We start from the raw sequence: 72,089 nt of genomic DNA, 5'->3' as shown, positions 1-72,089 counted from the left end.
TCACTGAGCGGGTTATTTAATTAGCCCGACCTGTTAAGAAACAGGTTCTTGACCTTACAATGCTACACCTCTTACCGTAGTCTCTTTACTTAACTTCGTTTAGGGACTCATGATTAGATCCTAAATCCATTCCTTTTCAAATAACATATTTCCCCATAAATGCCTAAAACTACCACCTAATCATTGACACAATAATTCAGGATGGAATAATGCTACCATGTGAGACACTCATTACATGTGCAACAGGAGGAAATGAAACAATAACTCACCTATGACCCAATTGATGGCAGTAGGTAGGAGCCAGTTGATTCTTTAGTAGTCAGGGATCAATGCCGTTGTGCCTTTTCAGTACTTAATTCGTACTCAATTTTATTATGTTTTTTGTCACAAAAATGTTTCTTCAAAAAATTAATAAAAGAATAGTAAAAACAGCAAAGTCAACCAAGAATAATAAAATCCATAAACTCAAGGGTATCGCCAGACGCTGATACCCAACAGTATCAAAAGTACCGCCAGACGCTGGTACTAGTACATATACTTCAAAAACCATATAATCAAAAATACTTCAAAAACCATATAATCGAAATACATGTGATAAAAAGAATTAATTCAAAAATAGTAAGAGAAAAAATAAAAAAATGAGTTAAAATCAGATGGTCTGAGAGCAAACAGCAAGAGCACCGTCCCAAGATAAGATACAAAACCTTACGGCGGACAGACGCGGGCGAAGATCCAAAAAGAGCAAGAACCCAGGGTCACATCTCCGAGCGCTTATATAGCCACACACGGCTTTGAAGACATACCGACGTCCGTTTCTCACGCCAAGGCAATTAATCATATCTTTAACTTATCTTGTTTTTCTCCAGATGGCCTTTGAAGTCCTTCCCTCAAGAGGATGCATGTTTGGTGATAGATCATATTAGTGTCAATTGCATCAGCACTTGCATCATTTTTTTACGTCACTGATGCCCGGTTTACCATATTAGGTCAGTACATCTACTCCATCTTTGTCAGCACGTGCGCTTACAAGTTCAAACTAAGTTCAAAATGGCCACCTGCTCATGACTTCAAACGAGCGCGCCTACAAGGTCATTCTTAGTTCAAAGCACACAGCTGTTCGTGAGTTCAAACGTTCACGATCAAAAGCATACAGGTTCACTAAAGTTCAAAACATCAAACAATTAATGATAAAAATCAGAAATAATATCAAATATTATTTAGCAGGTCCATTAATGATAAAAAACAGAAATTATATCAAATATTATTTAGCAGGTTTTGATTATAATATTTTCGAATTTCCAGTATATACAACAGCTGTGTCATTTGTATTGACTTTAACAGCAAATATCCTCTGAAGGGCAAATCTTTCGGGGAGTTTAATGCAGCCACGCTGGAGAGAGAACAAACTTTGGAGACAGAGCACGCTGTGTATCTCACAGTCATGTGGGAGCATCAGCGGGAGGCGTAAAGTTTTCTACGGAGGTAGTCTCAGCCTTTAGCCTGAAATACACTGTTAAGCCTAATGAGAGTGTGTACTATATTGATTTCACCTCATTGTATCCCTTCATAAACGCCACCTCAGAATACCCCCTGGGCCACACCGCCATCATTCTCAGGGATTTTGGAGATCCCACAAGGTATTTTGGCCTAATCTATGCTGTGGTCTTCCCTCCTAGGGGGTTGTACCTGCCAGTCCATCCTTACAAGAGACTGTATCATGTTCGCACTGTAATCTGTTGTGTTTGTAATTTTGTTTGTATTCGCTCCGCGTGCTTTTATTTTGTTACTCTCTCGTTTCCGTTTTCGTTGCACTACTACACTTCCTACCCACTACAGGCAAACACAGCTGGCACTCATCACCTAATCACTCCTCCGGTGGATATATTCCTCATGCCCTCAACCCCGCGTTGTGAGCCACTTTAAGTCTCACTTTTTTAGTTATAAATAGATCCGTTTTAGTTTACTCCTCGCGTGGTGTGAGTGTGAATTGCCACACCACGAACGCTTTCTGTTTCATTGCAACCTCGTCGAGCTTAACTCTGAGTGTGTTTTCTTTTCTCCCAGATTGTAGGCTTGTGATTTTTAATCTGCCTTTTCTTGTGTTCCAGATTTTCCCCTGTTCCCTGTGTGTTCTTCCCGGTCCGCGTTTTGGCTTCCAGCACCCTTAGTTTCTTCATTACTTATTATATATAAAATTGTTAACTAATCTTGATCCCGTGTCATCTGTCGACCAGTTCCAATTGCGCTTGGGTCCATCCTTTCTCAGAAGCATGTCAGAACCAACTGGCCACAGGCCGGACCCAGCATTGGTAGCTGGTCTACAGAAGGCAGTAGGCGTACAGGGTTCGAGTATAGGAACTCCTGAAAGAGCTGTGCAGAGTTGGAGCAATTGCAGAAAATGTCTTCCACCCTTCACCGTTTCCTCCACTGAGTCCTCCGCCAGGTGGTCGCGAACCTACCATCCCCACGCCAGAGCTTTATTCGGGTAAGACAGGTTTTTGCAAACATTTCTTCTTCCAGTGCTCTTTAATTTTTGACTCCCAGCCATCTCCTTTTAAGACCGACAGATCCCGGGTAGCCTATTGCATAAACCTCCTCCGTGACAAGGACAGTCAGAGGGTGGTCTCCTTATGGGAGTCAGACTCTCCCATATTAAATAATCTTTTTTCTGCTGAATTGAGAAGGGTTTTTGACGCTCCACTTAAGAGTGGACCCAAGGCTTCACAACAGCTCAAAATTCTTTCGCAGAACGCACCAGGTGAGTCAGTCTCTGAATATTCCAATAAGCAGCCTTCTATAATGGCTTGGCTGACAAAATACAGAACCAGCTCTCCACCAGGGATGAGCCTAGTTCTCTAGAGGACCTTATTATGTTGTCTATGAAAATAGACAACCGTATAAGAGAGCATGGCCGACGGAGACGACCCACATCTCACGCTGTCCTTCCAGCTCCGTCTTCTCCACCTGCAGTTCCTTCTGTCTCTGCTTCTCCAGGAGATCTCCCTGAACCCATGCAGGTGGGGAGGACAAGGCTGAGCCCCAAAGAGAGACAACTTCGTCTCTCGTGCGGTCTCTGTCTATATCAGGGGTGTGAAACTCATTTTTACCGAGGGCCACATCAGCGCAATGGCTGTGCTCAAGGGGCAAGATGTAACTTATAAATGTAACTAAATGTAATTGAATGTAATGTAAAACAAATGTAACTACTCTTTAATGTTAAATAACTAATTATTTATTATAACTTGTTCAAGTGACAATTACAGTTGCATAGAAAACATATGTTTGCTTCTGGCTCTCTAACATAAATCCTTTTAATTTTTGTCTGCTTATGAAAACCCACATAACTCCTTTAATAAAGGATCAAGTGAATAAAGAAAAAGGAACCTTAACCTGAGCTGCAAAGAACATGTATGACACATGTAGCATTTTACAAAAAAGACTGCACACAGCTTTGCATCCAACTGATGGTTTGAAGACAACAATTTGTCTGCATACACACACAAGACCAGCAAACATTAAATAATTACAACAGCAGCTACACATAAATAATATATAATCAACCGAATATACCAAAATAAAGGTTGACTCAGTTCACACAGTTCATTATATTCAAGTTTTCCGGTTTGTCTTTGATGAGGAGATGCTGCCTGTCCTTCAACACACCAAGTGGAGTCTCCCTTTACTACCGATTGATCATGTTCTGAAATGATAAACAGACAAAATGCAAGCACAATCATTAAATTGCACACAGTTTAACTGTTCTTCTTCTTGGTTGAATCACATTTTATTATATTTTAATTAGTTTTTTTTTTTTTTTTAAATGCTTGCCTGTGTGTTTTCTGACCAGATGCTTGACATCGTTTTCCCGTTGCCAGTGTGTCAATGTCTGGTTTTAGGTCCTGTGCTGAGGCAATGCGTAGAACAGCATGGCATGATCTGTGCTTGTTTTTGTTTAGATTCATTATGGATCATTCGCACAGACAGGTGCTCCCAACCCTGGACAGAACACTGTCAGCATGAAGTCGAAGCTGTGGCATCAAACCAGGGGGCAGCAGACGGTAAAAGTCCTGTATTGCAGCATCCTGGAACTTTGCGCTCAGGCCACTGTCACTTTGAAGGTCAAGTAGCTGGGGTGTTGGGGTGCAGTGCAGACATCGGTGATGAAAGGAGTGGCAAAGATGTCAAAGCCAGAATGTTGTGCTCTGAAGTCAGAGAAGCGCCTATCAAACTCAGTCTTTAACCAGCTCAGTTTGGTAGCCAACTGAGCACATGGCAAAGTCTTGGGAAATGAGGCTGACATGCTCTGACAAACAGGAAAGTGGACAAGATTGTCCTGTTTCACTTGCCACATCCATAAGTCCAATTTACGCTGGAAAGCCGTGATCGTGTCGGACATCTGCGTGATGAGTTGTTTGCGTCCCTGCAGCGTCTGATTCAGCTGGGTCACACAACACAGCAAAGTCACAAAGCCACTTTGGATATGATAGTTCAGACATAAGTTTTCCTTTACTCTGCATAAAAAGAGCAATGTCTTCCCTGAGCTCAAATAAATCGCTTGAGGACTTTGCTCCTACTCAGCCACCGCACTTCTGTATGGTACGGCACATCCCCGTGTTCCGAGCCCATCTCCAGCAAAAACTGCTGGAGCTGACTAAAAATGTTTCTGATGGAAAATTGTGAACTCTTTGTTTCATGAGAAGAGTTGAGCAACACATTGAGCATGTGTCATGGTTTTGATTTATATGAAGCTTCTGAGTTTTATAGACTTTATGTTCAGGTCATAGAACATTATGTTTGTCTTGTCCAAATTGAGTTTCTCATTTTATTGTAATAGTTTTTTCGTTCTTCTTGCAAAACAATAAAAAAAAAAAGATCATAAAAATGGTCTTGTACAATTAAGTGTATCGATTAATATATAATAGTAGCTCACAGAGGGAAAAAGGTTGGAGACCCCTGCTCTACACCCTGGCAGTATTGGAAAGATGCATACTATTTTTGTATATAAGCAATAAAGCTGATTTTCAAGCATACAGGCATTTGTTTTTCATCAGACATTAGAGTACAGTTTAACATGAAGTTAAAAAAAAAAACTTGCTCTTTAAAAACCAACAAAGAACAGTTGTATTGTTTGGAAGGACAGACACCTCTTTTTTTCTATGAGATGTTGATATTTTTTCCACAAAGTTGTACACCATGAGATCATTTTTATCCTGCCATCTTTATACTGTCCGAGTGATTGTTCAAAAGATTCCGCAGATGCATTGGTAGAGATAGTAGATGCAATGATGAGCGCAGACGTCAGACAGGATATGTTGCATCTGATCATTGTGATACTTGATCTCTTGAGAGTGTGTGTCCAGAAACCTTAGAATCGATTCGGGATAATGTGTGAAGTTTGAGTGAGGACTGAAAGAATCAAGGAAATTGGTCTTCCATCATTTTCCAGGGTTAAAGCTAACTGATGTTCACCCCACAGAACACATCACTGCGTAGCAGAAGCCAGTCCATGTCTCTTTTAATAATCGTCTACCAGCACCTGTCTTTTAGCATCAATCTCCAAAATGGAGTCGTAGCAAGCTTAGACAGTGAGAGTAACTGTGAGTTAAAGGTACTCTGATCTCATCTGGAGTCTTAGGGTCTCGTTTGAAACAGTGGACAAGGTCTTGCTGTCATCTGTTGGAGACATTTGAAAAACTAAAAGTGAATAACCTTGGGTAAATTCTTGTCTACTGATGCTTAATCTTCTAGATATCTCCCCGTGAACAGATATATGTCCACTGTTTTGCGCCACTTTCAGTAATTTAGCATTTAGTTCCAGCAGGACCCGCCTTCCCTGTCCACTGAAACGTCTTGTGAATGGTGGAGAGGTTCAGCCAATGAGAGCAGAGGACTTCAAGTGGCATCTCAGTGATTGGCTGACTTTGCTGGCAGTCTTGTGTACACGCGGAGTTGTGCGCGCAGAGCACACTGAAGCTGAGCACGAGAGTGTGATACTGAGCGAGCGGCAGTGATGTTAAGCAAGTCAGTTGCAGAGATCTAGCTCTTTAATTGTCCTGATGACAAATCCTAGAGCGCTCTGGGATGGAGTAGATTTTCACATTAACGCATGAACGCGGATAGAGTGCATGTTCAGCAGGGCTGCCGTGTGGCCAAGCCTCACAGCCGGGGAGAATTTTTTCACAGAGAGAGAAGCCCCTGTTATCTTGAGTCGGAAAGTCAAGTCGGCGGGTCCAATCAGACAGAAGGCGTCGCTGGCGCAAATGAGTTTGATTCTCAAATCCAGGGAATTCAGCAACAGTATCTCACAGAAAAATATGTCCCAGTGTAGCGGTCTGAAAAGTTTCACTTCTCTTGATTTGGCTGTAAACTGAGCCTTGCCTTTGAGCCCAACGTTCGGTTTGTTTGTAGCATTGACTGAATCCATATTACTGCTGAGAACTGCGATTTGAGCGTGTCTTCTGGAGAACTGAGCAATGTCTAAATCATGGCCTGGTATGGATGAGTTGTGCTGCATTGTGAAATTAACCCGGGACAATGTCACATTGATCAATAATGGTGTTGAGCAGGTAGATTAGTCAGACATCAATGTCAATGGCCAGTGTTTCGCTGCCAATGGTGGTTATCTTAAGACGAACATATAGCAAGGTGTCGTCCAGATCCAGATCTTCTTTCAGCTTCTCCCTTCAGGGGTCGCCACAGTGGATCATCTTCCTCCATCTCACCTTGTCCTCTGCTTCCTCTTCTTTTAAACCTACAAACTTCATTTTCTCCTTCCGTCCATAAAACTCCTCTTTGGCCTTCCTCTCCACCTTCTGCCTGGCAGTTCCAACCTCAACATCGTCCTACCAATGTACTGGCTATCTCTCCTCTGTCCATGTCCAAACCATCTCCATCTAGCCTCTCTGACTTTGTCTCCTAAAGACCCGACATGTGCTGTCCCTCTGATATACTGGTTCCTGATCCTATCGCTCCTGGTCACTCAACATCTTCATCTCTGCTACCCCCAGTTCTGTCTCCTTTCTTTTCCTGAGTGCCACTGTTTCCAAACCATACAACATTGCTGGCCTGACCACCGTTTTGTACACTTTCCCCATCCTTGCAGACAGCCTTTTGTCACACATCACACCTGACACTCCAATTATTCCATCCTGCCTGCACTCACTTCTTCACCTCTTTATCACACTCTCCATTGTCCTGGACAGTTGAGTAGTTAAACCCCCCCACCTTCTTTATCTCTGCATCTGTGAATGATAATTGTATGTATTTGTGTAAAATGTAACTCATAAGCTGTTTTCACTGTCTGCAGTCTTTTTAGCATGACATGAAAAGAGCTGGGCTGGAATGCTCTGCTCTTTGGAGGTCTTTCCATGCCTGAACCAGAGGAACCACATTTTCCATTATTCCACGCAGTCCTGACATAATTTATTCTCTTACTGTTAGCGATCTGAAGAAAGCATACAGCCTACCTATCCCTCCTTTTAGAGCCACTCTGATGCTGTGAGTGTCTGACATTATCTGTATCTGGTGCATGTGAGTAAGGCAAATCCCCCCCCACTCCCCCCCCGCATGCTTCTCAAACTCAGTTCCTTTTCCCCGTGAAGTTATACCAATCAATCACTGGAAGACACTGAAGACAACAGAAATGCAGAAATGGACATGAAGAATTATACATCATTCCTGGTGAAAACAGTAAAAAATGGATAAAGTCAATGTTGATATTAACAAGAATCTTTATTGACTTTCTGACAGGTCACATTGAGCACCTCATCTTGGTTTCAAGGTACAGCAGCTCCCAGCTCATGGAAACTGGTCACCATATGTCAGACATTAAACACACTGTAGCATATATAAATAAATATAAATAAGAAAACTGGAAGTATTGCTTGGTTGAGTGAAAATAAATACAATGAAAACAAAGCAAATGATGACTCCCTCTGGTCCAGACGAGCTTATTGAAGAATGTATTTGGGGTGTGAAATATAATAGAATTGTTAGCCAGGAGCTAGACAGGGACTTAGATAACAATCATGAAGATACAGTCCTGGGCGGGTTTTAGGCCATCACAAAGTACACACTCAGGCCAGAACAGGAAGAGAAATATTTGCTCACCAAACACAAAAAGACTCTGATCGGCAACTAGTCCTGGCAAACCATCGACCTTGCTGAACTGATCAACGACTCCTGACATCCACAGAGAGATAAGTGAATTCAAATCTTGGAGGAAGAGACTGTTAGCTTTTGGTGACAACAAAGCTGTGTGAGCTCAAGGATTTGGAGCTTCCATGATGGAGAACGGGTTACACCACAGCGTAAATGGCTGAACGGTGGATGCTGCGTCTGATGGACTGAGTTCATTGCATCCCGTCAGTGTTGTGGAGTGGACTGTGGGATGAGGTTCCTGCAGAGCCCATCCGCTGAGCATCCAGTGGGTCCTCTTCCCTGCTAACAGCAACATCACCAGAGTCCCCTACCCAGTCGACTCTGGTTAAGAGCTCCAAAGAGCAGAGCATTCCAGCCAAGCTTTTTTATCCAGCAACCGCCACATGGACAATGTGATCAAGCAAGGAAGGCCTGGACACTTCAAAAGAACTTTCAAGGATCAATACCACACCAGACAACCATCAACGACACGAGTGAGCCTAAATTGTGGGTACTTATTATATTGAAATATATGTTAATTTTGTTATGAAATAAAAAGTCGACTGCTCTAGTGGAACCCGCCACCACAAACAGTAGAAGTTTACTTGACGGCACGTGATCATAAGAATGTAGAAATCTATGTGTATGCGAGTTAAAGAAGAAATCAAAAAACGGTGACCAACATTGCTTGACCTGTGGGTCAGGGTTACACTAGTATGTGTTTTAAGAAGTTATCTATGTGAAGTCTCCATTAGAGTACACCACAAGTGTTTAGATGGGAAACAAGTACATATTTTGAATTCTGAAGTGCACAACGTGGATCATTGTGCAAGGGGGAGATGAAAAATTTTAGCTTCAGAACTAATGAAAAGCCATGAACAACCATCTAGGGAGATCTACTTGCAGAACATGATATGGCCGTCCAAGTAATCGACTGCAGCCTGAGTCAAAGTCAATATGAGCGTGTAACAGCTGAATCACAGCACCAAAGCCAACGAGAGAAAGATGAGGGATATAGATGAAAATCAGGGCAGTGAAATTGAAATATTTAAATCAAGATGAAATTATGAAAGATTTTATTATTACTAATGAGTGTTTGGTTTGGCTTCCACTAGTAGACGAGCTCGCGGCGAGACGAATGGGAGCATCGATCAAGACGTTCGGCAAGTCAATCAAGGGACTTCATGACAGCAATATATCAGTTAAGTACGATGCAAACATGCGTTTTGACTCACACGGAAAACAAAAATATGTGATAAGATATGCTGAGAGAAGTTTGATCAAGGGAAGAGTAGAAACAACGTCGGAGATAAGACTTATAACATATCAACCTTGTCAGGAAGATGAATACTGTCTGGAATCAGAACAATGAGCAAACGAGCCAGGTTTAGGTTCGGAAACTGTTTTAGAGAATAGACAACCATATTTGCTGATAGCTTGGATGTGTGGACAAAAACATCCGGCTCAGTATGAAGATGCCATTGACAGAAATAAAACAAAAGCACTCAAACTTGACAGTGATTTGAAAATATTGAATTGAAGGTAAAAATGGCAGTTCATATGAAGAGGACTCAGCCACTCAAATGATTTCCACATGTATTTGAAGCATTAGATGAAGTAAGAGTTTAGACTAGAACCAATAATCATATGGACACAAAAATTAACATAACATTTACTCTGACATGCAAAGTCTTAGGAAAGACTAGGCAAATGAGACACATATTTTCTAAGATAAGAATAATACCAACAATTGTATTAACTGTGATATCATATCAAACCACTGATGAGAAAACTGTCCCTGAGAATGGTTGGACTGAATGTCAATGCGCAATGATGACTGCTGAACCCACTGCCCGAACTACAGTATATGCCCCATTTGGTCATTCAAACTGAAAAGCATATCTTAGCGGCAGTCTTGTAGTACAACAGGTTGCTATGACAGCTGATCTCCAATGTACCTCTTCCCACAAGGACATTATTTTTGGAGATGCAGTTTAGGTTATTTTCAGAGGAACAGTAGTAGTTCTGGGAGGTTATCTTTTAGATTTGACAGGGATTACTCTCCTGTTTCCAGGTGTGAGATAAGTCTTAGTGTCAGTCCTATGTTTCTAACCGATCTCTGCAGCAGTCAGCTGAGGAACCATGGAGGAGATAAAGTGATCATTGTCAGTGTAGCTACCAGGCAGGCTATCAACATTAGCAGTGAGGGTATTATCCAAAACTGTTCCAGGTGTTGGAGTAGTCATACAGAAAATAAGCTGCCTGTCAAAAATGGCATCTGCAGTTCGTTGGTCATTCATGATCATTTTTGGATGGGGGTGGTATTGAGCTTGATGAACGGTCTGGTCTTGGTGGTTTTCCTTTTCAGGGATGTGGTCAACGTTTTTTGCAGCAAGGATTGAGGAGAAGAAGAAGACCGATGTCCATCTGTCAGAAGCCAATATGGTGGTGTAACATAAACCACATTCACCACCAGACGTTCAGAGACCCACAAACCAGAGTCACAGACAGAGTGGCAGAGAGGACCGTGAGGGGGAACCATCTCGTCCGGGCGTTCCCAGACAGCGTCCTCAACCTCATTCTCTCCCCCCTCCTTCTTTCAATAAAGGCGGGAGAAAGTACCATGGTGTCATTTTGAGACTCCAGCAGAACAGTGACTCAGTTAAGTACGATGCAACCCTTTGTGAAACATGCCCAGAAATCCAAAATATAACATTGCTGTGGGTGCAGAGTTTTGTGAAAGTAAAGGAAAGTAAAGGAGGATCGACTGTGGGATCTAGCCCAGGTAAATGAATGATACAAAACAGTTAGTTATACAGCTAAAGGAATGACTCAAGTTGAATGTTTAAGTTGTACACCAACACCAATGGAGCTTCCAACTGTAATGTGGGAAAAGAACACATCTGAAGAATGTGGCCAAAGTAATAGAAAACAATGTAAGCATTGATATTTTGCAGATATGACGTAAGATGATTTGTTGTTCAAACTTCCCATGTATGGTTTACGCTGCAGATTATTATACAGAAAAAGGGGCGTGAGGTGTTGAACAAGCAGGACAGTATCGTGCCTGAAACTAGCCGAATGGTGCTGCAAAATCGGCAGGTGTTAGACTGTTTAGCAGATTAGCAGAAAAAGGTGGTGTGTGTCGTATGTTTGGAGATCAGTGTTGGAGTTACATTCCTATTAACATTTGCCATTGAAATGAATAGACTAGAAATTTAAAAACTGAAATGAAACAACATGCTGGGGCTAAAAGGTCAGCCTGGGATTGGTTAGAAAGACAGCGAGGAAAATGGGGAGCATTTTTTGCTAGAGTGGGAGCTTCAGATGCAGTCATATTAATTGTAATATTTCTTTTATTATCTAACCTTTTAATTCATCTTTTAATCATGCTCTTATTATTTTATGGTTTATTATGGTTTTATGTTGGGAATCATGTTATTTGAATGGTCGACCTTCATTTACTTGCATATAATCAAAGATGTTCACATTTGTTATTTTTGTTATTTGTACTATCATTGTTCATCAAAAAAGGGGGGAAGTCTCAAGTATGAGAAAAGCAAAAGAAAAGACCCAGACTTCCAAAGGAAACAAAAAAAAAACATTTATCCACCATTGTCTGTTGTTTTTTTTGTTTTCTTTTGTTTATATCATTTACATCATGTGTTCCAGTTCTATATGGTTTGATGGTTAATTTTGTGACCAATGTCTGCGTTTCGGGTTTTAATAGTAAGAAACCAAGTAAGAAATTGGTTCAGCACCCATCATGTCAGCAATTAAAAGTACAATTCAGGAAATCTTTTGATGTTAACATTTTCCTGCAAAAATGCAAAAACCCACAACTTAAAATCAAAAAGAATTTACCCTGACAGAGCTCTGGGTCAACAACTACGCCTGACTTTGCCTTAGTTCAAGTGGTTCAGTGAGACAAAGACTATCTCTGGCCCTAACCCTATATATACACTTTCAGTCTATCTTGGGGTGTTGTCTCCGGTGATTGATGGTTGCTTCGCGGCCTCACAGTAAACTCTCTTGGCCCTCACTCCGCTCGTGTTTCCATACATCTAAATTCTGTGCGTGCTTGACGTCTTTTCTCAGCCGCCTCCTTAGTTTCTCTCGTTCCTTTGTTTCCATTCATTGCTGTTTGTTGCTGTAAGCGTGTTGTGACGGAGCAGCTCCGTCAGTCCGTCACCGAGACCTCGTGCGCGCTCTCTATTTTCCCCTCCTGCTCAGTGGCAGCAGGCAGACCCACGCTCAAATGCACACACACACACACACTTTGACAACTAGTCCGGTTAGTCTTCAAACTTACATACTTACATACATACGAGAATCACACCCAACACATGAAACTCACCACAGCCAGCGAGACGCGTCTAGCAGCTGGCCAAGCAGAACGCGCATGTTCCAAACAGGGGCAGTTCTGCTTTATTTATGCGCGTGCTTTCACGTGGTTTGTGTCAGACGTTTGGAAATTATATTTACGATAATTTAGGAGAAATGGCCTCATAAAAATAAATGTATGGAAATAGTACACTTTCATAATAAATGAAAAGATTGAAATTGTGTTTAATTCTAAAATGGAATGTGATGCCCTGTGATCCGTTCAAGGGAGGGGAAAAGGGATATTTAAGGGAAGCCATATTGTATTATTTGAGAGTGTGTGTGATGGTGGCAGACAACTGAAAACCGTGAGTTGGAGAACTAATTTGTGAGCTATTTGTTTTTCTGTTTTTTGAAAGCTGACCCGGTTGTTTTTGTGGAACATCCAGTTTTCTCTGTACATTTTGTAAATAACCTCTTTGCTACAATTTTTCAGTTTTTGTAAGTAGCCACTGAGATCACTGCACTTTTTGGGAGAGGACCACAATAAATTGCACCTTTTTCTGATTTTTTTTTTTTTCCGCCATCATTTTTTAAAAATGTGGACAAGAACCCTGTGACACGCATGTGAGTGTTTTTTGGCTTGGCTGAATTTCTCTTTTTCCCCACTTTATCTTTATTCCTTGTTTGTGTGTGCAATCAGATCCACCATCGAGCGCTTTTCGTTATTTGAGCCTCGTGAGCAACCTCTGAGTGTGTCTTCTGTTGTCCCTCTTAGTCAGGCATCAGATTATTTGGCTGTTTTCTGTTTCCGGTTTCTCCCTGCCCCAGCTCGTGTTTCCGCACTCTGCGTTTGGTGTTGATGTCCTCAGTTTATAGAGGGTTTTCACGGCGCGTCATCAAAACCGGAAGCCGCCATGTTGGAGATACTCACTGCTCAGCAGAGAGCGGTACCGAAGGCGATTCTGCAGCGTTTCCTTGAAAAATTGTGAATAACAGTCGTGTTTTGGATTGTACGAATCGTTCCGATCGTGAAAAACATTTGGAATTTTATCGACTGCTGAAAGTTATGACAAATCAAGGAGAACAATGCCAGAAGTTGTCAGAAGAGATGAGTCGCTTGTGTTGAGCAAAGCTGAACCAGGACAGGAAAAAAAGAAAAAGTATCGCCTAAATTACTGTTAATTTGCATTGTAGTGCCGTGGAAGAGAATACACAGAACTTTTATCAGAACATGTTTATTGATGCCAACCCACACAGTTTTCAGAACGTTCCCTTAAAAAGCTATTTCTCTCTCGCTCACACACACACACGCACACTCATCAAAATGTTTAAATACGTCACATTCTCATAAAAGGTGCAAATGTCGCCGACTACTTGGTATAACAGTTCCCTGACCCATCCGCACACCATCTGGTTATACGCCTTCGAACTCCGGTGACAGTTCAGATCCTCGGCGGTGGATGGAATAGGCGAAAAAACAGGTAATTAAAAATTAAAATATCAGGATACGTCACCGACGGCAGACTGTCCGCGTCGTCGTTCACCCACGACGACGGAGCCAACTCGTACAGGTCTGCACCACCAATAAAGCTCAGCTTTCGCACATTTTCGTGTTCATTAAGTCCCTCTCGGTATGTCCTATCTCTCCCAACTCGTTTCGACGAGCCTTTCTGTGTTTTTTAGCAATTTTCCATTGCACTCCATTCACAGTCTATGGGGATGTTTATGGGGACGAGCCATGACAGATATGTCTCTTAGGAGCATGTGCCAGAGCGCGATAAATGCAATCGTTGCCAAATTGATCAGAGCAGATTAGAGAAGTAACCGTACGTTGTTTTTGTTTCATTATTCAAAAAATAAAACTCTCAGCTCCAATGCATACAAAATGTGTCCATTACTGTAATTCAGCGTTTGCATTGTTCGTCGGATCGTGAAGTGACAGCTGATACAGAAACCATCGTTCCTCCCATCCTTCATTGATTTGGATAAGAGGAAGGATGTCTTTTTGTAATCCTGTTATGGATTTTTCTGACTACAATAAATACCAAAAAGAGTGAATTGTCTTTTACGAATATTTGTTGAAAGAAAAATTGCAAAGTGAGTGAGAATGCAAGTTACATACACAGTATGAAGTTGACTCTTCATCTTCACTCTTCTCTCTCTCTCTCTGGGGAATTCTCCGTGAGCATACACTTTAATCCACTGGATAGGAGGGTTAGAAACAACATTGAAGATAACAAACAAGAATATTGCAACAACCTTGAGCATCTGTGGGACGCTTGTTCTGCACTCAGAGTGCCCAAGACTGTATGGTACTACCAAAAACAAATCTGTGCGTTTTGCAACTTGCTGCTTTGTACTTTCCATGAGCGTGTGCTGACAGACGTGTGATCAGAATTAACATGCTTAGGTTCTTCTCTGCTCGGTTCCAAACACCACCAGTCCAGGCCTGCTGCCACTCAGCGAGCATTAATAAAGAAGCAATTCAATACATTTTGAAATACATTTATAAACAATGGTCACGAGCTTTGGGTAGTGACCGAAAGGATGAGATCGCGGATACAAGCGGCTGAGATGAGTTTCCTCCGCAGGGTGGCTGGGCGCACCCTTAGAGATAGGGTGAGGAGTTCGGTCATCCGGGAGGAGCTCGGGGTGGAGCCGCTGCTCCTCCACATCGAGAGGAACCAGCTGAGGTGGCTCGGGCATCTGATCCGGATGCCCCCTGGACGCCTCCCTGGGGAGGTGTTCCGGGCATGTCCTACCGGGAGGAGACCCCGGGGAAGACCCAGGACTCGCTGGAGAGATTATGTCTCCGGTCTGGCCTGGGAACGCCTCGGGATCCCCCGGGAGGAGCTGGAGGAGGTTTGTGCGGACCGGGAAGTTTGGGCTTCCCTGCTCCGAATGCTGCCTCCGCGACCCGACCCCGGATAAGCGGCAGAAGAAGGTGATTTATAAACAATTATCAACAGAATGTTTCCCTTCTCTCTGGGTGGGGAATGAATTCCTGCCTCAAGTTGACTGGTTTGAAATCTTGTCTCCAGTCCACACTGTTGTGTGTAAGAGAGAGCTGAGCCAAAGGCAAAGCTCTCTATTGACCGATCAATCTTCATCCCGACCTTCACTTCTGGATATGAACTTGATGAAAGGGCGAGATCCCAGATGAAAGCTGAAATTAGTTTTCTCTGACAGGTGACGGGCATCTCAGTTAGAGATAAGGTCAGGAGCTCTGTCACTCAGGAGAGACTCCGTGTTTAAAGTGACCAGTTGAGGTGATCTGGGCATCTCATGAGGATGCCCCCTGGGCGCCTCCCTTTGAAGGTGTTTCAGGCATGGCCAGCTGGGAGGAGAACGAGGGGTCTCGGGATCCCCCAGTCAGTGCTGCAGGATGTTGCCTGGGAGAAGTGTGTTTGGAGCAACCTTTTGAATATGCTGCCCCTGCCACCCGGCTGCAGATAAGTGATGATGGATGGATGGATGTTTCCCTTACAGCTAAATTGAAACCATGCAACAGCATTTGTTCACTTGTAGTTCATTATGCGCTTGGTCAACCTTTCTTATTTGTTCATTTATTCATTTTTTTAAATCCAAAGTGGCGCGCAGACACCTTTTAAGCTCAAAGTGATCCAAAATTACTGACACACTTTCCATGAGTGACCCTGCCCTGAAACTCTTTGTGATCATATCTAAAATATATGATAAGATAGTTGAAGTGTGATTGTAAAATTATTAAACAAAAGAAAAAATCCAAAAATCTAAATTCAAATATCTTTCAAATGTCTACTCATTTTACTATCATTTATAAATCAATGTAATTCTACATTTGTGCCTGTGCACGTATACTTATGGGTGTGTGCTTGACAGCGTATCATGTGGGACTCACACTTCAAGCATGTACAAAGGTGAACACGCCCTTAAACAGATAACTGAGTAGAAACCGACCTGCCTGACAAAAGAGCACTCCAAGCCCAAAGGTGAGACGTGACCACAGCTTCTGTTATGGATATTCACGCCACAACTGGGAAAGTTTACCTGCAATCCCACAAAGATAAGAATGTGAGTGTTTTTCCTCTTTCTTGTCATTGACAGTTAGCCTTGTTTAAGTGCTGATTATGAATTCAGTATTAACTCTGGCTTACTATTGAACATTTTGTGATATTTAGAACATCATGAAGCTGCAGGGCTTTAGTTTCGCTTATTGTTTCATAATCCAGGAAACATGTTTTTGGTTACAAGGGAAAAAACATACACAGAAAATGCTGAGACTCGAAGCCAACAAGTTGGAACAGATCTCATTCCAGAGACAATTACACACTTGGACTTCCAATGCTGTCTCTCTCTGTCTCACACACACATGCACACAACTGCTCTTTTTTCAACTCTATGTTGAAAAGAACAAGAGGAAAAAGAATAGACAAAAAATATGTTCAGGAGAAAAAAGGCAAGAGGATCTTTGTTTAATTGTGTTGTTTTAAACAGTTCTGTGGTTGGCTCTGGAAGTAGTCTCACATTCCTGCCACAGTTTCAGAGTTATCTTCAGTTTTCTGGGACTGCTCTATGACGCTCGCCAATTTCTCAGTTATCAATTAAATCAAATACCAATTATCAACACCATGGTTATGATCCTGCCACGCATATGTGTGTATTATTACATTTAAGATGGCAGTAAATGGCAACACACACCACTTTAAGACCATGCAACTGTAGTTACTCGATATTATTTCCCTCTTGACACAGCATGATCAGAAAAACAAGACAAAGATATCTACGTAGATCTTAGCCCTCACATTCTAACCCATTTATATCTGCAGCTCAATAAATGAAGTCATTATTAGTAATGTATATCTGTTTATACTTTGTTTTAAATATATGAAAATTGTGTGCATAAATTCTATTGGTGGGAGTACAAGCCGTTGTAACTATACTGTATGTAAACTAGTCCATAAACATTTGAATATTTGAATGAGCTTTGATTATATGACTCTCAGCTTTTGGTAACTTCAAATCAAGGAGTATTTTGTGTACTAACCTGGTGTCATCAAGTGTCAAAGCTATGATATGACTATGACTAATACATTTCCAGTTTTATGCAAGTATAGAAACTAAAATACATTAGCTAAGCATATTTTTATTAGTATATATATATATATTTTAAAGTCAGTCATCTGTTTGCTCAAGAATTGTTATTTCAGACTGTCATAAGATACATGTAAGATGTTAGTTTTTTTCATTGGAATAGTCACTTTGGCTTGTAATGACTGTCTTGTATTACAAAAAAAAAACAAAAAAAAAACATCCGTGACCTTTGACAGCGATTGTTCCACCACTCAATTTTTTTTTTTTCCACAAAAACTGACAATCAAATCTGAATATTTTTTTAAAGCCCTGGTGACATGAGACTGACTTCTTGTAGTTTAGCAAATAATTGGTCATTATGATTAATACAGTACATGCTTTGATGTAGCTCAGAGGTGCGCAATCCGGTCCTCAAAGGGCCGGGGTGGTGCAGGTTTTTGTTCCAACCAAACAAGCTCACACAGTTTAACCAATCAAGGGGCAGCTAAACAAAAATGGGCTTGAGGGTTGTAATCAAACTAACCAGAATTGTATTCGACAGTAGAACATTCTCTGAGGTACAGATTTGCTCACAATATGTCAAAACTTTCCCATCTCAATTTAAGATTTCAAACGAGACTAAACGTGACCATGATAACACACAAGGGAGAGTTATCACAATATGACAATGAACCACTCACTTCAACTTTCAGAATCACATGTAAAAACAGGCCACAGGTCAGGCCTGCGAGGTCAGACTTGGGTTCATCACCTTATCTCCTGGAACGGTCTTCCTATTAGGTTCTCCAAACAATCGGTACATTTTGGCCACTCTGGCAAATTCCCAGCTGAAGGTGGATACTGGGATTGTAAAGCCAGAGGGGCTGTCATGCGTTTTGAAGTATAACTCTATTCCATGCCATTTGTATCAGGAAGTGAAAAAGCACAGCCAAAACCTACTCAAGAGAGGTTTATCTTCAGTTATCTGAGAATATTTCGTTATATCTCATGTTGGACTCGGTCAGGTTAATGACAACAGCCTGTAGTGAACTACCACTTCGCTTCATTCTTTCTGGCTGCCGTGGACGTCCCACCAAGCGCGGATGTTCACAAAGCACAGCATGTGCTCATGGACCAGGTTCTGCATGTGGAGCGAACTTTCCCGGACCCCCCAGCTTTCACCAGTTGTTAAGTCATAACTCCTTTTATTGACTTCTTCGTGCACCTCCAATAATGACTCAATCATACTCAATAGAACAGTGCACTCACATGGTACATACAGCGCATACATTCCACTACATTGTCCCGTCAGACTTGATGATGGTGAAGTTGTCCAGGTTGACTCGTCAAGCTAGGTCTCAGATAGAGCGATTATGCAGATTTCTGAAAGCTCTTTCCAATCGGCACCCGGCATGTAACTGGTCTGTTTTGTGACGGAGCGAGCAGATGTTTGACCGGACGGTGAAAGGGAGATTTGGATGACAGGGATGCTTCCTCATTCTGCAGCGAATATTTTCAAAATGAATAAAATTCTTTGTTATTCAGGTATGCTTCAAAATATTACATATGTTGACTTTTTGCTTTACAAAACATACTAATAAAATGTCAAAAATCCCTCACTTGCACTTTAATCTTAAGTGACAGGGCTTCACTGTTGGTAACGCTGTTGCCAACGTGTTAAGAAAAAGCAATCAACTTGCCACCTAACTTGCACCGCCCCTCAGCTATAAAGGAGCTCTCCTCACCTGCTGCTATTCATTGATTCAACCACAGGAGCATGCCTGCCAGGCAGCGTAGTTGAGAATGCGACACTCTTAACAGACGGGTTACAAAATGTAATCCAAGGTTCCTAAGACAGTGTGGTTTTGTCCTCTGACCGGCCTTAGCTATTGGTAACAACTGGCGAAGGCTGGCAGATGAGTGTGCTGTATCTCCAGGGGTTATCTACATCTCAATGTGCTTCTGAGAATAGAAAAATCATTGTTCAGGCTGTCATCTATGTGGGAAGAATAGAGGCAGTCTAATCTAATGTAATGGACGCAGATGGGCAGTGACAAAACCTTCAAGACTTGCCCGAGTGGTTGCCTCTATTGACTGAGGGTTAAATGCACCCAGCTCTCTCTGGTTAACGGGGCGTCCTAGCCAAACTGACCTGCTGCAAACTCGGAAACAGCGACCAGTGACTAACACGTTAACCCTTTCACAGACTGCATGCACAAAAGACCAGTGACCTATGAAGAAATCTATGTATGTCTAGTCTACAGGATCAATAATAAGTTTTGAAAGTGCCCCCAACACTTGCTGCAGGTCCCAATATGGCTTCCACGAGATCCACACAGAAAACAACCAATGGGTGATACCCTATTGTTTTCCACTCAATGCCGTTGTGGAAGGCTGAAAGGACTGAAAAAAAAACACCAACACCGATGGCACCCACCCTCTGTCAAGAAGAGACTGCAAAAAAGAGGCCATGGAAGCTGTGAGAATATGCATGAGACAACATACATGAGAATATTGACCATCTAGGTTTGGGCACCTTTGTATGTTGAAGTCTGACACCAGGAGGCAACTCATTTAGCCCTACAAAAGCAATACCTTGAGCAGCCATCCCAACGTTGGGCATGACGTGTTATGAGTCAAGACACAGAGAGGGACCAAAGTGCAGTGATGAGAAAACTTACAGGAGGCAAGGAGTGGAGCAAGGTACAATTTTTAATCATTAAACAAAACCAGAACAGAAAGAGTCACCGAACCGGGAGAAACAATCAAACTTAAATCTGCAAACAGAGAGAAAAACACTATGAACAGAAATAGTAAATCATAGAACAAACCAGGAAACAGAGGAAGGAATAAAACACGAACTCAGGCACCAGGGTTTCAAAGAGAGTAAAAAAAAAAAAAAGACCAAAAACTAGAGCGCAGAGAGCCACTTTACCACAGAAATCAAGGAGTCGATCTGGCACACGTTGCTGGAGTTCAGGTGTTCTTATACGCAGGTAATTGGGATGACTGGCTCCAACTGTGTGCCACACAAACAGGAAGACAGGAGAAACAGGAGTCCAGGGAACAAAATAAAAGCGGATCATGACAGTACCCCCCGCCCCTTTTTAAAGAACACCTCCAGGTGTCTTACCCAGTCTACTGGGATTCTGATGGTGGAACTCACGACCGTGTCGTCTGATCTTCAATATCCTTCGCACCTGGATGGATGGTCGTCGAAGACCAGGGGAGGAGGAGGCTCGTTGGAGGGGCTGAGAGAGCTTGGAGGGGGAGCTTGGCTGCAGCGGCTTGGATGACACGATAGGGTTCTGGGGTGACGCTGGCTTTGAAGACAATCTCGGGAGCGATGGCTTGGACTGGAAATCGGGGTTCTGAGGCATGGGACAGAATCTTGGCGGGTCCGGCTTGGATGACAAGCAGGAGAACATCTCGATAAACTGGCTGGAACTAACTGTTGAGTCTGAGTGGTGCAGTCCGCTGAGTGACCTGATCAGGTGTGCTGCTGTCCATCGCCCAGAGAGAGTGAGGTGAGTCCAACCTTGGTACGAGTCATGGGAAAAGAACGAGGGCTCTTGGGACAAGTAGGACAGGTGCCAAGAACATGACCAGCCACACCACAGTATAAACATAACCTGTGAGCTAACCGATATTGATGTGCCTCAGGTGACAGACAAGTTCTTCCCACAAGCATGGGTGTCTCGGTCTCTGGCGAGTGACCTGAGGAAACGCACGGTTGTCTCTCACGCTGAGAGAGAGAGGTGTATTTAACGTGGGTGCCAGGGGGAGAAGGAGGCATCTTGGGACTGTAGGGAAATACACCTTTAATGTATCTTCCGTGTGTTCGTTTACTCGTGAGAATGACTACCAAAAACCCACAAGTTAAAATCAAAAAGAATTTATTGCCTGACAGAGGAGTCTAGTCACCTTCACAGGGCCCTGGGTCATCAACTATCTCTGCCTTAGCCTCAGCTCAGGTAGAATAGTGTGACAAAGTCTGATCCCTTTTTGTCTCTCTTTTATAAGCTTTCAGTCCATCTTGGGGTGTAGTCTCCACTAATTGGTCTTGGTCTTCTTATGGTCCTGGTCGTCATGGGTCAAATTCCACGTGTGGTATAGACTCCACTCAGTCTGGAGCAATGTTGATGAATCCTCCAAAATGTTGCCTATGATAGGTGGTAGCTGACAACCCGATCCATTCATCTGATTGGCTTGCTTCTGTCATCTCATCCATTCTCCATCTGGTCATTGGGTTTACGATGCCACAGATGGTCTCCAAAAGGTTCCTTCATCAAGCCTCATGTCAGATGCCATTCACTTATTCTCCGCATCTGTTGAACTCAATCTTTTTATTATTTAACAAAACATTATACAATAATTTAATTTAATAATATAGCTTGATTAATATATTTATTTTGTAATATAATATTATTCCCATAGGACGTACCAGGCAGGTGCTTAAAAAAAAAAAAAACAGTAGCACCACAATATAAACACAACCCATGATCTAACCGGAACCGACGCTTCTCAGGTGAGAGACGTGTTCCTCCCACCTGCATGGGATCCTCTGGCTCTTCGATTATAAACGGGTGTAAAGCAGAGACTTGACCGGCAGGTGGTACCGAGGAACAGACAGAATTTTCTCCGCAACCTGAGGAACAGCAGAGGACGCAAGCGGAGCACTGGGCAGATCAGAGTGGGAGAAAACACGTTCAACTGCTTCAGAAAGCGACTACAACATCTTAAAAATAGTCTGAGTAACAGTCTCTAAGTTACTCACCCTGGTGGCCTGAGTGGCTAAGACCTCCTGTAAGTCCATCTGTGCTGGGTCCATGTTTTGTTGGCCAGATCGAACTGTTATGAGTCAAGACAGAGTGGGACCCAAGTGCAGTGATGAGAAAACTTACAGGAGGCAAGGAGTAGAGCAAGGTACAATTTTTAATCATTAAACAAAACCAGAACAGAAAGAGTCACCGAACCGGGAGAAACAAAGTGAAGTCTAAATTGTCCAGAATTACAGCGTCATCAAACCGGGAGAAGTCTAGCCACGAATAAGAGTCCAAACAGAAAGCGTCACCGAACCGGGAGAGTCAAACAAACTTAAATCTGCAAACAGAGAGACAAATACACAATGAACAGAAATAGTAAATCATAGAACAAACCAGGAAACACGCGGAAACAGAGGAAGGAATAAAACACGAACTCAGGCACCAGGGTTTCAAAGAGAGGAGTAAAACCAAATGACCAATTGAGATCCTCCTAATGAAGGAAAACCGAAATCGTGGGTGAGGGAATGTGTAATGTGTTGATTACTACATTGGTTGTGCTGGAAATACACCTCCCATGTATCTCCGCGCGTCCGTCTGACCTTGGACCCGCCAACAAGTTAGTGTCTGCTCAGGCCTCCAGTGTCTGCTTCACTCCCGCCATTTTGCTGTACCTGCAACTTCACCTTCTTACGCACACTCAACCACACACTCTTCACTCAGCATTCCTCCATCTGTAAATAACTTCTTTATACAAGCAATTCCAACAATATTAATATTGTATAATAAATGCACAATTCCTAATCGTTGTCATCAAGCGCTTTGAAGCTTGCATCACCACTCACAATATTTCAAGTGGTCCTCGCTGCAGAACCAATGGGTGGTGTCCCACCAGATCCAAACCCACCCCTTAGGTACAACCCTGCCTCCAGTTTCAATCTCACTGAGAGCAGAGAGCACAGAGAGCGTAACTACAGAGTAGTTTACAATTTCCATCAGAAGCTGAGTGGAGCTGTTTGTTCACCATTCGGTCATGTGAGAATGGCCAGACCATGAGATAAGTAGTGCATTTAGACAGACCAGCAACTATACTATATAGCACCTGTTGAATGAGACAGATTCATATTCAGCCACACCATTGGGGGCAGAGTGATATGTTGTGTTATGAGTTCATGTAAAGCACTGGTTAAATGCTGATGTTGTTGTAGTAAATAAAATAAATATAACTGAGCAAAGCTTGTGGACAAACATCACGTTGTATTTCTTGTGAATGTGCAAAGGGAAGTACGTCATTGACGTTCACGGCAATCGATTATGAATAATAAAAATGTATGGGCACAAGACAGACACACAGGTGGCTCTAATAAAAACGGTTGGTCCTTGTGTTAAAAGTACAATTATAACTGTGATCATGAACTACAGTGTAATATTCCTGCTGCTCTCACAGAAAAATGTGAATAACATCTACACCTAATGTGTTAATGTGAAAATTTCCCAGACTCACATCACTTTCCACAGACTGATGTCCTGTCTAAACAATCCTCTCCACTCAAACTTGAAGTGGGGTCAAATGGAATAATTGCCAATTTGATGAAGTGCAGTAGCGGGGCAATTACCCTCAGAAGACGAAGTGGAGCTGCTTTGTGGGGTTGAACCTGGGAGCGGGGTTGGATCGGGGGCGGGGTAGGACCTGGTGGTTCTGCCGTACCTAGAATCAGTGGTTGATCTGAACAGCATTAATGCTTGATATTACAGATCTGCCTCTGCCAACAAGTAGGGCCTGAGTCAAGTCTGTTCTTCATTGTTTCTTCATTTTTTTTTTTTTTTTTGGTAGGACTTTTGATTGAATGAATGTCTGATGATGATGATGACGGTGATGAAGTTATTCTATTATGTTTAAGTCCATTTTTTGTGTTGCCTCATGATGAATCTGTATTGCTTGTATTTAATCAGTTGACATTAATGCGTTTCTCTGTTTCCTCAGAAATGGAAACCAATCTCCTTGTCTCTATTTTCTAGCAGCAGTGGAGCAGGCCGGTTGGAGATCCAGGACATGGGAGGTAGTGCCCACCCATTTATATTGTTTTTCAAGATTAGACTCCTTAATTTTCATGGTCGTTGTTCATACTAAACAAGCAGTAAGAATTGCATGCAATTCAAACATGCTGTTATTATGAGAATTTAGAGGAGTGAATGAGTGCCATGGCCCATCATCATTTTTCTATCCATGGGACAGATCAAGACAGACTTTAAAGGTTGTCAGTGAAATCGTAGTCGATTCTATGTCATACATGCTCTGCCCTCATATTGGCTTTGCTATTGGTTTAACCACTCCGAGGATCCGCCTCGTGCCTGAGAATTGATTGGCATAACTCTCCGCCCAGATAGGCTCCACCTCTCCCAATAAATCCCCCTGTTCGGCACCATTTGTCTCCTTTTGTCACTCTGTTGAATTGTTTATATTTCGTGTTGGATTATCACCATCAGGTGCTATGGAAGCTACTTGTGTAACATGCCAAGCTTTTTTGGAGGAGAGAGACACCCACGACAGCTACTTCAGTTGTTTGGGGGCGCAGCATGTTTTGGAGTTTAACTCGTGTGCTGCGTGTGTCAACCTCCCCGTGGAAGAAGAAGAAGCGAAAGTGGGAGGCGCTCCGCTCTTGGTTCGGCGGCCTGGTCGATCAGGCCCAGCCGTTGGAACCTGAGCCCAAGGGCAAAAGCAACGGCATGTAGCCCAAGATGAAGCCCTGGGATACATACGACGAATGCAATGATCGCCAGGTCTTCGTGGAAAAAGACCCCAAGCTTCTTTTGCTGATGTCTCCGGGCCAGCTCAGGGGCTTATCCGAGAGGACGAGGCGAGTGGGGGTGAGGATGAGGACAAGGCCGATCCTCCGTTGAAACGCTTCCGCTGGATAATATGCCGAAGTGCTTTGCGTTGCCGTTAGAGCGTTTGGGACTGGCCCCTTTGCAGAACTTCCAACCCCCCGAAGAGGACGACATATCTTGCTCAGTGCACGAGATTAAGACAAGGCCGAAGAGGAGGCCTTCAACCACGTGCCCCAAAATGGCGTTAACATCAAGACTAAGGTCCTGCTAAGGTGGAGGGAGTCGATTGGAGGAAGGATCTTCCTCCATAAGGCAACTCGCTGGCTCTGTGTCTGGCGCCGACTACTTCCCTTTGGGTAACGGGGAAGCAGGTTCTGCCAGACGAGCACTGCGCGATCCAAGTGACAGCTTCTTCCGCTTCTTCTATTCTCTCCTGTCGCAGGCCTTCATTAAATATGGCGGTCGGGGGCGTGCGCTGTCACATATGTCAGCACGGAATATGTGGCTTGGCTTGTCGGGGTTGGGGAATAAGCCCAGCATGCAGATCCAGTATCTGGGGATCTAGCGCATTGCAAGATTGCTTGATCAGATATCGAATGTCAGAGACACCCCTCGATTGAGAGCCGGCGATGTCATGTCACTGCTGGGGCTCATGTCAGCAGCGCATCCAGTAATGAAATTGGGTCTACTGAATATGAGAAGGATGCAGAGGTGGTTCAGCCGCTTGAAGCTGGATCCAGTAAAGGACAAGAATTGCCGACTGGTGCTGTCCGGGAAGGCACGTCGGGATCTGGTATTCTGGGACTCTCGGGTGCCAATCAGATGTGTCTGATTGGCACCCTGGACGGAAACAGTGTGGGTGTGGTCTGGTCAGGCCCGCCACGTCATATAAATGTTTTGGAGTTGATGGCAGTGGACCTAGTACTCCGCCACTTTGCTCCTCTCATCAGAGGGAATCATGTCATGATCAGGTCGGACAACTCGTCAGCTGTAGCGTACCTGTACAGACAGGGGAGTGTCACGCGCTCTCCACAAGGTGACAGCCTCCATCCTATTTTGGGCGGACAGTCACCTGCTGTCATTGAGAGCATGTCACGTCCCGGGTTCCCTCAATGTGGGAGCAGACAGGATGTCCAGAGGGGGCGCCCTGGTGGAGGAGTCGCAGCTGTCTCCTCGAATTATAACAGCTTGGAACCGGTTGCTGTTCGCTATAGAAGCGAATGCAAAGCTTGCCCTCTGGTTCTCCTTGAGGGCGTCGGACTGGGGGTGGATGCTCTGGCACATCCTTGCTGGCCAAGGGGGCTCCTATGCGCTTTTCCCCCGTTGCGTCTAATGATCTCGCTGCTGCAGCGAATAAGGGACCAGTGCTCGTGATTTGAGATGGTGAGTCTTTGACAACTGGTGCAGAGACAAAGGACTGGTTGCAGTGTCTTGTCCCTTGTCTGGGGTTCAGCGTCTACACTCGGAGTGTTTGCGGCTACTATCACTGTGGGCCACGAGGATTTTGGTAGATTTTCAGCCAGGACTCACCCTGTTGTGAAACATTTTTTACATGGAGCTTGCAGCATCAGACCAGTCGCGAGGGCTGTGGTTCTGCGCTGGAGTCTGCAAGTGGTCCTGGAAGGACTGTGTGGGTCATCTTTTGAGCCTTTGGACTCGACTCGCATTGACATGCTGTCATATAAGACGGCACTTCTTTTGGCCTTGGTGTATGCCAAAAGAGTTGGGGACTTGGCGGCTTTGTCAATCAACCTGGCATGTTTGTCGTTTGGGGATGATGGAGATTCTGTCACGCTCCGTCCGAACCCGTCTGATATCCTGTCTTTTAGGTCACGAGTAATCTCTTTGAGAGCTTTTTCCTCGCCTCCACATCAGGATGCGCAGGTGGCTCATTTGCACCTGCTCTGGCTGGTGAGGTAGACTATTCGTGTGTTTTGGTGGTCAGTCGCCTGGGAGGGCGGTGACCACACAGCACTTGGCGCATTGCATCTGTGCAGCCATCTCTGCAGCATAAGAGACCACAGGAGCTGATCCTCCAGCTGGCTTGAAGGCTTATTCAACCTTGTTCAGAGGCGTAACAATGCTGAACAGGGGGATTTATTGGGCAGGTGGAGCCAACCTGGGAGAGTGAAGCCAATCAATTCTCAGGCACAAGGCGGAGCCTCGGAGTGGTTAAACCAATAGTGAAGCCTGTTAGAGTGCAGAGCACGTATTCATAGAACGGAATTATTTCTTCAGTGAACTCAAATCTGCAGACAGTAATGACATACTGTATTACATTAACGTCACTTACATTTATTTGCAGGAAATATTTGGTAGAAGTTAGTAGAAGTTCCCTCTTCTCCTCTGCTCCTCATCAGGAGTAAGTTTAGAAAAGTCTTCAGTAGCAGCTGTGTTTGTCCCTTGACTCTGTCATATAATTTCATTATTCATGTTTTTGTTAAGAGTTTATTCATACATCCGTACGTTCTCCCTCCACACATCCTCCTCCGCCATAGAGTAGGTGTGGAAGTATCAGAGTACTGTACAGCGATGTTGCTAGTCAGTTGTACTAAAAACACCACGCACACAATTAAAAGCTGCTTTAATTAATGAGTACAATGGAGGCTAATTACATTTTATTCTATGAAGTGACTGATGTGGATAGGCAGAACAACACCACACTTGCTTGTAATTCAGTTATATCAGCGTCAATATGTTTCAAACTTCTTTTTGGTTTCACATCTTTTGTTTGTTTTGTTGGTGGCAATCAAACACTTGGGTGAGGTGAAACAGTTTTTTCTTTCATTGACATTAACATTGGCTCTGTGTGTGTTCCCTTGACATGGTGAATCGTGTAATCTGGCTTCCATTCATGTAAGCAAGCTGTTTGCGGATCAACTTTGACTCTTTGACCTGAAAGCGAAAACTCTTGCACTAGAGCAGTGACCCTCAAGCTTTTTGCTCCAAGGACTGGTTTATTGTCAGACAATATTCTGACGGACTAGCTTTTTAAGGTACATTGTGGATAAAAGAACAAATAACCTATGACATAATTGACATATAAATAATAATACACAAGGACAGCGGAATCGCACAATGACTCTTTTATACCGCTATGAAGAGTCACCCTCCAAGCATAGTATAACTGAATTGGCACATGAGGTGGCTGAGCTGAACACCAGAGAAAAAGTGGGAACACACATGGACGAAAACAGCACATTTGAGCTCTTAAAGTTCAATAAAATGTCTGTAGTTTATGGGTCTGACAATGACAAGGCACAATCTTGGCGAAAGCTTGTTTGTCTAATCAAAACTACGCTTGGTTGCTAAATGACCCACAGACCAGAACCGGTTCGTGGCCTGGTGGTTGGGGACCTCTGGTCTTAATGCTTGTCATATGAAGAACTACACAGCCAGATTCTGTGATTTATTGCTGTTCAATATGAAACCTAACGTGAAAATATATTTGGGTCAAAATCCGGTTTACAGCTGCTTTAACTCCATTACTGTCCCAAACAGTCATTTTGTCATTGCTTTCTGAACTCTGAAAGGTGTTGCATTTGTGTTTCAGGTGTTACAGGTTGGAGTGCAGGAGCAGATCGTCTAGGAGGTTTAAGGAAGCATCACCTGGCCACTTCAGATAGGAAGCTGAAAGTCATCCTACTGTCTGACATACTCAATGTTGTGAAACTCCCTCGGAATGCAGAGGCTTGTCCAATGGTTAGATTTACTTTTTTCTTGCTCTCCTAGCTGGTGGAGGTTATATTCATGTGCAATGCTCTTTAACTCCCCTGATAAGTGTGCATTTTTTTCAGATAAATAGTGGTGGTGCAGCCCAGCCTACAATCTTTATAACTTCTAGTCTGCGCGCTTTTATCAATGCACTTTGAAAAAAAATGAAATAAGAGCAAAGAACTGAAGACAGAAAGGACTTGTTGAAAATGTATGCATTTATTTATTTACTTATTTTAACTGTAATTGTTAACTTTGAAAAAATAGTCATTTTCAGTAGTGCCATTACCGTGTAAACGTAATCTCAGGCTACGTAGGTGTTTTGTCTGATAAAATTTCAGAATAACAAAATACGAAGACAATAAACACATTTTGTGTAGTGCTGCTCTCCAGAATAAGCAATGATGTAATTAAATGATGTAATTAAATTTTGACCATTGATGTTAAATTCATGTAACAGTTCCTCATTCAGCAATACCTCTGAATATGATGTTGCAGTTGGAGAAGTGCACCACTAAACAGCCACATTTATCATTTGTAACTATCAATGCATACAGTGACAGTTTGTGTGAATGGTCCATATTGACGAAAGCATGTTTTTAGGACAACATGTGTGCGTTCTGTGTTGAGACAAAAGAGAGAACGATGGTGTTTTCCGCTCCAAAGGACAAGTGTGTGCAGTGGGTGAAGCAGCTGTCACAGCACAACTTGGAGGCAAGTATTATGTGGAAGATTTTGTGACAGGAATCCTGACTGTGTGTCTACCTCAGAGAGGTGCCGCTGATCAGATTGTCATTGAGGAGAACCAAATCTACGCCTCAGCTGATGAAGGTAATCTTCCGCTGTCCCACTTTAAATGCTTAGTGAGGATTTTCTTCATATCTTGTCATGGCTGGTTGTGCCGTAGACTTAATAGAATGTGTAGGTTAAAAAAAAAAATTAACATAATACATAAAAAAATGAAAATTGATGATTTAAAATTATAGTTGGAAGATAAGCAGAAATCCAAAACAGAAGATGAGATACAGCAAGGCGCAGACCCCAGACAGGCTTACAAAAACAATGACAAAATCAACACTTAAATGCTGAATGATAATAGCAGGTGAACCATGGATCCGTGTCAGACAGCATTTTACTCAAAACTAAACTATAGGTTTTCCTGGAACAAATGGGAAATTTCATTTTTTTACACATCAGTGGCACTCTGCGACCGATCACCTTCTCATCAGAATGCACAATGCTCTGTAGTCTGCTATTGTCCCTGGAGGTGGCACTGTTGTACCATACAGTGATACAGAAAGTGAGGATGGACTCAATGACAGCTGTGTAGAACACCACCAGCATCTTTGTCAGAAGTCGTAGTTTTCGTAGCTGCCGCAAGAAGAACATTCTGTGCAACATTCCCTTCTTGATGAGGGACCTGATGGTCGGCTCCCATTTGACGTCCTTGGTGATGGTGGTTCCCAGGAAGCAGAAGGAGTCCGCAATGGAAATGGGTGAACCAGCCATCATGAGAGGGGACGGAGGAGCTGTGACTCTCCTGAAGTCCATGATCATCTCCACTGTCTTCTGGACGTTCAGCTCCAGGTTGTTGTGGTTGCACCAGGACAGCAGACGGTCCACCTCCCTCCTCTAAGCTGACTCATCTCCCCATCTGAGATGAGCCCAATGATGGTGGCATCCTTCGCAAACTTGATCAGCTGGAAGTGCATCATTTGGTGTACAGGTAGAAGAGCCACGGAGAAGGAACACAACCCTAAGGAGACCCGATGTTGAGGGTCCGAGTGTCGGAGACAGTCGTCCCCAGCCTTTCTCTCTGGCTGGTCAGGAAGTCCGCAATCCACCTGCAGAGGGAGTCAGGCACGTTCTGCTGGTGAAGCTTGTCTTCAAGCAGAGCTGGGAGAATCATGTTGAAAGTAGAGCTGAACTCCACAAACAGGATCCTGACACATGTCCACAGATATGTTGGCTCTGTAGGCAAACTGCATTGAGTCCAGGGGGGAGGAGTGATGGATTTCAGGTGGTATAGAACCAGACGCTCAAAGGACTTCATGACAAACATCAGTGCCACCAGTCTGTAGTCATTCAGTTCTATGATCCTAGTTTTCCTTGGAACAGGAATAATAATGGAGGATTTAAAGAGGGCTGGAACATGACAGGACTCCATGGATGCATTGAAGATGCCTGTGTTGCTGACTGAGTCCAGCATGGGTAGACCACAGTTCAACATTCCATTGGCATTAGGAAACAGATCATACTATAAACTAAACTGTTGCACATCTTTGTAATTAAATATATTCCCCAACACATGCAGCAGGGTGGAAACAGGATTTAATTCAAGGATAAACTGAAGTCGTAACAGCACTGAATCACTCTAGTAGAGGGAGTCAAAGTCAGTCAAAAAAAAAAAAAAAAAAAAAAAAAAACAATACTGGAGGGTGAATTAAACAAAGTGTGCAGGGAACAGACAGACAGCAAAAACAAAAGGAGACCAGTCAGAAATGCACAAACTCAAAGTGATTTGTCATACCAGGAAAAAGAAATCAATTATTATTTGGACGTCGGAATAAATCAGGATGCTGGACCTGAGAAACCTGAATGTAACTTCAGTTCTATGTGCTTAGAACAGAAAAAAATTACTTGTCTCATCTCTCTGAGTCCACATTGTCTGATGTGACTACGATCTTGTGCTACGTTGTTCTTAGTTTTTCGGAATGTTATCTCTTTCAGCAGTAGCACTAGTTCGGAATGAACTTTGGGGTAGTAATCCTACAATCCAAGTTAAAGTGCTTGTGAAGTGCAGGTATATGCGAGACAATACTTTTCTAATTTTAGTCTTTCTCTGTCTTAATGTTTCTCAACAAAATTCTTCCTTTTAGATTTTATTTAATTTTATCTTGTCCGTTATTGAAACATCATATTTTACATATTTTCACGCAATTGTTGAATTATTATTTTTTTATTTGGCTCTTCAATACTAACTTATGTGATTGCAATACCTTGATTGTAGCCCATAATTTTGATTTTGTTGTAAGGTTTTGACCGTGTGATTGTGTGCAGACCATATCTCACTATATGAACTGTTCCTTCATCGACCCAAAACACTGGAGAAAATTCAATTGTTGGTCTTTGTTTCAACCCCAGATTTCCGGGTGGTGGTGCAGCAGACAGAAGCAGCGGTGAATTGTGAGCTGAAGGGGTCTTACTGGTTGCAGGTAGGGGAGAAGGAATTGTTGCTGAAAGACCTTCAGAAGAACATCATTTGGGAGTGGCCGTATGAATGGCTGAGAAGATATGGAAAAGACAAGGTAGAGTCCAAATGAAAAGCTTAATGAATTGACACAAATAATGTGAGCTGGAAATGATTTCAGTTATAAGCTTGGCATTATGGAGACTGTATCGCAATCATTTGGAAAGAACTTAACAAATATGTTTTCATGTCTTTCCCCGCAGCTTGCATTAACCATTGAAGCAGGTCGTCGGTGTAACAGCGGTCCAGGAACCTTCAACTTTGAGACCCCAGAGGCAGCTAAGATCTTCTCTTTAATGAAAAACACCATTAAACAGAGGTCTTCAGGAACCCAAAAGAAGGAAGATGAAACACAGACAGCCTCTACCAGACGTGGTCATTCACCATTACCCAGAACTTCAGAAAACACTAGTCTGACTTCATTTCTGGAAAACAAGCTTGGAACTACAGTAAAGCTATCTGATGCTTCAGAGCATAAAACTGACTCGGTCAGTCCTTCCTCAGTGCAGCCCGCACCGATCACCCTCATGCCCCTCCCCAAGGTGCCCACACAGAAGAGCCCTGTTGTGGCTACGGAGCCATCAGATGCAGTTTATGCTGATCCACTTGAGTGTCTCCAACCCACACCCAAAGGCACAGAAGCCCTCTATGTTGATCCTGCCAGTGTTCTTCCTGTTCAACCGCCAGGTTCCAGAATAACAGCAGTACCCACTTTGCACTCCTCAAATCTCGCTGTCCCCATGAGTCCTGCGGAGTCTGTCTACTCTGAGGTATTTGACAAAATTACTCCTCTGGACTCAACAAATGTGAGGCAATGTCTGAAAAATATCCAAGAAGGAGACCCCATTTATGCAGAGGTCCACAGTGAGAAGGTGAAGGAGTCTGCCACAAAAAAGACAAAACCAGATGCATTTTCTCACCTCTACGCTCGAGTGTGCAAACCCAGCGCAACTTCTGGAGAATCTAGACCAAACGATGATGGGCCCTCTGTGTGTGCTGCAGCCAAATGTGAGTCGGATCAAATCCTTGATGATGTGATATATGAAAATTTGGGGGTTATCTAATAATCTGGATCAAAACTAAATGTTGCTCCATGTATTAAGCAGTGTAAAAGACACGATTATGGTACCAATAATCCCAATTGTTGTTGTTCAGTGACTTACTTTTTGTATGCTTTTTTGTCATTTCCCATCAGAGGTTTCCACAGCAACCAAGCTTCCTCCCACTTCATGTATCTTATCAATCCTCGTCTGACCACCCCTGTCCTGATCTCGTCCTCCTATACCACATCCATGCATGTCCTTAGTTGACTCACTGTACTTTTTTTTCCTGGTAATTCCATTTCTAACATTCTTCATCTGACAAGTTTCCTGTCTCTCCTTTCCACATGCCCCAACCACCAAGTCTGGCACGCTGATTTCTAATCCTGTCCTCAGTTTCTCTCTCACCCTCTCTTTTAGCTACAGATCACATATATCATTCAGCGCCTACATTATACAAGCTCTCATTTAATTATTTTTATCCACATCTGCTGCAGTTACTATACTCTCAATAGAGAACACGCGCAACATGAGTCTATTGGCCTGTATGGGGTGTATGAAAAGTCCCATGGAAAAGCTCCCGAATGACTGCAAGCACATTGTGACACTAGAAAATACATTTTGATAAACATTTCTAAGAAGGAGCTGACAGACAGTCTGGTGGGGTGAAGATGCCATGGCCCTTGAGTTAGAAGACTACAGACCACTGGGTGTTAGAGAGATGACTTGTATTTGTATATCGTTTGGAAAACCAGCAGTAGTTGTCTTTGTCCTGAATCATCTACTTGATGTATGGACTTGCTAGCTAAAGACTCTCCTTGTTTTCTGTTAATGAATTTAATACCGTTTTATGCATCTTGTTCTTTTTAATTTTGCATGTTAAAGCTGAAATAAAAATAAAACAAACTGGAGGGGACTTGACATTAGTATCAGGAAGCTTGATCTCAGCCAGCTTTGCAGCTAAAACTGTTGGAGAATAAATTCATACATTTCATTACCAACCTGTGCAACACTTAAGCTAAAGTATGATCTGTTTCCTAACACCAATGGAATGATGAACTGTGGTTCACCCATGCTGGACTTGGTCAGTTTAACAATAATAGTTACTTTTGCATAAACAGAATGTTCAGCCAAGTTTCCATGTCCGTCACACCTGGTCTCCTTTGGAAGAAAACATGGATATCTATCATTTGTAACGTCAGGTCATGATGGCCCAGCCAAGCATCCTGGATTCTGGGAAATCATATAACGTTTCCAATGATCGGACACTAATATGGTCTAGTGTTCGTGTGTAATATTGTGTGTTGGATTCGAGGAACGCCCTCGGTCCTATTGTGTATTGGATGGTGTAATGGATTTGAGGTATGTATCTGCCCTTCGATTTCTTTGACGCTGACCATTGACAACTAGATGCTGATGTTGATTTGGAATAAACTATGTATTGCATCCCACAACGTCTGTGGTTCTTCGTGTTTCCGTTCTCTCCTGCTCAATGCCCTGAGATCAATGGAACCCGCTGGCTGGACAACAAAACCATGCAGAACTAGAAAAGCACTCAAAGAGCAACAAAGTATCCTTCAAGAAAAGAAAAATCCTGGAACCAAATGACCATCAAATGACAAAGATCTCCCAATGGTTGCAGGTTCTCTCATGTTCAGAAATAGGTATGCGTTTCAACACCTGCTCTGGCTCACGCGGTTTGTCCTGCACAACTGTTGCTGCTCCCAGAGTGGACTGCGCTACATTGTGATCGCGGCCCTGTGCTTGTCATGATGTTAGTTTGATGCATATCTCTGCTGCAGGTATGTGCTACAGCTCACATGCATCCGCCACCAATTTCCCTTGTAATTTTGACTCAGAAAGTCCCTGAGCATTCATTTGGACCACTGTGAGCAACTGGTTGATGTCGGCTGAGGTGACTGCTGTATCAGTGAATTAAAACCAGATAATTTAGCGTTGTGCATTATTCACTTTTAGGAATGGAAAATGTAATACATTTTATAATAACAAAAAGTAGAAATACATGCCTTTCGATTGTCTTTGGATTTTTGACTGTAGATTAAGTAAATATGTGTTGAAAATGAACTGAATGAAAATTTAATATATCCTATACATGTATATAGAATCTTTACATACAATAAGTAAACTGACTCTGTTACATCATGTCATTGAAGTGACATTACAGTATTGAAGGCCCTGCATATCAGAGAACGTTTTGCAATTTCCCCTTTTTTTTCAAATATTTATTCTTTGTCATATTGATTTGTAATGATCATGAATCCGTTTTTTGTGAGACTGTCCACTTGAGGCCACTGCATTCTGTGACCGCTGGTCATGGAACTTAAATACAAACTGCTTCAGGAAATCACCACCTGTTCAGGGTTCTGCAGCCTTTCCCAGTGGTCATTGAGCTAGAGGCAGGAATACATCGTGGACAGGTCAATGCAGGGTTGGAACTAAAATGAACAAGAAATAAGTTTCTTTCACTGATTACACTGTTACTTTTTTTCTCAATTTTCTATTTTCAAGTGCACTTGAATGCAACAGTTTTCAGTCAGTTATTTGACACAAACACCGTATTTCTTCACCTGACTAGCAGCTAGTGCAGGGGCCGGCAAGCCACATACGGGGAAATAAATGATAAGGGTCCACTGGATGCATATCTCGTTGGTGTACAAGTTGATCAGCCGCGAGACAACAAGCATGTGAATGCAATAAGTTTACTCCATCACATAAGTCGCCACAATGCACATGTCATTCCCACACAAAGACAACAAACGTATGGTGACTAACTAACTACACAACAGAAAGGGGAACGGCAATGTGCTTCAGGAACATCTGAAACAATAATGAGACAGGCAACACACAATCTCCCAATCACCAATCAACCTGACTATTTTCTCACATCAAACTACACTCCCATAATCCTTTGAACCATAGGGAGTCCGGTTCGCCACAGTATTTGTCTCAAAAACAAACATCATGGCTTCTTATTAAGTGAAAATGTTTTACTTCTCTCTTCAGACCTTGTGCAATTTCTGTGATGAATAACGTTTCAGCAGCCAGATTTGACAGCTGGCATGCGCAAAAAGGCCAGCAACAGCAAAACTGCAGATTTTTTATTTATTTTTTTATTTATATTTTCGTTTGTTTTGTATTGTAATTGTAGATGTAAACATTATTGTGATCTCGAAAAAAAAAAAAAAAAATAATAATAATAAAAAAAAAATATATATATATATATATATATATATATATATATATATATATATATATATATATATATATATATATAAAAGCTGAAACATGAGGGAGAAAAAAGCTGTTTTGGAACTGATATGGAAACACTGATCTGACAAAAAATCAATTGAAAAAGTGAAGTCTGCAAAGACTGCAAATTCATCTACCAATGCAAGTCTGGAAATAGTCAGACATGGGAAGCCGTTCACAGACGGAGAAGATATGAAAGAGGCATTCATTATTTTTTCACAACACCTATTCCCAGACTTCAAAAACAAGACTGAAATTGTGCAGAAAATCAGAGAGAGATGCCTCTGTCTGCGAAGACTGTCAAAGACATAACCATAAAAATATCACAAAACAGCAAATTAAAAACATCAATCTAGCCGCAGCATACTGGATGGTCTGTGATGATTCCAAAAGACAAAAGTGACATTGAACAAATGGTGCTTGTCTGCCAATATATGAACTGACCACAGGAAGAAATGGTGGAGCTGATACGACTAAAATGCCAGACATGGCGGAGGACATCTGGCTACTGATGGGGCACTGAGTATGAGTGGAGCCCACAGGAGCTTAGTGGCAGTACTGCAGAAGTCCCTGGATAGAAAGCTTCCCCCTGAATTCACAGAGGTAATGAATGTTGTCATTCAGATTGTCAATAAAATAATGGCAAAAGATTCAAATCACTGTCAGTTCCGTTCGTCACTGGATGAGGTAGAGATCACATTACTCTGATCTCCGATTTTGATGATTTTTGATGCCGCCAACGGAGACTGGCCTGGAATTATCGTGTGTTATTTTGCTTGTTTTTATGTTTTGATGGTGCATCTGCATGTTCTTACACATTGAATAAGTTGATGAATAACAGGGCTATTACTCCATCTCACTTATTACCTGCATTTTTGGTGTTTCATAGTTAGTCCACCTTTTGGCTGGATGGAAGAGCTTGAGGAGGAAAGGGAAACGTGCAGGTGTGCTCACTCTCTTTCATACACGCTACATCCCGGGATATTCCTTTTTAATGTCAGCTCACTCAGTAATAAGATGGATGAACTGCATGGATGAACTGCAAAGACGAACACAGTCACTGACAAGCCATCCCCTCCCCCTCCCTCTCTTGACATCATAGAGCAGGTCGTGTTCACTCAGTTCAGGAAGCTGAATCTTCGGACAAACCTGTGTTTGAAACATAGAATGCCATCCCCAACACCGACAAAAACATGAAGAATATGAAATTGGAGTCCTGTTGATCTTCCGATCAACAAACGCATGTGAACAGCTATTATCCGCCATGAACTATGTTAAAAACAAACACTGCTCACACCTCACAGACGGCAGACCTGCGTTCAGATGAAAGTGACTTCCTACAGACCTGATTTGCAGAAGCTGTTCGCAGAGGTTCAGGAGCAGAAGTCCTATTGGGTTCAGGAGCAGAAGTCCCATTAACCAGGTAAAATATATATTCAGGCAGTTATTTTGCCAATATTTATTTTCATTCTTCAGTGACATATTATTTTTTTTCCATTGAATTTTTAAATGCATTTTTTTAATTCATTTGACCTTCAACTCTGTCATTTTATTTTTTTTGTAACAGTTCAAAATGTGTTTATTTAATAAATAAAATTTGATTTTCTGAAACATGTCAAAAAGTACTCCTAGTGTTTTCCGTGGAAACCGGATCAAAATAGCTCTTTGAGTGTTAAAGGTTGCCCCTGGTCTAGTGTGACACTAGTGTGACAGAATGACACAAAACCGTTTGATTATTGCAAGTATATCTGCATCAAAAACTGTAACCAACCACAGAACTACTTACTTGGCTCATAAGTTCTAGTCCTGCCCAACAGCATGTGTACAGTATGCTAACTTACTTGATGGATGCCACAATATAAGAATGTGAGTATTTGCCAGGACATTCAACTGGCGACTCTGTCTTGGACTATCCAACATGAAGGATCGCGACCATAGCTCTCCCTAGTGCTTCCTTGTCCAATGGTTCTTTGTTTGAACCAACTTTTACCGCTTCATAAACTCCAGACTTTTTTTGTCCTACTGGAGTCATAGTGGTACTGATGTCATCGCTTGGCGCTCCCACCCATTGCCAGAACCGATATTGTAGCATTCCCGGATCCTGTACTGACAGGGTGCAGCTGCCGATTGCGCCCACACTCTCATGATATAGAAACACAGGACGTGTCCTGACACTTCGTTCACTTGTTCTTCCACCTTTTTGGATTGTCTCTTCAGCATTGGCTCATTCGGCGAGTGATCTCAACAGTAAATGTCGACAGTAATGTCAATTAAATTGATGTTTATTTTTATCCTGCAGCAGGTAGATAGAAAGCATCAAATACAATGTCTAATATCGCCATCAGGGGGTGATACTGAAGAAATGCAAGTCTCAAGATAATCACAAGATATATTAGTCATACGATCGAATTTACCTATTTCAGGTGTCCAAGACTGCTGAACAGCATTTTCCTAGAACGAACACTTTTATTCATGGTTCATGTGCAGCTGTGTATAAATCTGTGTTGGCTCTTTTTTGTGTGTGTTTTGTGTTATTGTCAGTCAGCCCATAGCGATCGATCTCCCACTCCTGAACCCAAACTGTTGATCATGCGGTGGATTTTTTTGTCCTGAAGATGTATCTAGTCCTCGTTAAAGCAGATTTTCACCAACTTTAATCAAAACTTTTTGACTCAATGGGGTTGTTGTGATTCAGTACTCAGGCAGTGAATTCAATTTATCTGGACAGACAGGTAGGCCAAATCTCTGGTGCAATGGGTCATCATTTCAAAGAGAATGTGATGCGGTGGTAGAACCACGACAGCAAGAAATGTATGGTTACCAATAATGTAGTTTTATCATTCGCAGGTCTGTCAATCTGTCAAAACAAAGGTTGGCCATCCATTCAAGCCTGTCCACTACAAGTCCAACCATCCCATCCACATCGATTGAAAATAAGAGCTTGTGTCAGCACAAGGATCTCAAAGAGGGACTGATTGCATGGTTGGCTGGCTCCTTTCCTCCGTATGTTGATGGGACAAGGATTGTGCTTGCTCAACAGGGCAACCTGTGATTCAAGTAACGCAAGAATAGGTAGCATTTTCTCTGAGTTTTTTGCAGTACACGGGTTGATTTTAAAGATGTTTTCATGGTAAAATATTAATTTATACAATAGCTGGAGGAGTCATTTTTGTAATTTGTGGCACAACTCTGAATTTATAGAAGGTGACACACTACCCTCAGTTCAGAGAGCTGATTCAAGTCTGATAAACAAAAAAGAACACACAATGGTCATTATTAACATGTACACAAGTGTAGTTCATTTTATTTATATATGCAAGCAAGTTAATGTTTTTACAAATAAAAAGCCACTGTATGTCCAATCTGTTGGGACACATATGTACAAAACGGTGTCAAGATTAAAACCTGATACTTGATAGAAAATGTCAATAACACTACAGGGTAACAAAAGAGCCAAAAGTCCTTCTAAAGTCCAAACTGGCTGACCAGATGGAATGTCCAGGTCTGAGACATGCCATGTTTTGCTTTTTGGAAACCTGCTCTTATATTGCAGTTCTATTCTGGCACATATTGTCTTTAAGTAACATGCCAAATGACCAGATGGCAAGATTCTGCATCATCCAAACTCCGTCTTTTTTACTAACTTAGTACAGATCTGTAATGAGTGATGACATGTTGCAAGAGTTGTGGAGTCATGTTCAGCCTTGGTCAGCAAGTGGACAAACAAGCAGGACTCAGTAGATTCACAGGGAGTGTTACTTGAAACAAAGAAACCAGCAGTTACAGAAGTAAGTAACTCAGATCCTCTTCCTGTATAATCTTGATCTCCACATCCTCTCTCAGGATAATTATATGTGCCCCACTCTAATGTGGTGAATGATGTTCAAATACCATGGCAAATAGCCTCACCTCACTGAAACATTACCAAGCTCAATTGGTCAGACCAGGTCTCACAAGTCAGACATTTGTCGCCCAGTACAATGTATTTGTATCATCCTTCGTTTTGTGAAACTTTGGGCTTAACTTGGTGAACTCAGAGAGGGCACATGGAAGAGGATGTGAGCAGTGATGGGTGCAGGAGTAGGGGAGGCGAAAGTAATACACCATATCTGCAAATCTGTTTTATTAGGATAAACAATAAAGAACACTTTGATCAAATCATTTTAGATTCATGCACTTGTATGCCAAAGATGGTTAATCAGATTTCTTACTTGTGAATTTGTCAAACTGGTGGTAGACAACTGAGCAAACATGCCAGCGTAGCAACATTATAAGCAACAGGAAGAGCAATACTGCACACAAAAGTGATGAACAAAACATAAACAGCAGAACAGTGCCAGTGGAAAATATATATTTTTTTGTGTTTTTTTCATCTTTTGAAGGATGAGCATTGAATGCATAACCATGCCACAAACAACAACTAGTCTTTTTTTTAAGTTCTAGTACGAGATTTCATTTTCTTAATATGAATTCAGTAATTTTCATCAATGTTGTTTCAGTTTATAATCAATGTTGCGAGATTATACACAGATTCAGCCACCATGGAGATCAATGCACTTACACACCAAAAATAAGAGAAAGAGAGAGCTCACAATTGTCATTGAGTGCACAAACTGTTTTTCTTTCTTTTTTATCAGAGGTTTAAACACTGACGTGACATCCATTGTCAGGCAATGAAATGATAGAATACTGTCATTACTTAATAACTAGAACCTTAAAATACTGACTATAGACAGCCAAGCCCCTCAACCAGAGTCTGGAAGAATTCACGTCCATGTTTCAGAGCCACTGAGATGACACTACAGTGTTTTAGGAGCTTATTGAAGAGCTGTCCAGCGACCATGGTCATTTCATGGTCAGTGTTGTCCGTCTGATATTTCTGCAACAGAGCATGAGACGTGTGGTTCCACCGGACTCTGGTTCACATTAACCATGGGCTGCTCTCCTCACCCATTTAACATACAGTATATGTATATCTTTGTACAGAGCAGATATAGGTACAGTGTTCACTGGCCACAAAATAAGAAAAGAAAACCTGTTTTTTTTTTCTTTATATTAATGATTTCACATTTAAAAGTTTCATAGATTAAAAGTTAATAAAATAGTGGAATGTAATTGGTGAAAGGAAGTATGGCTCAGAGTGATGATACTGGGTATGTTTATGATGTGTGTGTACTTGTGTGTGTGTGTGAAAGAGAGAGCGAGAGAGAATTTGTGAGCTAACAAGTCCTCAGCATTCTTCATTTGTACCTGATTTTCCAAAATGATCATCAACATCATCATCTCTTCATGATCTCTACTGGCTGATAGAGAGTGACTTTGCTCTAGAGCAACACAGCAGGCCCCTGTCAGTTTCTGCGGTCAAGCCAAAAAGAGATGTTCAACACCTGTGACAGTTTGAGTCCCAGATTTCTTCATTAACAGCTTTATTGAGCTAGCGTTCTTAGAATATGTTAAAAATAGAGTATTGTTTTTTCCTCACAGTATCATGTTTATTGCAATGATGACATTTATATGCCTTTATATATCAAAGCTGAGGCCAATTGATCAACCATCTAAAAGGTTTAGTAAAAGTTTACTGCAGTATATAAAAGCATTTGAAAAAAATTAAAAAAAAAAAAAACAACACTGATCATCTACATGAAATGTTTAAACTGGCCTATTATAGTGGAAGGTTGTGCTGATTTGACAGCATTGCACCATCACTCCACAAGAAAGACAACCAAAAGATGTAAACATTTTTGTGGCCCTTCAAAGTAACTTTCAGGATTCACCAACTCTGCAGCTTTCACCATTCACAGTTCCCCAACCATCACGTACGATCACTTCACAATTCAATCTGGTCACATGAGGTAAATAACTAATAGATGAAAAGTATGTGCAAGTGTATGCTTGTGTGTTTCCAAAAGTGATAACCCCCCATCCCATCATACAAGAGACCGCTGATGCTAAAATTATACATGAACAATACAATGAGAAAAAAACATTTTTAAAAGACTGCAGTATCTGAGGGAAATCCATACAGTCCAACAAATGAGTAGGGTGAAGAGAAAGATACTCCGCAGCCTTGTTTCATTAGCTTCCATCACAGCCAGTTGAAAAAAACACCAATGAATTATTCAGAATGTCGAAAGACTCACATATGCCAGTGTACACGATGGACGATTTCACATGGCAATATTTTGCTCGTCCAATTACTGTAATTTAATGGTATTTGGACTCCCATATCCTGCCAGAGTGGCATGCACAGTTGATGTCACAGTTATTCCAACTAGGCACCAAACTGAGGAGGACAGAAGGACGGGTGGAGAGGAGAAGTTAGCAAAGCTACACGTTTGCACCCATTTGTATGTACGAACTTCCTCTGGGACCATAATTCTTCACAGTACCAACCATCACAAAGTGGTGAAACAACACGACACAGCATGACACCACCATACAACACTGCCTGCACAACACTGACCATTCAGTCACATCGATGCGGGTGGATTGCAGTGTGAAGAAGTGTTTTTGTTTTTTTGTGTGTTTTTTCATTGTTATTATTATTGTTGTTAGGATGTGTGTGTGTGTGTGTGTGTGTGATGTGTGTAAACTTAACAGGGTGGAACGAGGTATGGGAACGAGGGATAGTGAAGGCAGTGACTCCTGTGGGAAACAAAGACACTGCTATTGCCTGCTAAAGATGGTTAGCTCTTGTTTGCCTAGCTAACGGTTTATGCAAACAATTGTTCAATAGTGCAAGCTGGTTGCACGATAACAAATGTCCTTTGTGATCATCATCAGAGTTTTTGGTTGACCTTTGGTTGTCCTGGTTCCGTCATGCACATGATTACCATTAACTTTCCTTGGAGCTTTAACATCTGCCATTAAAATAAAGTGATCTGTGATAAATATCGAAACCTCCGAAAAGAGGGTCATTACACCAATGAGTCAATTTTTTCAACAGATAAAAATAACTGTTAGCCTGGCACACCTGAGTGAACGCTCCTTAGCTGACAACTGTGCGATATCGGTATCGGTTTTCCTCATTTCTGTCTCTGCCCGCTTATGTCTATGGTATAGATGTCAGTGAGTATGCCTCGGCTATCCTTGTGCTTATGTCAGGCGGTGTATGTAAGTTTGTGTGTTTGTGTCTTCTGTGTGTCCGACAAGTGAAGTGTGTGTTGTTTCGTGTGAAGAGTGTTTATGTGTAAGCATTGAGGCGTTCTTTGGAGCGAGTGGAGTGGATGTCATGCAGCTCCTGCTCCTCCTTTGACTTTATGTCTTCGTATTTTTGCATCCGGCTGGCGTCCTTCAGGTAGCCCCAGTTAGCAGCCAGAGCCATCAGAAAGTGAACCTGAAAGGAGAGTTGGCAGTTATAGGTTACAAGTTAGTTACAGTTACAATATATATATATATATATATATATATATATATATATATATATATATATATATATATATATAAGAATAGTTGCCACAAGAAGCCACATTTTTCAAAATGAACAAATTTGGTATATTACTGAATCAAATGATGGAACCATACATACATTTTTGTGTGAAATCACAAAGGTGGCTACATTCAAGTTTGTAATATAAACTTACATACAAACGGATTACGTGGTCACGAGGTCGAGTGAGATGTGAGCTAAGAGAAACTCAGGTCCTGAAGCACTAAGCATTGCTGTCCATTTGATTGACTGATTGATTGTGAGATCAATATTTAGAAAACAGCTTTTCTAAATATTTAACAACAACCTACAATGTGTGGGTTCATTTATCATGAATAATGTGCCTCTAAAATATAAATTTTAATATTAAATGTGTCAGCCCACACATCACAGATGCGTTGGACTCTGCAGAAGACGTCTGTGGCGGTGGACAGTCTCGGATCAAACCAGCTCTTTTTGTCATAAAACCACCTCAGATATGTGACTGCTTCATATGCTGAAGTGAAATGAATGGACCGAACACTTGCAATTTACATCCATTTTTAAGGCCCATTTCCTCCTCTGGTCTACATACTACAAGTCAGCCTAAATGCCTTTCCAGTTGTAATTTTGCACCATATATATATATATATAGTATGGAAAAGTTTAATGAAGTTTAACGTTTAATTATTGGAACACAAAATTTGTTTGGTGAGCTCAGTGACCCTTGACCTACATACACAGGTGAAGCCAATCATGAGAAAGGGTATTTAAGGTGGCCAGTTGCAAGTTGTTCTCCTCTTTGCATCTTCTCTGAAGAGTGGCAACATGGGAGCCTCAAAACAACTGTCAAATGACCTGAAAACAAAGATTGTTCAACATCATGGTTTAGGGGAAGGATACAAAAAGCTGTCTCAGAGATTTCAGCTGTCAGTTTCCACTGTGAGAAACATAGTGAGGAAATGGAAGAGCACAGGCACAGTTCTAGTTAAGGCCTGGAGTGGCAGGCCAAGAAAGATCTCAGATAAGCAGAGGCGAAGGATGGTGACTGTTCAGTCAAACTCAACCCACAGACCAGCTCCAAAGACCTACAACATGATTTTGCTGAAGATGGTGTCACTGTGTGGCCAGTGCAGGTACTGGCAATCTTAAAGTTGAAGGTCTCATGGATTCCGGTCAGTATCAGCAGATACTTACGAACAATGTTCAAGAATCAGTGACAAAGTTGAAGTTGCTGGATACTTCTACAAGACAACGACTCTAAACACAGCTCCAATTCTACTAAGGCATTCATGCAGAGGAACAAGTACAACATTCTGGAATTGTTTCGATAAGCTTCTGCAATGTCACAAGATTTATTTCCATCCAGTGTTGCATTAATTTTTCACCAAGATCTTGCATTGATGATGGTAGAGTCTGACAGCTGCGCAAAGCCTTCTCCAGCACATCCCAAAGATTCCCAATGGGGTTCAGGTCTGGACTCTGTGGTGGCCAACCCATGTGTGAAAATGATGGCTCAATCTCCCCGAACCAGTCTTTCACAATTTGAGCCCAATGTATCCTGGCATTGTCATCTTGGAATATGCCCATGCCATCAGGGAAGAAAAAATCCATTGATGGAATAACCTGGTCATTCAGTATATTCAGGTAGTCAGCTGACCTCATTCTTTGAGCACATAATGTTGCTGAACCTAGACCTGACCAACTGCAGCAAAATATACAGTATATGTTGTTTCTACTGACTTGTTTCTACTATAAAAGATTTTTTTTGTCATTAACCCATTTTAACAATGAGGCTGACTCTTATTTTTGGCAGTGATGCAATGCATCTCACCATGGCGATCACAGCTGCTCCGGCTCCAGCTAGAGCGCACACAAACAGATGGAAGGTCAGGTCCAACTGCAACACACAAAAAAACATCACATGACCATGTGGCTCTTTTTTGGAGAGAAAAAAATAGCTGACATATAATGATAAACCTGCTGAGACTCACCTCATTGGATTCACACATCTTGAAGAACTTCTCGGATCCTGTACACACCTTTTTCTCCTCAGTGAAGGTCACAGCGCCTGGAGAGAGTCACGCAAGGAGCAGGTGAAGCAGGAGCCAAAATCAAATGGTACAATTATTATTATTCCATTGCACACCTTTAATGGATTTTACAGACACATTTGTTCGTCATAACATCGTCCAAGAGTTGACACATTCTGCATGTGTTTTGTGACACTTTCCTGTGTTCTCCTCTGCTTATCTTTGATTACAGGAGTCAGGATGGCAGTTGCCTCTGAAATCAGGTCTCTTTGTAAAGCACCTTGGTCAGCACACTGCTGTGGAAATGTGCCATATATGCAGACAGCACCTCAACCTTCTAGCATAACTTCTTTTTTGCCTCCCAGGCAGTTCTCAGGACCACCAGACTTGACTGAATTGTGCGTTCACGTGTGGGACCCTTCTAAAAAGACCAGTGGAATCCTTCTAAATCAGAGCCTTGATGAATCCGTTGAGTGAAACTTAACCATGCGGATCTGATGAGTCAAAGTGAAAAGACATTGAACACAAAATTCGCACAACACAAAATGTTCCACGTCAGCAGTTTGGATTGACATAACAAGAATGCACTTTGTTGTGGGTGTGAAAGATAGGTTGTTCCTGGACCCAACAGGTCAGATTCAAGAGAGTGTGTTTCAGTTGCTTTTCATTTTATCACACACTTTCCATGTAAGATCATCAATCTTGAGTATGTTGTAACTTCAGCAATAATAAAATAAAATATTTCAGACAGTTAGAATGCAACAGTTTGTATCAAAATTATCAACTTTCAGAGTGTCTGTATGCATCTGATATATTGATCATTTTCATCCAAAAACACACCAAAATACTAACCAGTGATTAAAGCAGCAGTTTTTGTGACTAATATCCCAAATGTATTAAAATTGATTTTGTTCTGCTTTTTTTTTTTTTTTTGTTCTTATTCTTCAAACTGTTAAATCGTCTGACTTATGACCTGCTTGACTTATGTCTGCAGGCACCGCAGCACATAGCAGCATTTTACTCTCACACATCAATCTACCACTGCAGTAGTACCTATAACCTTCGCGTCGGCTATTTTGAATCGTATTCGACTTACGTCAAATCTGACTTATGACTGGTTAGTCGGAACCGATCCATGTCATAAGTCGGATGTTACTTGTAGATACTTCTGGACTGATGGTGGTCCGCACAGCACGATGAAAACCTGCTCAATCACAATCTGGGTGTTGGTTTTAAGAGGAAATTAAACGAATTCAACTGAAAAACAAATCATGTGACTGGTGTGAATCTCCATGATATCACAAACTATGCCAAGGATGGCATAAGCTCACACAGCACGCCGTCAGTGCTAGAGTCACCTGACGTGCTGTCCTGCAGGATTAATCTGCTCTCAAGTCACAATGACGCCAGCATGTGCATATTTTCCAAACTGAATGATAGAGCACAATTGTGATTAGGGCCTATTGAAGGAAGTTATAAATATAAGTAACCAAAGGGTCAAAAAAGCATAATCGTGAATGGTGGCTTTCAATTTACAGCAGAAATGTCTTGTTCATGCACATTGATCATGTTCTGAAAGACTGCGCCATAAGCCATCAGTGGCAGGAAATCCCACAGAGATGTCTGGCTCCTGTTTTGAGGTAGATGTTACCGGAGCACAGCGCATGATTTATATATCATCAAGAGAGCTCTAGCAGCTGTTCTCATGCAGTTGATTTTGCTTGTAAATCATCATAATAATGATTCTACGTCATATGTGCTTTGCCCTCTAACAGCATAATCCACATCGAGGCACTGACCCCGGCCTGAGACTTCGATGCCTACTTCCACATCCCCATCCTCCCGTGTCACAGAGGTTCGCGGTACGGGGAGACCACTTCCAGTTCAACCAGTTACCGTTTAGAGCTGTTTTGCACGCCATTGTCGCCACCTGGTCTGGGAGAGGAACAAATGACTATGCCAAGCTCGCCAGGACGTGAGTTTCTGGGACTCCAGAGCGCACCTTAGGGCCGGGGGCCCTATGGCTTGCGCCCAGTGATACGTGCATGTATTTATGGATACATGCCTCCAGGGCTGGGCCGGTGCCCTAGACGAGGACCGCATGGGAGGACTGTGGTCCAGTCCCACACTTCACATCAATCTGCTGGTGTTGTTGGTGGTGGAGAATGTACTTCTTCACTTTGCACCATGGCTAAACGGACATCATGTGATGGTGAGGTCAAACAACTCTACAGCTGTAGTGTCTCCTGTCCATGAGAGCGGACAGAATATCTAGAGGGGGCGCTCTCGTGGATGAATGGGGGCCTCGCACCAGAGGTAACAGACGCGATCTGGCAGTGATTCGGGACTCCGGTGGTGGACATGTTCGTGTCCAAGGACAATACCAATGCTACCAGGCGCATCTTCGCAGATTGGTGTGGATCTAGAGATCTCACACCATCCAGTTGTCCTGCCTCTGGTATGCTTTCCTGCCTCTAGGAGTTGCTGGCTAAAGGACGGCTACACTGAATGTGTTCGCAGCCATCTCGGTGGGACACTAGATCGTTTCTTACCCGATCAGGAGATCAGGCCTCCTGTAAGGAACCAAGATGGCGTATGAGGCCAAAGGAGCTGAAGTTCCAGAGGGCCTCAGAGCACACTCCCCAAGGGCTAGCTCCTCTTCAGTGGCGCTGTTTGGTGGAGCTTCCATGGAGGACATATGCCATGCAGCGTCCTGGTCATCTGCATCGATCTTCACTCAAGCCTAGTTGAGGTACATGGTGGCCACCTTAGTTGCTCATACTGTCCTTTCCAGAGGTGCATCTTCGACCTCGGCCGAGCCGGTAGGACGTCAATCACCTGGTTCCTAAGGTTCCTGGTCCTTAGGCCGTGCTTGGAGGAAACTAATCCCTACGGCCTTAACTGTGGTTTTTTACTAATAGCGAAACACATATGACATAGAAATCCTGGTTACCTATAGTAACCGCAGTTCTATGAATATGTGCAGAACCCTCTAACTGGCAGCCCAGCAGGCCTGTCATTAGTGGCTGAGTTCCAAAAGGGGTCAAGCAGGGTAAGACGAGGAGTGTTATACACAGCAGGCCGTGCCTTCCTGAACGGGGCCAATCAATGGAAGTCTCAGGCCGAGGCCATTGCCTTGATGTGGATTAGCCAATAGCGAAGGCCGATTTACTCCACATCCCTGATCAGTGTGACACCTCTCAGCTCATGGACAGACGCATGGCTCTATCAAATGAAACTAAATCTAAACTAAAACATAATGAAATAAAATTGTGCTTTGTGATTTGTATTTCTCTCACTGTCTCTCTAAATGATTAATTGTTCTGACAGCTCACATCACCTGAAACAAAAGTCATCTTTCTGTACACTTAGAAAGTGTCTGTATGTCTGGAAGATATGAAATATACTGAATTATGCACTGGTCCATTTGGTCATCACCACTTAATTATGCAATTTTCATAAACAAAGTGAAGTCCGTGAAGTGGTTTGCTTGTACTATTTTTATTGTATTATAAATACAAGTTTGGGAACTAATGCCTTTTATTTTAGTTTAAAATCTGATTCATAGATTAACTGAACGAATACTTGAATGAATAATCGTTGGTTGCAGTCCTAATTGTGTGATGTTGTGTCATTGTGTATTTATCTCCCAAACGTTATGTAAATGAAGTGTGGCTTCATTTTCGTCAAGCATCCTCACTCATATGAATAAATTGTCATATTGCTACAGGCAGGTCAAGTGAATAGGCTGCTTCTCTGTGAAGAAGTAACTCAAGATTTGGGATCTTTCGAGACATTGACATGAAAGTTCTCCTCCACCTGAAAATGAGTTAAGTCGACACCTCCTGAAACTGTGTTTTCCTGCGTTGTCGCTGATTAACAGCGACAGACACTGGTCATATTTGTTGTAAAGAGTAATTTAACATAGAATAATTTGAAGGTGTTGTCCTGCCCTCTATGTGTGTCTTTTTTAACTCAAAAATAAATAAAACAACAGGTTATGGGCCTAAAGTGTCACTGAAGAAAAAAGTTGATTTACTTGTTTTTTTTATTTACACAATACGGTGCGGTACTAGCAGCAGATGCTAAGCCTCACGCACGAACAGAATTTGACTGACGGAGAGAAAAAGCGTTTTTTGTCTTGTTGCTGAATGTCAGTGCTCCCCAGTAGTACCTGATAACATGCAGTCAGACCCCAAGAGAGGCGTGGAACACGATGAAGGGACATTTTGAGAGAGATACTGCAAATAAACTGTTCCTGAAGAAAAAAATACTTCAGATGTGAAATAAAGGAAGGTGGAAATTTAAATGATCATTTGAAGTGAAGGAAGGAACTGACTGACCAGTTTGGAGCTATAGGTGATGTTACTGAGGAGTAACATCAGATTATAAAACTCCTGGGAGGTTTACTATCAACCGATGCTCCATTTGTCACTGTATTATAGACAAAGATGGACAATTTAACACTAGGTTGTTCAGCGAGCATTGATAAAGGAACAAGCTGATGATGGTGCTGCATCTGGTGGGGCATCAGCAATGTCAACGCAGGTCCATAGAGATGTGCAATCTCATTTAAAGGCACTTGTAACTGACAGACCCAGCTCATTCAGATGTTACAAATGTGGGAAAGAAGGCCATATAAAACGTGACTGTCCAAGCAGACAAAAGAAAATGAAAACCCACAAGGCCAAAAGCATGATGTGTGAAGATGATGACTCATCTGAGAGCACTTTTGTAGCTCAAGAGACAAACTTGGAGGAGATGTCACAACAGACAGAGTGGTTGATTGACTCTGGAGCATCTAAGCATATGACTTGTCACAAAGGACATCTTGAAGTATATCAGTTTCTTGTGCTACCCTCAGTGAAAGCTAGTGGGACACATTCGATCCAAATGTAAGCTACAGCTGGTTTATACTGATGTCTGTGGTCCCATGCAGACAGAAGGCATAGGTGGTGCAAAATATTTTGTGACTTCAATTGATGACTATTCAAGATGCTGCAAGGTATACTTCCTGAAACAGAAGAGTGAAGTCCCGTGCAAATTCAAAGAGTTTGAGAAGACCTTCTCAAATGAGTGTGGCCAGAGAGTCACAAGATTGAGAACAGATAATGGAGGGGAATACACATCGAGGGAATTTCAAGAATACTTGAAGGCTCATGATATCCACCTTGAGATGACTGTACCCCACACACTTTGGATGGAAACAGGAAAGTCAGGATGGAAATTGTTCAGAGAATCAAGTCACCATCCACACAGATGAAAGAACATCGGCTGACGAAATCACTGTCAGCACACCTGCCAGAGAAACAGGCAGAGTCAGAAAGCCTCCAAAGCGATATGCTTATGATGAGTTTGCTGACCTGGTCACCGCTGATCATTATGCTAATATGTGTTGTGTCACAGAGCCAACACATTGAAAGAAGCATTGGTGACTCCTAATGCTGAGAGGTGGCAGGAAGCAGCTGACTTGGAATGAGTCATTGCTGGAAAACATGACATGGGACTTGGTGGATTTACCGAAGGATCGAAAGGCTGTAGGATCAAGGTGGGTGTTCAAAAACTAGCATTACAATGATGTACGAGTTGATAGACACAAGTGCAGGCTTGTTGCTAAAGGCTACTCGCAGATGTATGGTACTGACGATGATGAAACTTTTTCACCTGTGGTACGGTTCAACACAGTTCATACATTGTTGGCATTTGCTGTCCAAAACAGCTTACATGTACATCCGATGGATGTTGTAACTGTATTCCTAAATGGGCACCTGGGAGAGGAAATATACCTGGAGCAACCACAGGCGTACGTTAAACAAGGACAAGAACGTCTAGCGGCAACTATGGCCTCCACATTTGGTCCGGCGGTCTGGCAACCCACAGAAAAAAAATCCTAAACCTGCCCCTCTCAAAGAGAGAACGGAATAATGGCAAAAAGATTAGGTAAGAGAAAAATGGATTCAGAATGCAGGGCATTTAACCTTCAGTGGACAAACGATTATTTTTTTTGTTCAACGCAAAGAAAAGGCTGTCTGTCAAGAGGCGGTGGCGGTATTCAAAGACTACAATCTGCGGCGACACTATGAATCTCGTCACAAAGACAGGTATAATAGCTTGCAAGGGCAAATGTGAGCAGACAAACTCTCAAAGCTAAAAAGTGGACTGTTAGCTCAGCTGAACCAGTCATCTGTTTGGGCCAGCTTCCGGTTTGCTCAACTGATAGCAAGCAGCAGTAAACCTTTCACTGATGGAGAGTTTGTCAAGAAATGCATGAATGCTGTTGCGGGGGAAGGTGTGTCCTAAGACAATAATGCCACGGGTCTATCAGCGAGTACAATCACCAGGTGCATTGAAGAAATCTGGGGTAATTTATATGCCCAGCAGCAGCAGAAGACGAAAGAATTTGAGAGATTTTTTTTTTCATTTGCACTGGATGAGAGCATGGACGTGCAGGACACCGCGCAGCTAGTTAGTGCAAACCTTAAGATGTGCGAGGAGCTGGCAGACGTCCAAAGTCTCAAAGGGACTACGACGGGGGAGGATGTTTTTGGCAAAGTGTACCAAACCATAGAAGAGTTGGACCTGAACTGGTCAAAGCTGGCCAGCATCACAACTGGCACCTAGCATGGTGGGCATGTCTCGGGGTCAAATAGGATGCACGGACCGGGAGATGTCCACTGCCTAATTCACCAGCAAGCACTGGTGAATTATGCAGATTCTGTCATGAAGGTTGTGGTGTCATGCATAAACTTCATCAGAGCAAAGGGACTTAAACACAGGTCCCACGAATTCCTGTCTGAACTGAAATCTGCGGACAGATGCACAGAGTTTTGAGGTGTTTTTTTACGAGCTGCTACCTGAAATTAACGCATTTCTTCATTTCCAAAACGGTGCCAGAGCTGATCGACCCAGAATGGCAACATGTATATCTGCGAGCAAACCTTTTCACGCATGAAACTGCTGAAAACTCAAATGAGATCAAGATTGACAGATGAACATCTGTATCAGTATTTGAGACTGGCAGTGACGAGAATGGAACTTGACATTCAACTTCTCACCAGCCAGATGCAGGCCCACAGTTCACACTGATGCACATACAAAGGTAAGTTCACATTTCTGACTTAAATGAGTCATTCTGGGTATAAACAAATATAGTCATAATAAAACTTTTAAAGTTTAAAACTTTGCACTGTTGTTTTTATATTGCTGTTTTATAAATTGTATTTATTATTATAGTGTGCATTTTGTGTGCACATTTCTTTTTTTTATTGGATGCAGGGACATAAAAAATTTCACCATGCGTTGTACTCCATATAACTGTATGTGTGACGAATAAACCTCTTGAATCTTGAATCTTGAATAAAATCTACTGGGATAAAATCCCTCTCCACAACCATACTGGTGGTGGTACTGGTTGTACTGTGTAGGTGCTGTACAGTTCAGTTGCTTTGTGGTTTTCACTGGGTAGTTGATGAGAGAGAGAGAACTGCAAACAACAATGTTTACAAGCCTACTGGAACCAACAAAAGGATTATAAGGAAGGAAGATAAGAACTTTGACTGCTCATATGAGTTATTCAAGTAAGATATTCTGCTCTGGCCTATTAAGATTATGCACGGCACAACAGAAAGTGTATGTTCCATGGACTGTTTTTCTGTGAAGAACCCAGAGAGGGTTATTTTTTATTAATAATGTTATTATTTATTTACTTGTTCTGTGAAAAATCCAGAAAGGATTATTTGATTGTGCTTTCTGGAAAACAGTAAATTTTTATATTTAGGCACTCAGTGCAATCATCACACTTTTTCTGTTACAAACTGATCCCGGCCCCCGATCACAGAAGGGAAAAGTTATGTGGCCCTCTCAGGAAGAAGTTTGGGGACGCCTGATCTAGTGTGTAAACTGAATAAGTCAATATATGGACTGAAGCAATCTCTTCGCTGCTGGAGCAAGGCTTTCACAGCATTCATGAAGGACATTGGCTTTATACAGCACACTTCAGTTCCATATGTGTTTGAAGATCTTGACAGGAGCTGGAGATACTAGCGGTGTCGATGATCTAATTTTGATCACAGAATTGAAGGAAAGCATGGATGAGCTGAAAGAAGTACTAAAGAAGCAATACAAGAGTCCTATATTCTGGGCATCTCTATTGTACAACTCAAAGTAAACAACAGTATACTTCTCAGAAGCAAATCAGAAGCATTAAATTGAAACTATTTTCCACTATGGAATGAACAATGCAAATCCCATTTTGACACCTGCAGATGCAAATGTGAAGTTGAAAAAAAGATGGTGACGTCAGTAAATCAGTGAATCCGAGTACTTATCAGTCTATTGTAGGCAGTCTGCTGTGTGCTGCCAGACCCACGCGACCAGACATAGCACAAGCAGTGAGTGCGGTATCATAGTACAACGCAAATCCAAATGCTGCACATTTGACGGCCGTGAAAAGGATTCTTTGATACTTAGGGTACTGTGAATCTCGCCCTCAAGCATGAGAGGTCAGGGTCAGGAACTTTGATTGGATTTTCAGATGCCGATTGGGCTGGAGATCTGGACGACGGTCGTTCAACAACAGGGAACATGTTCAACCGATATTGGCTTCATCTGTGAATGTGTGCAGAATGGACAAATACAAGTCCAGTATTGTCCAGCAGTGGATATGACAGCAGATATCTTCACAAAGTCACTAACACGACACAGGTTTGAATATCTTCAAAGAACGATCAGACTTTGTAATGTTTAAGCATCTTTTAAGGTGCTTAATTCTGTTAATTTGTCGATGTGTAATTGACACAAGTTGGAGGTATATTACTGATTGCTAAAATTCCTCAAAAGTTTTTTTTTGTTGTCAAGAATTTGAAGGTATTGTACTGCCCTCTACCTTACTGACAGTGCTGTGAATGTCACAAATCGCTCTGTAACAAATCACAAATCATTTTGCAGCTGTGTTTTACACACACGTATGACACGTTAATTAAGATCACCAGATGTGAGAGAGTGAACTAACTAACTCACATCATGTGTTGATCACTGATCTGATCCAATGCAGACATGTGCTCCTTTGTCCACCTATGTTTCCACAGAGCTCCACAGAAGTCCAAGGTCTAGTTCCAGCACACTCTTTTTCATTGCCCACTGAATTTCAGTTCAACACCTGTCAGCAACTGACCCACATTTCACACAGCAGCAGCAGAAATTTTACATGCAGACAGGCCATCGTGCAGTACAACCAAGCTGACATCCAGATCCATGAGACCTTGAAAGGGTAATTTTGTGTTTTATGTCTTTTCATGTTAATATTTGCTTGCTGTTGCTTTAAATTTAATCTGTATAACAAATTTGAATGTAATGTCAGTGTCTTTGTTAAATAGTCTCATGCCATCAAATACTGGTCACAGTACATAAGAATCAAAAATTGTTATAGCCAGTGATGTAAAGCAAAACAGGAAATGTTTGTATTGGCAAGAGATAGTCTAAAATGTAATTAAATAAAATAAGCAAAAATGAAGGTGCGAAGTTGAAAATCAACTTAGATTTACATCAAATATACCTTTTTTAACTTGTGATGGCTGTTGTTGGATGCTGCATTCAAAATGCAGTGAATATTAGTCATAAAAATTGGAAGGACTAAAACATCATCATAGGATGATCCAGGTATTTTGTCAGGAGTCTTTGGATTATCTAGTTTCTCCTCATCCACTGGCTGTTTCTCCAGAGCTGAACTCTTTTGAACCCACATTTATTAGGGAATTTGCAAAGAAGCATGCACCATGAATACTCCCAAGCCATCCTTTGTCCACGTCTATGAATATATGTTTCAAATCACATAGTGTGTCTTTGTTGGTGGATCTCTTCACTCTTGCAGTTGATGCAGTCGAATGACTTTACAGACAGCTGTTTAGTCTCCATGCGTATCCCGCCGATTGCTTGCAGTACTCCATGATTCTGTTTGTGAGTTGGCTCTTTCACCAAAGTCAAAGTCAGCTTGATTGTCAAAAACCATATAGAGGTTGTACATGGGATTTGAAACACTTTCTCTGTCCGTAGTGTGCATAGTGTGAATAGAGAATCTTTGAACGTGAATAAAACAATTAGTGCAATTATAAATACCAGAAAATGAGCAGCAGTGTCCTTATTGTGGCAACAGTGTCCTCAATCTAGCAGAAGTATCCTTGTTTTACAGGGAGGGCAGGGTAGGGAGAGAGTTCAGCATCCTCACAGCTTGATGAATGAAGCTGTCCTTCAGTCAACTGGTCCTGGTCCGGAGGCTTCTCTGTCACTTCCCCGATGCCAGCAGATTGAAATAGAAGTTGGATGAGTGAGTGGGGTCACCTGCAATGCTAACAGCTTTCCGCGTGATACGAGTGTGGCAAATGTCCTGGAGGGAGGGGAGAGAGACACCTGTGATCCTCCCAGCTGCTCTTATTACTCGCTGTAACCCTTTGTGGCAGGACACGGTGCAGGCGCATGCAACGCAGAACGCTGCTCACTTTCTCTACAGTAGCACCATTGATGTTAAGGGGGTCGAGCCGTTGTGCCAGTCAACAATAATCTCCTTTGTACTTCTTGACGTTCAGGGTCGGGTTGTTGTCACTGCACCACTTATCCAGGCTGGTCAATTGACAATTGTTTCTGATGTGACCCAGCACAGTTATATCATCCACAAACTTGATGAAGAGATTGCAGCTGAATGATAGTGTGCAATCATGGGTGAGCAGAGTGAAGAGGAGGGGGCTCAGAACACATCCTTGGGGGTCCCTGGTGTTCAGGGATCCTGGAGGTTCGCCAACCCGTACAGTTGCTAGCTGCCAGTTGCACATAGTGGTGTTGATGGTCTAATTTGAGTTGCTGAGGGTGATTGTACTGCTGAAACCGAACGTGCGATAGTCATGAAGGCAGGAGGGAGACGACTTCCTTTGAACAGGGATGATGGTGGAGGTCTTGAGGCATGTCTTGAAGATGTGAGGACATCTGTGAGTTCTGTAGCACAGTCCCTCAGAACTTGGCAGATCACAATAGCGTCCCAACACCAGATACTGTTGGTGTCAACAAAAGAGACCTTTGTCGCAAGTCATACCTCCTTTGATGAGGGTTCTGTCAGCCTGATAGTGTGTTAGCTGGTCGAGTTTCACAGCACCGTCAGGTATGCTGTTGTTGAGCCATGTTTTCAGAACACTCTCTTGCTGGCTTCAAAGTAGTATGGAGTATATAATAATATGTGGTCCAGCTGGTCGTCCAGCAAGTGTACGTTAGACAGAATGATGGAAGGGATGGCAGGCTTGCGTGGGCGCCAAAGAATGCGTGAGAACAAGGGTGACGAGTCAGTGATGGGAAGGCAAAAGGGACCGGCGCATCTTGTCTGTAAAACTTCCAGGAGAGTTGTGCGACCTTGGGAGGCCAGTCGTATCTGGGAGCCGATGAGGATAACTTGTTATGGGTCAGGCTGATGCTGCAATTTTCCATCTGCCCTTGGAGCAGGTCAACGAGGATTCTGACCACGTGATCCACCAATCTCTACGCTATTTCCAACCAGTCCAAGTCATTTCAACACTCTTATGCTATATTCCCAGTTGCAGTTTTAATTTGCTGCATTCATGATCCGCTGAACAACTCCAGTCTCCCACACACAAAGATTTGCCATCTTTACCTATCAGACTCCACTTGAAGCCCCATTGCAACACAATGAGCACACACTATGTGTTGTCACCCCCGGGATCTACTCACAGAGCATCATAAAAAAATAAAAACATATTGCTTTATATCTCTCTTTTAGTTGCTGACAAGGAATCTTGAACTCATTTATTTTGTCCACTCTATTAACGGAGTACTTGGCATGCACTTTTCGAGAGTCACGTGTGTTACATGTAGGGCCGCCAAGACGATGTCGACAATCAAAATGTTGTCGTCATTTATTTACTGCAATTAAAAAAAAAACATTTCCCAAAACTGCGATCCAAATGCCTTTTCTGCTTCTCAGTCCTTGACACACACTGCTCACACATAACATTGATTAATTACACACTCGTTAATTTTAAGCAGAAGTTAAATGTGTTCTTTATTGGCTGCAGATTACAGTAATGCAGCAATATAATTATGTTTGTGTTTGTGATCCGGCAATGCCTCCGGGTAAACAATCCGTGGACTCGACTTGCACTCATCTCTCTTGTACCACTGAAATCATGAGGACATTTAAACTTGAAGTCCTCAGAAATCTGACTCTAACATGCAGGGGATATTTTGTGTATGCCGTTTGCACATCATACAGGAGAGTATATGCGGCTTGTCTCCCACCCTGTCCGATGAACAGTGCAACCCCAAATGGAAATTGATGCGCTTATAACGTGACCATACACCTTCACCTGCATGGGAGGTTGGAGTGCTTTCTTTATCAATCTTTATTCAAACTCGTAGGCCATCAAGGTTTAGCCAATTTGCAAATAAATGTTGAGTTAAAGTATCTACAAAAGGAGATAATGCCACAAACCTGTGTTCCACGTTCACAATTATCACCCTAAAGATTTTGCGACAGCAGAGCAAGTTAGTTGCATGAGTAGGGGAATAACTGTTGCTGTTGCCGTTAATAGTGTTTCATAGTGTTTTGCCCACAATATTTGTTAAGAGAAAGTTTGATATTGTGACAGCCCTACCAGCATTCAACATTTAAGTTGCACCTACCAAACTGGCGCAGATCCAGACAGATGTTCGCTCCCTCCACCACGCTGGTGTTCTGGCACATGGTCCACACATTGAAGTAGATGAAAACAGGCAGGCTAGTGAAGGCTGTCACTCCAAGCCAGACTAAGAAGAACAGGTAAGCCAGGAACATCAGCTGCAAAAACACACAGCCACGAGGTCAACATCATATATTGCTTTCAATGACACAACACAATTCCCCGCACTTATAATATTTATTGAGGCACTGCAAACTGCACTTCTTTTTCGCAGGAAACATGCGGTTACATGTTAGTAAACATAAATAGCAATTGGTTATGTCCAATACTGTGCGAAACTAACTTTTTCTGGAAATTGAGTTATCATTTTGGGTCAGTCACAACAAAGCCTGCATGCCAGGAGAAAACCTACTCAAAGAGAAAAGGCTTTTTCAATCAGACAAAAGACTCATCTGGACTGTACATAATAGACTCGTATTTCGGACCTCTTAATTGGGACCAGGATAGCAAGACCATCGATCGTCGAGACTAAGACAACGGCCCAATCCCGTTTCTATAGCGAGTGTTTGAGATGTTCCAGCTTCAGCATTTTTGCATCGGTCATAATAATCTTACTTCATTTGGTGAGGCAACGGAGAAGAAATGGGCCCAGCCAAAGCTGGCTTCGATGCTATTTCACAGTGATACATCTGTTAGAGGTATGTTGAAGTTAGCATTTGCCTGAATGCTAGCCGAAGACGGAAGAGTAGTCTTCTTTACTAAAATGTCTCTGTTGTCCTATCCCCTGTTGATTTTAAATAATGTTATTAAATTCACACTGTCCTGTGAATCTGTCAACACTTCATCTTCCCACTTCGTTTCAAGTCAGACTCCCCTCGGTTTGAAACGGTTAGTAAGGCTGAGTGCCATCAATTTTTAGTATTGGGACACACTACACTTACATGTGAGCATGCAAAGTCGAGGGTTAGGATGAGAATTGGGACTGGGCCAAAGACTTAAAAAAAGTAAAATACCAACGTGTGTGAGCACATGGATGTTTGCTCATGCAAACAGTGCTTTTACTGCGCTGTCTGACTCATATTCAAAGTACTGGTTTGACTACTCAGACAGCACCATTTCCAATTAACTAGTTTAAATGCTTTAAAAATGCCTCACAACTTGATGTGTACAACACAATTTCAATCAAATTCCAGTAAACAGTAAACTGAATGGTATTTTTATTAAGTCGTGTGCCTGTGTGTGTGTGCCTGCGTGTAGGAGAGAGAGCATAAGTGGGTTGGCAGTAGGAAGCTGGGTTTGTCTATGCGAGGATGTGAGAGAGAGAGAGAGATGGTATGCACATCTGTGAGTGAGTTTGTAAGCATATAAGCACCTTTCTGTGTATCGTTTTTGCTGTGTTAGCACGGAGAGTGATAGACAGGTTCAAGGTGTCACATTTTTGAAAGTAAATAGTGTTAAGATTAGTGCCATTGGTACAAATGTGTGATCAATGCAGTTGAATTTATCAATAATGTTTCAACACATCAAAAATAGTAATACTTAACAATGGACTTTATGGCTCCTGTGGAATTCCCTCACAGATTGTCAAGACAGTGTAATTTCAACCGCTGGTACCATAAAGAAAGAGACCCCATCTGACAACTATTATATCTGGTTTTGTTTTTCTTTGAAAATGAAGGCAGTGATAAAGGAGCTCGTGGAAATGAACGTTAAGGCATATACACTCTTTCCAGTGAAGCTGTGAGTTCCGTTCCAGGCAGCTCAATAGGCCCACTGGCACGTAACCAATGGATGATGAACAAGAGTGAGGAGGATTGATTGTTTGTCACATGATCTCAAACCGATTGAAGATGACAAATAATGGACAGTGAAGTGTAATGACAGTGAAGTGTTGCATGTCCAGGGCATGTTATCCTGCGAATGGTGGAAGTAATGTTGATGTTGGGTAATCAAATCCAGAGCGCCGTGCACGTCGGCCACTGCCAACTCTGGCTCACATATTCCTCATAAAATGGTCCTGCTATGGGCCCCCCTGACAGACTGCCTCTGCAATCCTTCAGTAGAAGAGTTTGCTGCGTGCCAGCCGACGCGAGCAAAGAGGTCTCAAGCAGCATTGGAGAAACCAATATGGAAGCCGAGGAGCCTGGACAAGTACATGACAAGCCAGAGTGTCATGTGAGAAGGTTGGACAATTGGAGATGTCTAGGACAAGATGACAGAGGAGCAAGAAGGAAAGGAGGGTTTTTTGTGACAAGATTTAAAACAATGCAAAACTTTTTTTAATCCAATTCTGGGTTGGCTGCTGGTTGGATGCAGACAGCAAATAATGCCAATTCACCCATAACACCCACGGAGAAACTAATTAAAGTAATAGGCCAGAAAAAAAGGAGGTTCTTAACAGCTCCATTCAAAGTCAACATTCTGCTTCAAAAGGTTGTATGCGAAGTTGGATTGTGTGATTCTGAGCAGAACCCGCTGACACTCGCTCGAAGGGTCGCTTTGGGAGGTCTTCTGGGCACTCTGATGAGCCAGCATGTGCAAAGTCAGACAATATATAAAATATAATAAGATTCTGACAAGGTTCTCCATAGTGGGGAGGAGGGAGCAACTAGACAACAGAGACGGACAACAATGGCAATTCTGAACTTTAATGTAAATGCTTTTTTAAACTGAAGAAGGGTATAATTTGTTTGTGTGAACAGTGGGATTGACTAAGTCTTTCACTGGCAAGTCAGCACTTCCAGCACATCCATATGCCTCCTCACCACTGATTTGATTGGTTCTTCACACGGATAGTGTTGGTATCATTGCTTAGTGTTTATTTACGCTTGAATCCTGCCAGCAGCGAAACACAAATGGTTGCCACTCGTCCCACATTTTTCGAACTTGCTTCACTTATTTTTGCTGACGCCCTTCATATCATCAGATAGAATCAGCTGTATTGCCAATGCCAGTCAAATAGGAAAGTGCTTTGTTTCATCGAGCAATAATGAACAAAAACAAAATAAACAACAAGGGGCTGAGGGCAAAAAGCCGTTCTTGTGGTTCTGGTCTTGTCTGGGACTGATCTGGATTGACTGTAGCCTCCTGCTTGAGGGAAGAGGGACAAACAGTCCATGACCAGGGTGAGAAGGGTCGGCTCTGATCCCACCTGCACATCTCTGGATCCTGGAGACATACATGAACAGGAACCGATCACCTTCTCAGGAGCATGCACAATGCGCTGTAGTCTGCCCTAGTCCCTGGAGGTGGCACTGCTGTACCACATAGTCATAGTGAGGGTGAGCATCGACTCAATGATGGCTGTGTAGGACTGCACCAGTATCTTAGTTGGAGTTAGCAGTTGGAGTAACCTCAGCTGCCGCAAGAAAATATTTCTCCTGCTGGGCCTTTTTGGTGCGGGAACTGATGGTCGGCTCCGGTTTCAGGTCCTTGTTGATGGTGGCTCCCAGGAAGTGGAAGAAGTCCACATTGGAAACAGGTGACTCAGCCATCACGAGGGAGGATGGAGGATCTCTTCTGAGGTCCCCGATCATCTTCACTGTCTTCTTGGCGTTCAGCTCCAGTTGTATTGGCTGCACCAGGACACCAGCCGATCCATCTCCCTCCTGTAAACAGTCTCATCTCCATCTGAGATGCGCCCAATGATGGTGGTGTCATTCACAAACTTGTGACTGGAGGTGCAGCAGTTGGTGTACCGGGGGAAGAGCCATTGAGAAAGCACACAGCCCTGAGGAAACCCGATGTTGAGGGTCTGTGTGTCCAAGACAGTCGCACGCACTGGCTCCGGCTGGTCAGGAAGTACGTAATCCACCCCCACAGGGAATCAGGCATGTCGAGCTGACGGAGCTTGTCTTGAAGCGGAGGTTGGAGAATCATATTAAAACAGAGCTGATGTCATCCATGAACAGGATCCTGGCATATGTTCTTTGGGAGTGAAGAGCCTGGTTTACTGTAGATGTACAGATCTGCTGGCTCTGTAGGCAAACTGCATTGAGTCCAGGAGGGGAGCAGTGATAGATGTCAGGTGGGATAGAACCTCAAAGGACTTTATGACCTTAGACATCAGTGCCACCGGTCTGTAGTCATTCAGTCCTGCGATACTTGGTTTCTGAGGAACAGCAACAACCGTGGAGGCTTTAGAGAAGGCTGCAAATATGACAGGACACCAAGGATGCATTGAAGATGTCTGTGAACACTGGCGCCAGCTCAGTGGTGTAATGCTTCAGGATGGCAGGGGAAACTCTGTCCGGATCCACCGCTTTTCGAAGATTCAAGCTACCTGAACTGAGGCCTGAACACGGCCTGCGGATGGGGAGGACTGCGGGTGGCTCATCAGTGGCTGTGTTCTTCTTTGTTGCATCACTATAGCCCTTTGCTGTAAAGTGGAAGGTGGTCCTTGAGAGTCCACACAGAGGTGTTGGGGCAAAATGGCACCTCGAAAAGACAGTAATTGTCGTTCAACAATTACAAAATGGCTGCTCGAGAAGAAAGTAATTGTTGTTCAAGTCCTGTGCAAGAAAGAGGTTGTTCAGAGTGGGGGATGCACGTGGCCTGTAGTTTGTGACCACCTTGAGCCCTCTTCAGACTGCAGCCGAGTCACTGGTCAAGAACTGCTGCCTAAGTTGATCTGAATATACGGCCTTAGCTTTCTTCAGCTCCCTCTGAAACCATTGCTTCATCTCTTTGTAGCAGTTGCTATCCCTGCTCTTTCGAGCGGCCTTTTTTTCCCATGAAGTCAATGCATGCTGTACTTGGGCCAATCTGAAGGCCACATTAAGTTTGGAGGTCGACGACCTCTTTGCACTATACGCCTCAGCATACCATCTCCGTCAGTTTACCTGGCCCACCCACTTCATGGCTATGTTGCTGTTGTTCCCAAACTCTTCCTTTTTCTTATAATAAAGCTGAGAGTGTACCGCGGAATATTTAGGAGCAAGGAAATTTCACTACTGGATTTGTTGCACAGGTAGCAGCCTATGACAGTTCGTCATTGGAATTCACTGAGCTCCTGAGAGCGGCCCATTCTTTCACAAATGTTTGTCAAAACAGTCTGCAGGCCTAGGTGCTTGATTTTATACACCTGTGGCCAGGTGTTGATTAGGACACCTGATTCTGAACTTTTGGATGGGTGAGCAAATACATGTATTGTCCCCGAAACAAGTTGGTGACACGTTAAAGGTCTGTGCTAACTTATGGATAATGGTTTGCTCATCATTTAAAGAAAATTGCTGTGTGCTGCATCATTTTTTAAGAACCAAAAAGTAAGCAATCTGTAGTTTTCTTAGTATTCTTAGTTGCATTAGAAATACTAGAAACTCATCCTTTTTAACAGGTCTATAGTTTTTTCTCAGTTTGGGGGTCTGTCTCTCTTTGTCTGTCTCACTGTTTCCCTGTTCTACTCATTGGTTCCAACCATGCAATGCTGTGGAAAAAAATCGAAACACACCCACAAATGTTGCTTAGATTGACGTAGTAGTGGAAAACAGTAACAACATCCAAAATTTTGAAACTTGGGTGACAAAAAGGTAAATATCCATTATCTCACTCCAGAATGAAAATAACTCTAATTGTCAGTGACATTTTTGGAGCGCATTTATTTAGCAGTGGTTCGTTTCAAGCCAACTATTGAACTGTGCTGTGATGCAAAGTTTGCTGAATCACTCTGTTTGTGTGTGAGAGGACAACATGCACCTGATGCATGAACACCAAGTTTTGGCAGATTTGCCAGTGAAAGTTGACTTCTGAGGACTGAAGCACAGAATTAACATTGGAATGTCCGCATGATTTCAATCGAACAAAAGAGAGGAGTGCATGTTGAGTCCGCAGAGTACATGTACATGTTTACACTGAAGAGTCAACTTTACTGACGCCAAACCTCAGATAAACACAAAAGCCAACTATATTAGTACTGTGTCACTGTAATGGGCATATGTGCACATATACAGGTTAAATTAGGTATTGGGACAGTTTTGATTGTGAATGTAATGACAACCATTCCGTGTAGCCCCAATTCCACAGCCTGTGAGAGACTGTTCAATGCTTTTATTGACCGCTTAAATTAATCTCAGGCAGACATTTGGTAGATATTGACACCTCTGTAAATTCAGGCTACCTTTACCATGTTTATTTGCCTAATGCCTACATGCTGTGCCCACTATTATATTTACAGATGTGAATGACCTGTTATGGTTCTTGATGAAATAATGAAGCTGCACTTTGTCTAGTAAAAATATGACAAATTTTGCCTTAACTTGAGTGATATTATAATGAAGTATCAATACTCCACCATATTACAGAGTTGGGCTGCATATTCAAGTGACAGTCTAAATATCGGGAAAAATACTGACGAGCAGTGACTCATTGAGTAAGCAGAAATGACTTCTAACTGAGAAAGATGGCAAGGTGGTGCTTGAAACTGTGTCATCAGGGTGGAGGTCTAATGTGTTGCCACAGTGGGAGCAGGTCAAATTTCCATGAATACAAGTCAGCATAGATGACTGAACACACGGTGGGTGATTGAAATGAAGCAGGTGAAGAATGATGCCTTGAATCCAGTCCAAGGGCAAGGCATGCTAGATTCAAATGGGTGGTCTGTCTGGCAAGATAGTGCTGACATGTAGGTGAGGATAAGGTGACATATCTTAAAGGTGAAGCTTGAGCTCTAGGAAGGACTGACTTTGAATGAGGCTTAAAAAGAGAGTTGATTTCAGTAGAGACAGGTATGTCCAAAACTTTTGAGGGAAGACCATCCTCAATTAATACTATCTAAAGCTGGTATGAGCTTGAAAATTCTCAATGAGAACAGTTGAAAAGCAGTGAAATATGATGTGCTGGTATGAGCTTGAAAATTCTCAATGAGAACAGTTGAAAAGCAGTGAAATATGATGTGCTGCTATGAACTGCAGGCACGTGGTTTGTCTCCAACATTAAAGTCTAAAGACAACAGCAGTCATGGATTGCCAAGAAGTTGACCAGTGTACCACCAAAAAGAAAGAAACAAAACTTACAAAAGCAGTTAGGCAGCGTCCACAAGCAGAGATCTTAAACTCTCCGTATAGGTCTCGGATAGCACCAGTGGTGAAGAATCCCTCCACAAGCAACAGCACTCCAAACACAAAGAATCCAGCAGCCAGACCATAGATGATGTACTTCAGAATGTCAATGCTGTAGAGACAGATTACATTTTCCATTAGTGATAATAAGGGAATGAATGCTGTGTGAAAGGCAGACGGGTCAACCTCATTCTTTGTGATTTTCACATGTTTTAGAAATGGCTTTCTGAAAGTTTAACCAATCAGATATCTGAAGATTGTAATGAGTTGATCGACAGTCTGGTTCTGCGTGGTTAAGCAGACACAAGACTTGTATATCTGTGTGTGCTTGATTGGTTGGTACAAAAGCATGCCATGCGGGTGAACTGAAAATAGTGCCTATTTGATGCATTTGGAGAGAGACATGGACATCCAGCAACTTCTCCCCTCCAGAGTTCATTTGCGTCTTCCCATCCAGACACAGTTTTGGCTACTCTTTCAAGGTGAATTAATTCATCATGAATAATTACTTGTGCTATTGTGGGCTGAAGTATTTACATATACAGAAATCTGTTGCTGAACTACTTGGATTATATTTATTTGTTCAATCGAAATGTATGACTCTTAATGAACTATTAAAACTTAATGAATATCTGTTGTTGTTTTCTTACATTTTACTGATTGCCCACTAACAAGTCAATGTGATGTCCTTTTATCCAGTCCTCACATGTTTGAAGGATGACAAGGATGAAGAATTCATAATAACTAAGTTGCAATTGGGTTTGGTCGAAGTCATCGTTAGGTTTGGTCATTTGTTTTGAATGGTTAGGTTTAGGGCTCAGTGTCCTCACAGAGATTGAGGGACAAACGCGGGTGCGTGGCTGTTTTATTGTTGTTGTTTGTTTTGTTTTTTAATGGTGGTGAATAAACTAATACATCATAACTATAATTATTTCTCATATTGGCATAGTAACTGTGGATTCCATAGAATAAATCAATCTTTGCTCGTCCAGTCCATGGCACTTTTCACACATTTCCCAAATTGTCTTTCCAGTATACTATCTCACTTGAGTGTATATGAGGCAAGACATCTTGTCTTGGTCTTTAAAGTTGTACAATATGGGATGTAATCTCATTTCCAAGCATCAATCATGACTGTAGAGAAGGCAAAAGACAATTTGTGGAAGAGTCCCAGCACTACTCACATGGTGAAAACGTCCAAGGTGTCTCCTGGGGCTTTGATGATCTCAAAGTAGTTCTGCATAATGGTGACGGTTCCACTCAAGGCCTCATGGCCACAGCCACAGAACAGAGCCACACCCATGTACAGAAGGATGGTGGCGATGAGGGAGGCCCAGGGCAGACTGCCCACACATCTATCACAGCACTCCTTGCACCCTGGACAGACATGAAAATACATTTATTTCTGTTTTTTATGAGTAGCATCGCTAGTTATGTCACTTCAAGTTATAAATTGGTTGAAGGCTAAAGGCATCAACTGTTTCTTCCTCCACAGCTTCTCAACCCCCCTACAGTATGTATCTTTTCGTGCAGCAATGTTATCAACAGTTTCTGTGGCAGAACCCTCCATTTTGTTTTTTGTGAAGTCGTATCAGTTGTCATAACATGCTCACTTTCCCTCCATGTTGCTTGAAAAATGGTTTATGAGCTTTTCTCTGTGTGACTCATCGTGCTGCTCAGGTTTAATTGACCAGCCTTGTTGCTACGACAACAGGGGTGTGGCATGGGCCTGCTGACCCACTTTGCCAGTAGCGTCGTCATGGCAACAGTGCAGCTCTGTAAGTGTTACAGGCACAGCAATGCACATTTTCACACACACATGCACATACACACCAACGCACACACACATTTGCTTGTATGCTCTCATTTTGCCTACTCGAGATGACTGAAGTGTTTCACGACACAAAATGAGTCAGCGACGGAAGCAAAAGGAAAAACAAATGGCTGCTTTGCCCTGTAGAAAGGTACTGTTTTCCCTGGTGGACTGTACTTAATATTTTCCGCTCACTGTAGCTGCATACCACTTTGGCTTGTGTGTACTCAACGCTGGCTAAAATTAGTCTATTTTACACATAAAGAATTGAAGCAGCCTCAGCAAGGCAGCCTGCAGGCAGATGGGGCTGCAAGCTTTCAAATGTCTTATGGGCTGTGTGAAGGTGTTTTATAGAGGCCGTCATCCAACTTTGCATTCATACATGAGTATGGACATTTGTGGGGGTGGGCCATGTGTTTGGCATTGCTGTTCTGCATCCCTTGTCATTTATAATCCTCGTCATATTTCTGTATTTGGATGGCATGTGCAGGAAAGCCCCAGTGACCTGGTAAAAAGTAGGACAGAGTCCACATGAGGGTGTTTGCTTTGTTCACAGACCAAATGTTCACTCACGTGATTTGACAATGAATACTCATTTGAATTTATAACTCCATCATTGTCAACAAACAGGATTCTTGTCCTGAGTTGTGCTGCGCTGGATTAATCTAAATGCAGTGTGTATTTTAAAAGTGCCATAACGATCGTTGTAGAAAATGCATGTGTTATTGCACCTCCTTCGACTGACGTTTCATTTGTTCGGGATTTAAGAATTTGGGATGTATATAGAGCAAGCAGACTGACCTACTTTGGTGGGTTCTTCACATTTGACACAAATTTAGTACAAAGCAATTCAGCGTTTTCATATTTGATACTGAGCCTAAACTCATGTGTTCCATTATCTAACGACCAGATCACAGCAATGAGATCACTTAACTGAGGTTCAAGTTCTAAGAGATTGTTCGAGTCGAGTACACCAGATGGCGCTGCTAAGCAGCTATGGCGTGACTTAACTGTCCTACTGGCAGTTACGGTGCATTCTAATCTCAAAATACCAGGCACTGCAAAACCACATATTCTAAAATTCACATGTATATAATGATCAACATGTTGCTAAATGCTGAAGCGGTGATGAACACACACACACAGGCACCAAGACTCAGAGGTCTGTTTTAGAATAGAAAATGACAAGTGGAACCCACTGCAGCATTTAGAGTTGCAGTTGAGAATAACCTAGATTAATGCCTGCAGAACACATCATTGAACCAATGTAGGGGGATGGGAGGAACTCTCTCATCTGTTTCTTTTTTTCAAACATGGTGATGCTGATGGCAGTGACGCTGCGATCAAATAAAGAATACAAAAGAGGGAGAGACAGAGAGAGCACGGGCTGATGTTTTCAACAATTTCTAAAATGAGACAGTCTATCATGCTTCTATCAAGTTAAATGTACCTTTCCATATGAGAGCGAATGTGGCAAAATGAAATCATACACTGCCTTTCATCCAATCTACACTCACACATTGCCTCAAATAAACAGCATGCATATCCTCAATCACATTTGAGTAGTATACAGGAGTGACATTATGAAAATATATACTTTACATACATCCAAAAGCCTGAATTGATTAGCCAGTTTTTAAAGTGATTTCATTTTTTGGAAATAACAACGAACATCTATACAGGGCTGAGTGAGAGTGGAAAAGACCAGAAGAGTCAGTTTAAATTCCATTTGTTGGTAAAGTGACATGAAATTATTGAAACAGAATAAAGAGATATCCCATAAGTGCCCATTCTCTGATATCGGTTTCATGTCCCACACCTCTCCATCCTCTGCTGTGGACTTGCTAAGTCAACTTGTATTGATCTCCACTTCTCTCCTATAAGTTGCTATCTATTAGTGGTCAAAATAAGGAATTCTATCTGCCGTGACTCCATACAGTGCACTTGCAATAATTTTGGTGTGGGTTCTCATGGCTACCATTTGAGACTCTCGCAAATATATATACAGCTAGGACTTCTTTTCCTTTGTGTGCTAATGATGGCCATGTCCAAGTTTCACTTCAGGTCTCTTTTGTTTTGTGGGATCTGCTGGCATCTATCCCAGCGGTCATTGAGCAAGAGGCAGGAATACACCCTGGACAGGTCGCCAGTCCATCACAGGGCACACACACCATTCACATACATGCACAATTTTAAGGTCTCCAATTAACCGGGCGAGCCTAGCGTCTTTGGGTTGTGGAAGGAAACCAGAGTACAGTAAAACAGTAGTTTTTATAGACTGCCAAAATAGTCTCAAGATACTGCTTCACATGTAAATGACGGAATTTGTTAAATTCGTGCTTGGATAAATGAATAACAGATTAGGATAGCTTTTCTGACAGTCATACTCAAAAGTTTCAAATTATGTTGACGTCTGCCGACAGTTATACCTCAGTGAATCTTTAATATAATCCTCCGTAATCAATCTTACTAATACCTTTAATGTAACATCTTTCTCATTTTCATGACATAGTTCCAATAATTCCCAGGAGGAACTTCCCTGGCAGAGAAGTTTGCCATAGCCTTTAAATCAACACCAGTGAACAAAAACACACTAACATACACTGAAATCAATCAATTCGTGAACTATAAGTATTTATTTTTTAATAAATCCAGATGATTAAACAGATTCAATGACAGAAGTTAAGAAAGGACTCGGCAGGTTTATAACATACAATTTTTTTTAATGAAATGTGTCACTTTTTAGGTGTTTTGTGCTGATGTGTTTCTCTTGATGATTTGTGCTACAAGTAAAAACAATCAATATTTCATTCTCTGTAACTTCTCATGCCCTTGTAAATGTTTTACGTTATGAACATTATTAGTATTCATGTAGTATATATGTACATATTATTATTATTATTATTTAGAAATAATAATAATAATGGAGTGATCTGTAGGCAAAGGATAATGAATGGGAGTGCCGTATAAAGGGAGGCTTAAAAACAAAAGAACCTTGAGATATAAAAGAAGGGTCTCCATTTAAATCAGTGGATTCTCACTCAATATAATGATGAAAATACAAGATGTGGCGGCAGTGTGATGTCGAGAAAATGGAGGGAAAAGCAGGCAAGAGTGACACAGATAGCTGAAGAAAGGGGGAGAAGCTTGTCCGAATACCTCATTCAGACAAGCGTAAAGCACCAACAATGGAAGCTAACAAAGAAAATCCCAATGGAGCCATCGATCCTTGCTTCATTATTCTCCTCTCTTTTGATTTTTTGGACTCTTTTAAATGTTTCTCCTAGCTCTGACTCAGTGTAATAACCCTTCGCCTTCCCTCTGCCACTCCCACCTTCTCCCTCCATCTATCTTTTTTCACTTGCATCTGTCCTTCCATCTGTCCATCTAACCTCCAAAACAACATCCTTCCCTCCCTCCTCAGTGCAAACATATAATTCTCGACCATCCATCAAGATTAGCTGAATAATCTGCAAAAAAGGCGATGCATATTCTAAATCACGGCCTTGTTTTTTTTGTTCATCTAGACCCATTGCTACATAATAAAAAAACAATTTCCTGCAGAAATCATGTTTTGAATAGCTACAGCTCATGGATGATGTGTTTTCTGTCCCCGCCAGAGGACACAAAGAACAGTCTAAATACTCAGAGATAGGCATGCACAGACGGACAGCACCACGACAGAATGGCATAGAGACTGAAGGGAGTGAATTTACCTTTCTGGCTTTGCGATTCATCCATGTTTTCCTCCATTGTGGCAGGTTACAGTCCCTTTGTCTTGAAGCCGTTTAAAGCCCCTCACCCGCTTTCCGCACAGCAAGTGAGTGTGTATGTGGGAGGCAGTGTGTGTGTGTGTGTGTGTGTGTGTGAGTGTGTTTTCTTCCCTCCCTGCAGATGATGGAGGCTTAGGGAAGTCCCTGTTTCAATGCTCTCTCTCCTTACACATAGCTTCTATGGCACCCCGATCCTCTTAAATTTGATCCATCTGAGTGAAATGATAGATAGATAGCTAGATAGCTAGATAGCTAGCTAGATAGCTAGATAGATAGACAGATAGATGGATAGACGGATAGATAGATAGATCATCTCATCTCTCCCAAGCCATTGGCTGAATTTGATAACATCTGTTGCTGTGATAAATGCTGTTTAAAGATTAATGAACCAGTCAATACCACTGTAATGTTCCTTTGTCAAACAGACACTGCAATTCATTACTGTTGTTAATTTCATTCTCAGAAGAAAAAGGCAACATACTGACCATATACATCATAATACATTTACTTTAATCTTTGATTTGCGATAATTCAAATCATATTACCTCATAAATTATTTCTGCAATCAACGAGCCATTTGCTAGCATTGCCACAACCTCAACAAATAAGGATAGAAGTATTCACTTCCAAAGGTTGCTAGTTAAAAATACGTGCCATACACACATTAATGGACTTGTTAAGGAGCATGTAATGTAGCAGTGTCTTGTCACATTACATAGTGCCCTACTGAACACATCAGTGTATGTCTATATAATAGACATAACTCTATGATCTGAAATATTTATATAGGAAATTGTGCAGAAGCCCTGCTTACACGGGAGTTGATTTCTTTTTCTACCTAACCACGCCCATACTGTTGTGATTGGTCAGGGGGATGCCTTCTGCCTGTGTCTGATGACAGCTGCCGTCAGGAACGCCTCCATTAAACTCCATCGAACAGCACTTTTCTA

General features: G+C 42.3%; 2 protein-coding genes across 4 annotated transcripts; one reads left to right on the top strand and one right to left on the bottom strand.

Annotated features, from left to right (window-relative positions):
* Positions 1-16,370: 16,370 nt before the first annotated feature.
* Positions 16,371-34,521, top strand: LOC128754361 (docking protein 2-like). Of its 3 annotated transcripts, XM_053856924.1 has the most exons (8): positions 16,371-16,518; positions 24,265-24,340; positions 28,663-28,811; positions 29,427-29,537; positions 29,594-29,654; positions 31,968-32,131; positions 32,277-33,081; positions 33,269-34,521. In XM_053856924.1, coding segments are annotated over exons 1-8 (1,425 nt in total). In that variant the 5' UTR covers positions 16,371-16,461; the 3' UTR covers positions 33,271-34,521. The 3 variants fall into 3 exon arrangements, with proteins under 3 accessions (XP_053712899.1, XP_053712898.1, XP_053712900.1); XM_053856923.1 differs by having other exon boundaries at positions 32,277-34,521; XM_053856925.1 differs by having other exon boundaries at positions 16,437-16,518; positions 24,303-24,340; positions 32,277-34,521.
* A 5,968-nt stretch (positions 34,522-40,489) lies between these two features.
* Positions 40,490-71,334, bottom strand: LOC128754265 (neuronal membrane glycoprotein M6-a-like). The gene is made up of 7 exons (XM_053856762.1): positions 71,083-71,334; positions 66,738-66,930; positions 65,509-65,665; positions 58,503-58,656; positions 45,786-45,862; positions 45,626-45,691; positions 40,490-43,719 (listed from the first exon to the last, which is right to left on the bottom strand). The coding sequence occupies exons 1-7, from the start codon at positions 71,117-71,119 to the stop codon at positions 43,567-43,569; spliced, it is 837 nt and encodes a 278-aa protein (XP_053712737.1). The 5' UTR covers positions 71,120-71,334; the 3' UTR covers positions 40,490-43,566.
* Positions 71,335-72,089: the final 755 nt, after the last annotated feature.

This window comes from Synchiropus splendidus, chromosome 2 (genome assembly GCF_027744825.2).
Source record: "Synchiropus splendidus isolate RoL2022-P1 chromosome 2, RoL_Sspl_1.0, whole genome shotgun sequence".
Taxonomy (NCBI): domain Eukaryota; kingdom Metazoa; phylum Chordata; class Actinopteri; order Syngnathiformes; family Callionymidae; genus Synchiropus; species Synchiropus splendidus.
The sequence above is the reverse complement of the archived record's forward strand: the minus strand, read 5'-3'. Positions and strand labels throughout refer to the sequence as shown.

Coding starts and splice junctions, on each gene's coding strand:
- LOC128754361 (XM_053856923.1), top strand. CDS start 16,462: ATGGATATTCACGCCACAACTGGGAAAGTTTACCTGCAATCCCACAAA. Junction 24,341..28,662: donor GGAGATCCAGGACATGGGAG/GTAGTGCCCACC, acceptor TTTGTGTTTCAG/GTGTTACAGGTTGGAGTGCA. Junction 29,655..31,967: donor CTACGCCTCAGCTGATGAAG/GTAATCTTCCGC, acceptor TTTCAACCCCAG/ATTTCCGGGTGGTGGTGCAG.
- LOC128754265 (XM_053856762.1), bottom strand. CDS start 71,119: ATGGAGGAAAACATGGATGAATCGCAAAGCCAGAAAG. Junction 45,863..58,502: donor TCTGGATCTGCGCCAGTTTG/GTAGGTGCAACT, acceptor GACTCTCTCCAG/GCGCTGTGACCTTCACTGAG. Junction 43,720..45,625: donor GAGCAGCTGTGATCGCCATG/GTGAGATGCATT, acceptor CTCTCCTTTCAG/GTTCACTTTCTGATGGCTCT.